General features: G+C 36.3%; 1 protein-coding gene across 3 annotated transcripts; it reads right to left on the reverse strand.

Moving 5' to 3' along the window:
• Positions 1–3,765: 3,765 nt before the first annotated feature.
• Positions 3,766–42,180, reverse strand: ZMAT1 (zinc finger matrin-type 1). Of its 3 annotated transcripts, XM_043570920.1 has the most exons (6): positions 41,892–42,180; positions 25,564–25,670; positions 18,245–18,346; positions 17,976–18,150; positions 7,474–7,573; positions 3,766–6,271 (listed from the first exon to the last, which is right to left on the reverse strand). In XM_043570920.1, the coding sequence occupies exons 1-6, from the start codon at positions 42,166–42,168 to the stop codon at positions 4,951–4,953; spliced, it is 2,082 nt and encodes a 693-aa protein (XP_043426855.1). In that variant the 5' UTR covers positions 42,169–42,180; the 3' UTR covers positions 3,766–4,950. The 3 variants fall into 3 exon arrangements, with proteins under 3 accessions (XP_043426855.1, XP_043426853.1, XP_043426854.1); XM_043570918.1 differs by lacking the exons at positions 17,976–18,150; positions 18,245–18,346; positions 25,564–25,670; positions 41,892–42,180 and adding an exon at positions 16,112–16,310; XM_043570919.1 differs by lacking the exons at positions 17,976–18,150; positions 18,245–18,346; positions 25,564–25,670; positions 41,892–42,180 and adding an exon at positions 13,286–15,309.
• Positions 42,181–72,089: the final 29,909 nt, after the last annotated feature.

A 72,089-nucleotide genomic window follows, 5' to 3' on the forward strand; every position in this document is an offset into this window, starting at 1 on the left:
AGCAAGAATCAGCAGATTCTAGATAATTGCTATGTCCCCCAAATCCTCTCAATTACTCGAGATATTACATTTGCACATACATTCCTTTTCACTAGTATCACTGGTAAAAGTTTTAACAATTGTACTACTATAGCATGCCAGGGACTACCTACTACCAGTATTTTACCAACTACCAGTGAATGACAGGATCCTCATTTTGTGCTTCCCAAACCCTGTTTTTGGAGTCTGTTTCCTAGGACTACTCCTGATAACACCTGTCTTAGGTAAGGTTCTGGGAGAAAATGATTATGAGATGGAGATTTGTTTGTAGGTAATTTATAGGGGCATGCTCAAAAGAATAACACTGTGAGGTAGTTAGGGAAGCAGGATTAGCAGAGAAATTGAACTGTGATACAGGTATAACAAAGGTCTCAGTTGATCCCGTGGGGAGCTCTGAAACGAAGATGGCCTTTTACAGTTGCCCAAAATTGAAACGGGAGGCTTTGGCCTTAGTATTTAACTACATAAACCCACAAATGGCTGCTGCCTGCCCCTAGGAGAGGGCATGATCTTAGGAAACACAGTTCCCTTCAGACAAGGTCAATACCCAAAAGTTGGGGAAATGGGTGCCTTTGTCCTGAGATATTGGGGCAGGGGTGAGGAATGCTTCTGGGCAGCACCAACATAGCATCCATTACAACAAATTTATCTCCACTGACTATCTCTTATCTGTTCTATCAATCTATGGAATTAAAATTTTTTTCAATTATTTCCCTCTTTACCACAGTGTCTCTTCTCTTTTGTATTCCTTGCAATCTAATCTTCGCTTATTTTTTATTTACTTAGTTCTGTCAGTTTTTGTTTCACATCTTTCTGTTGTCTATTTCTGGGTTCTCTTTCTGAATTTATGCTGTATATCAAAGCCCTTAAATGTTTTCTTTCTTTCAGCTCATTTTAAAATACTGAGATAGTTTTCATTTACTTTGTTATCTTCATTTTTCTGGTGTGTTCACATTCTGCAGGTCTGGCCTTCCAAGGTGCTACTCACACCTTTAGAGGTTTATTTTGCTGTCTAATACTTCCTTGGATCTGCTTTCTCAGGATTCTTCCCCTATCCACTACTATTTTTACTTTCTCTTACCCTTACCCAGTGCTCTGTACTATTCAATTTTGTTTCTGAAACTAGCAGTTTTCTTTGTGTATGTGGGTTTGTTCTTCTGGAGGAAAACACTATGCTGGATCATTCTGAAATCAAGGACCTAGTTCACCATAGCACTCTTTGATCTCTTGCTGATTCTGTGTAGTTTTTACCCACTTACCTGTAATTCAGAACCTCTGATGTCTTCTTTGAATGTTTCAGTTGCTCTCAAACCTATTTTTTCAGTTTTATGAAGAAATGATATCTCAGATTAGAGTGGTGGCAGTGAAGATGAAGAGAATTGGACATTAAGAGAGATATTTTGGTGATACAATTAAGGAGGATTGCTTATGGACTAATGTAAAAGTGAAGAGGTTCTCAAAAATGGTTTTGGGCTTGAGCAATTGGACGGTTTTATAGAAATGGGGAAAACTGGGAGATGAATGATTGGTAATGACAGAAGCAGGCACTCTGTATGGTTATATTAAGTTTGAAGGACCTATTATATAGCCAAGTGAATGTATCAAAGAAATGTCTTTGAATTAAGAGGAAAAGGTCTATTTAGATGTCACTTCCTTTGTAAGCCTTTCCTGAATGCCCACTTCTCATTCCATTAATTTTGTTACCCTCCAACCCAGAGCATCCTTCAGTACTATTGTAGCCTTTATCAAGTTTATATTGCAATTTCCTATTTATTGGTCTATTTACTCTGTTAGATTGTGAGCTGTTTATGGAATAGAATCTGTTCATTTTTTTCTCAGGTTCTTTACTGGCTCAATGGTGACAGCCAGCTCTTATTATTTGTTTAAGGCATGCATATAAAAAGGCAGTCAATTCTATTTTTTTCCTAAGACTGCAATTGTTGAAAATTATTTTCCAAATTCAGCCATAATTTGCCTCGATCTTCTATTTAATTGGGGATATACCTATGAGGCTAGGTGCTATTAATTTGTCTGAATACTGACTGGTAATTTGCTTAGATCACATGTGATGTTATGTCTAGATGGGTATATCTGTCTTTCAAACTAAGCATGTAATAAAAATCTCAACACTGTTTTCACATGCAATATCTTAAACTATGTCTCCTCAAATATATTTTTGTATTATCTTCTACATCCAAATGCAGGATTTAATGTTTATACCATTAAATTTAATCTTACTAGATTCAGCACTCAAATCCAGAAGTAGAGTTAATTTTGGATCCTGTATATATATATATTTAAATATCTTGACTTATACTGTAACCTCCTTGTGCTCAGAGGCAGAAGTTGGGAGCATAGCAAATGTGCCAAAGTCAGATTCTAGGTCCTTGTCTCCAGCTTCACCTAGAAAATACTTCCCAGTTAATAGAAAATTAACTTTATGATAGGGTTAACAAAAAGTGTGTTTTGTCAAAATAGTTTTTGTTTTAAAAATTTGCAAAACCACTTTCTAGAGCAAGTCACTAGTAACTTTTCCAAGAATGTAGTTAACACCACACCCTTATCCCTCCCCCAACTTGCCACCCCACCTAATTTAAATGATTTTAATGTTAAAATATTGCATGATTTACACAGTGTTGATGAGATTGGGTGCTGCTAATTTTAATAAATCATTTATCTATTTAAGTTATTTGGAAAAGATCATGGTAATTTGGTGTCTTAGTAAATATTCTTATATAGTTTTGAATTCCTACCCTCCACCTTTCAACACAAAATGGACTTATGCAAAAGAATTTATCAATTCTAAAAATGCTTACAATTCAATTGATCTTTTACTTTCTGTGAAAACAAGCTGCATTTTTTTGCCATGTTCAGAAAAGAAATTTAGCCATTTTTGTGGCTAATTCCAGTCTATTTGCTACTTTGGTTCTTCTTTTCCTTCTCCTTTCCCTAGTATACCAGATGTGTTAAAAAGAAGGGCAGTAGTATTGTAGTAGTAGCAAATAATCTTATACCAACAGTCTCATGGAATAAAAGTTAATTTGGGATCTAACTCCCTTTCAGACTATTCATTCAACCTGGTATAAACCCAAACAATCATATTATGCTTCAGCTCCTATTTACCATTTCAGTGAAATCTCAAGAAAAAACACTGTTAAAAGTCCCACCTATGTGCAGATACAACACCGTCTAAATTTATTTACTTTTTTGAATAAGATTCCTTTTTTGGATATGAATACTATAGCCTATTTTTCCTATTTCTAATGACTCCATGTTGGATTCTGATGGTATTCCCACAAGGTCACACAGTCGACTTGATAGTACAACTGAGACCAGAATCCTGGGATTTGAATTCCCAGGATTACTCTTTCTACTCTACCATGGTGATGCTCAAATGCTTACAGGAAGTGCTTATCATATAAAAGGGAGCACCAGAGTAAAAAAAAAAAAAGTATGAAAGAGTTTCAAGGTAATGCACCCTCACAGCCCTTTCCACTTATAAATTCTTTCTTCTTCAGTTTCAAGTATTTAGTTGGTCACATTTTTAAACTTAAAACTGAACTCCAGTCTGAATATCAGCTTTTCATAAGCAAGATGTAGAATAAATGGAGTTGTTACAACTTTACACTGTGATCTGAGAGGTCCTGAGAGGTTTCATCATTTCCACTCACTCCCAAAGTAAAATCATCTTTGGCTGGGAAATGATCATTTACATAAAACAATATGTAGAAATTAAAACACTTTAATATAATATAAACATTTCCAGAATATAGACTGATTTTGTATCAGTACTTTTTGAGAGCTTTTTAAAACTATATATCATCTAAACTTATTACAGACAGTTTCATTTTCCACTTTCAGAACTAGAAAATACAAAAATACACTGCAAATTAGATTTAACAAACAAAAAAAAACTGATCTAAATTGCTTCATACATTTTTCTTAGAGAAAATCAAAAAACAAACACACAATAACAACAATAAAATACCAACACTAACACAAACCCAAACAAGGAATGGATTTTGTAATGCCTGGTAATTCTCTCATTTAAAATAAATTAACCTTTCATGGGCAAATAATTCACCACCACAGCAATTTGATGAATAGAAGTAGAGACAACCTCATTAAGCAAAATTACATTTTATATAAGAAATGTAATTTTTTTAAAGAAAATGAGAAAAACTAACTTGAGGAAAAGGCATATTGAATACTTTTACTCCACTTGGCTTTTGTTGGAGGTTAAAGTTAACTGCTCACTTAGGAAGCATTCAAGTAACATAAATTTTATGAAATCAAACTTTTCAACTTATTTCTTCAATTCGACCTTAAGGGAACAAAACTAAAAAGCTCAAAATCCAAGCATAGACTCCTCCCAAAGCATTGTCTTTCTTCAACAGATTTCCTTTTCTGTTCTTGTGTTCTTATGTTCTTCTTTCTCAGAGGCTAGATTTATGCTTGTTTCTTCTTTCAATTCAATTTCAATTTTTACAGCCCCTAAAACTAAGCTTTCCTGAATAGCCAATGATCATATCTACCTATGCTTTTCTTCACTGGCTGTTCTTGTTTTTGTCTAAATCCATTTTCTAAACTGATTTCTTCATTTCATCCTTGGGTAAACAAAATGAAATTCCTAAAACAGACTCATCCCAAAAGATTGACTCTCTGTCTTTTCTTCAACAGAATTCTTTTTCTCTGGTTGTGTTCTTATGTTCTTCTTATGTTCTTTCTCAGTATATTTAAGCTTGTTTGTTTCTTCTTTCAATTCAATTTCAAATTATAAACACAAAAACTAAGCTTTCTGGAGCTGACACTGACTATATCCACTGCTCTTTTTCTTCTGGATGTTCCTGTCTTTGTCTAAATCCATAACTGATTTCTTCAATTCATCCTTGGGTAAACAAAACTAAAAATTCAAAATCCAAGAATAGACTCATCCCAAAGCATTTCCTCTTCTGTCTTTTCTTCAACAGGTTTCTTTTTCCCTTTCTTGTGCTTACGTTCTTCTTTCTCAGTGGGCACACCATGGCTTTTTTTCTTTTTTCGATGTTTAAGCTTTCCTGAACTGACGCTGACTTGATCTCCCTTTCTTTTCCTTTGTTGGATGCTCTTGTCCTTGTCTAGATTTGTATCACCATAACTCTTTTTCCTTTTATGCTTCGATTGCTCTTTCTCTGACCTGTCTTCACCTTCTTCCAGGTGCCTTCTTCTCTTCTGATGTCTTCGTTTATGACCTGCTTTATGGTCACTGGTATTGTTTTCTGAGAGGTGCTTGTAAACTTCAGATTCTACACTGTATGAGCCAAAGTTATTTTCTTGCTGACTAAGGCTCAGGGGTACTGGCTTTTCTGGAAAACAGTCTCTGATGGGTTGACAGGAGGATATAGAGTCTAGTTTCTGTATGCTGTCATGAGCTGGTAAGCAATGAGGTAACTGGTTTTCCACTACTTGGGAAATACTGTATGATCCTGTATAAGCATGGGAAGTCTCAAATGGGACTTTTTGCTCAAAAATTCTATGTTTGGGTCTGAAATCAACCTTTTCTTTGTACTTATGGATTTCTATAGAGCTATCACTAACCTTTCTGAAGCAAGTCTTTGGCTCTAGTCCTCTGGCTTTCTGCACTTTGATGTAATCTTCTAGCTCATCTTGGAAAGAATCATAAGTTCTGTTTGAACGAACTGGTAACCAATAATGCAACTTGCTTTCCACTGGTGAAATATTGTATGGTTGTTGGTAAGTCTGGGAAGTCTCAAGTGAAAATCTTTGCTCAAACATTTGTTGTCTGGGTCCAGAGTCAACTTCTCTGTACCCATGGGTCTCTGTAGAGTTCTCTCTTATCTTTCTGAAACAAAACTTTGGATCTAGTCCTCTCGCTTTCTGCACTTTGATGTAATCTTCCAGTTCATCTTGGAAAGAGTCATATGTCTTCTTTGAATGAGCTGGTAAACAATGAAGTAAATGGTTTTCTGCTGTTTGTGAAATACTGTATGATCCTGGGTATGTCCAGAAAGTCTCACATGGGAGTCTCTGTTCAAACATTGTATGTGTGGATCTAGAATCAACTGCTTCCCTGTACCAATGGGCTTCCAAAGAACTCTCTTCCATCTTTCTGAAACAAATCTTGGGCTCTGGTCCTCTGGATTTCTGCATTTTGATGTAATCTGCACATTCATCTTGGTAAGAGTCTTGTGTCTTCTTGGGATTCTTCACTAGACTGATAACAATGGATTCTCTGCAAAGAAAACAGTAGAAAGTTCTTATTACTAGGCTATTTTATTCTGAATACTTTCTTTGTTTTAAAAAGATTAGTCTGGAAAAAACAACAACAAAAGTCCAAACAAATATTAAAAGCTTACTTCAATATAAACGCTGTAAATCATCACTTTTTATGCTAAAAAGAAGCAGCAGGAACAGTCATATTTCTCAGGTACCTCACAATTTTTTAAATACAAAAAAATTTTCAGGGCTGAGATGAAAGGGAAGATGGGTACAAACATGCAGACATAGCTGATACTGCCTTAGTACTAAACATGTAAGACATGTTGGGATATGTGGGAAAGAACAAATAATATTTAATGCCCTGAGGATTGTCTGATTTGAATGTCACATTATTTTAAAAGTTTTAATTAGTTCTTTGTATAGAGCTATAAATGTAATGGATATTTGTTCTGGAACCGTGAGATTTTAAAAAAGAGTCTAAATGAAGGTTAATTTGGTGAATTGCACAATTTAGCTCCTACGTATTCAGACTCAAAGTAGAAATATTTTCAACTAGAATAAAATAATTAAACAGAAACACTATGGTTTGATTTTCACAGCAACAAACCAAAAATACAATACCCAAGTGCCCCTCTGTCCTGCTATCTGACTGATCAAGTCCCTAATTGTCTACTTAATCCTCTCCTCCTTGAAACAATAGAATAGAATGGAATAAATATTTATTGTGCTATTGTGTGCCAGGCCAGGAACCTTACACATATTTTTGTATTTCATTATAACCACATTAAATTGGAAATGTCTAAAGTTATACACTTGTTAGAAAGACAAATCTGATATTCCAGTCCAGGTCTAACAGCAAGACCTTTGTTCATAACCACTATACCTTGCTGAAAGGATGATGACCAGATCACTGTATCCCTGGAACTAAGCCAACCTTCCAGGAATTATTTGAATTTTCATGGCTCAATGAGAATGAGAAGAACAATGCTGTTTGGTCACAAGAGGTGCCAATTATCCAGCTCTGCAAGTATACTATCATGGCTAGAGAACTCCCTATGAGATTCCACTACCATGTACTTTGTGACAAATACCATTAACTGTATCACCTTATAGGGAAGTGAATGCCTACAAAAGTTTTGTAAAATACATGCAAGGGTACTTGACAGAAGCCCTACTCTTTGGTATCATAGGAGCATTTTGGCAGAAAATACTTACTTAATTTGGTGTTCACTTCCTTGCATATGGGACCGGAACATTTCTAAAGATGTAAAGGTAATATTACAAATATGGCAAACGTAGGTCCTCATACTAAATGCTGAAAAAAGAGAGAGTCAAATTTAAGGAGGTCAATATGGACAGGAATTTACTAGAGATCATCTACAGAACTTTCTCAATTTAAAGATAAGGCCCAGAGAGGTCAAATGGCTTTGTCAAAGTCAAAGAGCAGGTCAGTAATAGAGCTAACCTCTCAGAGCCCATGTTTCTTAATTTAAAGCCCAGAACTCTTCACACTACACTACACTACACTACACTACACTACACCACACTGCTTCTTTAGCCTTGGCCTCTCTTGAGACTACTATCTGCCTGCCTATTGTTTCTACATGGAAGTGCAGTAGACACTTCAAATTTAGTATGCCTAATTAACCTTTGCCTCTTAATCCCTTAATCAACCTCTTTTTTCTTGCCCCTAATTCTCTTGCCATCCAACAAAAACCTGAAATGTTCCAAAAGATTAAACAAAAGCAAAGATTTACTCTCTTATGTGAAATCACTGTAGTGCATTAGTTTACCAAAAGTAATTCCCACAGACAGATATTAGAAAGGAGAGAGGTTCAGTGAGCCCCACTCTCAGGATAAAAGCTGAAAGAAAAATTCTACAACAACTACTAGTTACTACTTCAAAAGAGTCAAAAACTATAGAATAGGTATGCCAGCTATTTCTATGTTCTGCTTCTTAGGTAGAGCTGAAAGCAGAGGATAAATTAATCTTTATTTTCTTAACCTCATCATCCTTCCAATTTCTCTTTGGTCAGAAGTAGAAAATTAATAAATTTCATAAGCCAAATATAAAATAATCCCACACTAAAGAAGAGGCAATAAATTGGTGGATGCAGTAATTTTAAGATGAAGCAAGGTCATCTTTTAAGTCAAACAGCAACTTAATCATTCAAATGATGCTAAATTAATCAAGGATATTGGTCTTGTCCAAGCAAATATTATTCATAGAAACAGAAGACTATTGTTAATGAGAAAGAAAGATGCAACTTTGAATAACATGAGGACTCTGCTTACTACTGACATAACTCTAGTGGGCCAAGGAGAGCTCAGCAGGTTATGCCAAAGACTGAATGAATGATTCCTTGTAACTATCCTCTCTTCCAGTGGTCTGATTTCATGCTAATCAAGTCTATTTCTGATTATAATTCGGCTTCTCATATTCTTTGATACCAAAAAAGGAATACCCTGGATGATATATCCAGGTTTTAAAAGCCCTAGGAACTGAAAAAAGATATTATCCTCTCCTACCATAAATCAATACCAGAATGACAATGTATTAACTTAAATTACAATGTTTCTCAGACTCCAGAATTACTTGAAGTATTATTTAAAATATAGATCCTTAAGGAGCACATGCTCAGTTGGTTGAGCATCCGACTTCGGCTCAGGTCATGATCTCATAGTTCATGAGTTCTAGCCCCACGTTGGGCTCTGTGCTGACAGCTCGGAGCCTGGAGCCTGCTTCAGATTCTGTGTCTCCCTCTCTCTCTGCCCTTCCCCCACTTGTTCTCTGTCATTCTCTCTCTCTCAAAAATAAATAAACATTAAAAAATTAAAATATAGCTCCCTAAGCCTCTCCCTGTAAAACATGATCCTCTGTCTCTGGGACAGGGAATTCATGTTTTAACAATACTCCAGGTAATTATTCTTAGAGAATGTGTGGGGAATACACTAAGAGAATACCTTTCTAGTTCCTTGATTATTTATTGGCGTTTTCTAAGTTTGTGGTCTCGTCAGTCCCTGATTTGAGGCTGGTCAACCCTGAAGATTTTGGACTTCCTGCAAAGCTAAGGACTAAATCCAGGAGTCTGCATTTTCACAACAATCCTTTACAAAAAAAATTATGGTGCTTGGCCAACACCATACATTTTGAGAACACCCAAGTTATGCAAGATAAGCAGGAATCCTGGTTTCGTCTGCGTTAATGGTGCTCAATGTTAGCTACACATTAGAACCATGTGGAAAACTTTAAAAATATTAATGTTACAGCTCCACATTGGACCATTTAAATCAGAATCTCCAGGAGCAGAACCAGGCTTTCTTACTTTTTGCAAGTGTTTTACAATAGCCAAATTATGGAAAGAGCCTAAATGTCCATCAACTGATGAATGGATAAAGAAATTGTGGTTTATATACACAATGGAGTACTACGTGGCAATGAGAAAGAATGAAATATGGCCCTTTGTAGCAACATGGATGGAAATGGAGAGTGTTAGGCTAAGTGAAATAAGCCATACAAAGAAAGACAGATACCATATGGTTTCACTCTTATGTGGATCCTGAAAAACTTAACAGAAACCCATGGGGGAGGGGAAGGAAAAAAAAAAAGAGGTTAGAGTGGGAGAGAGCCAAAGCATAAGAGACTCTTAAAAACTGAGAACAAACTGAGGATTGATGGAGGGTGGGAGGGAGGGGAGGGTGGGTGATGGGTATTGAGGAGGGCACTTTTTGGGATGAGCACTGGGTGTTGTATGGAAACCAATTTGACAATAAATTTCATATATTAAAAACAACAACAACAACAACAACAACAACAACAAAAGTAAATAAAATAGAAAGTGTTTTAGATGGTTTTTCTATACAACTGTTGTTGAGCACCACTCCCCTAAATTATCAAGCTGATGATCTTCATTATGATTATAAACTCAGATTATATTTTAGGGGTTTTACCTATTTGTTTAAGTGCTTATAAAGAATATAGTATACATAATGTTCTCCTCAGTTTCTCCTTTGCTTCTTCACAGATTATGTCAGGAGACTATAATATACATAATAGAGGGGTTTAGAGAAGCTTCAGGTCACATATAAAAGATACAGAGGCAGTTCTGGAACTGTAGTCTGATTACTATTACCTTAGCCTTTGTCTTTTTCATACACTGATATTCTTGTTGTTTCCTAGATACAGACATCTCATAAAATAATATATTCAAAAAATATGTCTCAAAAAATAATACATAAAAATATATACTAAATGGTATAAACCTTTTCTGTGAAGATATGAAGCCTATTTATTGGCTCCAAGATCAGAATTCCTGGTCTAATTCTCTGAAACCTGACTCCCCTGTTAAATTGAAGTGGAATTAATATATAGTGCCATATCAGTTTCAGACAACAATATAATGATTAAACAATTATATACATTACTTAGTGCTCATCAAGATAAGTGTACTCTAAATCCTACTTATCCACTGTATTTCTTATACTTTCTATTCTCCTATCTGAGTCTGCTCCTTGGCCCTGTCCAGCTTTATTGCCTTCAGCTCTGCTAGGACTCCTTGTTTCTGACTTTACCCAGAAACTCAAGCTTCTCTGCATCTCATACCATTCAGAATCTTCCATAACCTAACACTTGTGGGGCCCACTTTTCTCTTAATCACAGTCCTATCTCATAACTCCCCAGACTAAGATCTTTGTTTTCAAAGAATAGATTGGGGGAAATTCATGTCTTTATAGTCTAATGTTGTGGTTCTCAATCTTGGCTCTATAGCCCAATTACTTGGGGAGTTAAAACACATAAAACAAAACACTAATGTATAGGTTATAGGGATTCTAATTTATTTGAGGGATGGCTTGAGCATTGAGATTTCTAAAAGCTCCCTGCATGATTCTAACATGTAGTCAAGGTGAGAACCATTGGTCTAATAGCTTAAATGAAAAGCAATCAATTGAGAGTTGCATGTAAGCAAAAATGCAACTCAATGTGGGATTTAGTTTATGAGGAAAAATTGAAAATGTCCAATTTACCTGTTTTAAAATTATGACAGGAGAACAAAACATTTTAAAAAAAAGTAACATTTATTTAGAATCTATTCTGTGATGGGTACTGCACATACTGTTTCATTTCATCCTTTGTCAATCCTGTGAAGTAGCCCTATTTTCATTTTACACCTGAGGAATCTGAGATACAATTGGGTAAATGACTTCAAACATATCTCCTTCTAAGGATAAACAAATCTATGTTTATCCTTCTATGTGACACTGCCTCTCAATTAACAATTAGCAAATATTGAGAAAAAATATATACTCATTACCATATAAAGCACTGAGATGGATACTGCAGAATAAAATATAATCTTTTGTCTTAAGGAGGCTAATTCAGTTAAGGAGCTATAATTAATGCAATTGTCAATGAACAGTGAAATCTGTGAGAAATCACAGGAAGGGGAGAATGTCAGAGGGATGAATGTCAAGGGGAGAATAGCTAGAGTAGTGAGGGAAGTTATGATGGATCTTGGAGGACAAGAAGAATTTGAATCATAAGGAAGGTAGAAAAGGTCATTCCAGGGGATGAAAACAGTATCAGATATGGCAGAGATAGAAATGAGTATGATGTGTTGATTTCAAATAATCTGTTCAACAAACACTGAGGGCCTATGTGGCACCAACCATCATACTAGATTCTAGGTGTACAAGATGGATAAAATGGGCAGGTTTCTCACAAACTCAAGTGAGAAACAGATATTTAAATAAAGGATTTCATTCTAATTAGGTAAAAGGTAAGAAGTATGCTTAAGGGGTATGGAAGCTCAAAGAAGTAGAGGCACTTAAGCACAGTGTGGTAGTCTGGAGAAGGCTATTGGAAGAGATGATGCCTTAGTTAAACGTGGAAGGATGAAAATTAGTTAACTTGATGAAAAGAGTTGAGAAGATTATTGTGCGTAGAGGGACTAGCATGAAAGAAGCATATAAGTGCTTATAGCTTCTTAAAATTTGGAATTGTTGTAGAATAAAATAGAACAGGACAAGATGGAGAGGCAAAAGTGTGTCAGGTCAGAGAGATGTATATGTTATGCTAAGGAGCCTAGACTCTTTATCCTGTGTATTGTGAAAACGTGAAATGCTTTAAGTAGTAAGTGACATAGTCAGGTGTGTGTTTTGGACAAATCTCTCCTGTAGCTGCAATATGGAGGATAAATTTGAGAGGAACAAACCTTAAAGCAAGGAGACCACATTTATGTAAATATACTAGGCCAGGCAAGAGATAAGGAAGGCATGGGCTAGAATACATGGAACAGGGAGATTGGTGAAATATACCATTAAAATTGGCATAACTTAGTGACTGATTGAATGTGGGATATAAGTTTACCTGAAGGGTGTGAGAAGGGGAAATGTAGAAGAGTGGAAGAGAGTCTTGGAGAGTGGGGCAGGTTTTAATACCATTGCTGAGAGGAGAGTGAAGAGGAAGGTAAAGGATTAAGTAGGACTTCAAGTCCATAGAGGTTGGATTCCAAGACTTTCAAGGTACCCAATCTGTAGCTTTACATAATTTTCCATAGCATCACCCAGTACTCTGAATATAAAAGTAGAAAAGGTGGACTGCGGAACTGATCTAGGGTTGAATTCTTGCTACTAGGGAGAGAATAACAATGAGGTATAAGTAAAGCCTTCCCAAAGGTTGTTACAGAATTGGGAGTGTGAAATGATGGTAGTGAAAACGTAATGGAAGGGTACAGGAAGGAAAAATAGTTCTAATAAGACTTGATAAGACTTGCTGATGGACAGGATGTAGCAAAATTCAGTAGACAAAGATGCCCTCAAAGATTCAAATGTAGGTGACTAATAAGTAGTGGTACTACTGGTAAAGGCCGGAATCTTGGGAAATTAAAGTTGGTTTTAGAGAAGATTATTAATTCCATTTTAGATATGTTGAGGTACAGGTGAAGGTGAGACATCTAAGTGCAATAAAGAGGCTACAAATTAGTAAAATAAACAAAACAAATACAATAAGTAAAAAATGCATACATACTTTAGTTCCATATCGTTATGGTAGCCATCCCTGTGCTAATAAGATCTGGGCTGGATGAGGGACATGAGGAAAGCAGTGAGAATGATGAAAAAAGACAGAGATTAGGTATAGTACGAACACATACAAAGTGGATGGAAAATAAGGCAGACAGAAAGAAGGGTGAAATGGGTGATAAGTGAAATAATTAAGGTGTCACATGTCAAGTTGTTTTTGTCTTACCGCTTGATTGCTTATAATATGGGTTTCTGTTCTGTTCTTTGAAATTCTCACTAGCTAATTTAAATTCTTCAGCCAGTTTTAAATCCTCAAATATTTACTCTTCTTAAAATGGAATAGTCAAAGTAGTAAGGAAAATTTGTTCTATTATGCTAGTGGTCAGCACTCCCTCCCTGGCCAGATGAAAATTTCACCAAAATCTTTCTTCTCTTATACTAATAACCTTGAAATTTGAGAGTGCTAACATGACCCTCCCTTTAGAAGTGACCAGAGTACACACACTTCTCATAACTGACTCAGTTCCAATTTTACCTAATTCCAGCCATTAAATTAGAAGGTACTTATTTCAGATATCATCACCCCAGCAATAGGAAAAATACTGTAACAAGTAAAAGTTTGGCATTTCTCCAAACATCTACTACTTTCTGAAGCCCTACCACTTCTATTTCTACACTTGTCTAAGACAACATTCTTCAAAATCCTAGATAGAAACACAGATCTCTATGTAACTTTTTGGGATATGTTGAATCATATTAATTAGGAAACTTAAATACTATAAGCATAGGGTTAGCACTCAACATATCAAAATTAATAGTGCATGGAATCATATATTAAACTAATCTCTACTGAGGTAGGCCTAATCTGTGCCAGTTTCTATCTTTAACACTTGAAATACAGACAAGTTAGATGAAGTCCTTACCCTCAAAGACCTTACATTCTAGTGGGGGATAAAGACACATACAGAGAAAATTAGACACACAGGCTAAGGAAGCACAGAAGATAAGTCTTGAAGGAAGTGAAAAGGCTTCCAGGGAAGTAGCATGTTAATGAATGAGTAGGAATTGAAGAGAAGATGTTTCAGACAAAATGGCAGCATGAACAAGGGCAGAGAGATGAGAAATAGGGTAATAGTTTCTGGAAACCAAAAGCAGTTTGCAGGTTCTGACCTAACACAGATCATGGCAGGAAGTAGGAGGGGATACGCCTGGAGAAGGCAGGAAGGAACAAGATGGCAAGGAGCTATGAAGCTTAGATTTTTATCCTCAGAAAATAGAGAAACAATCGAGGGTTTTAAAGTGAGGAATGGCATGGAAAGATGTGCACTTTAGGTGAAACACTGTAGTGGTTAAATTAAGGGTAGATTTGGGGAGACAAAACTGATGGCAGGGAGAGTAATGTTCTAGAACAATGCTTCTCAAAATTTATTGTGAGTACAAATGACCTAGAGATCTTGTCAAAATGCAGTTTCTGATTCAGTAGGTCTTCAGTGAGGACTGAGATTCTTTTTCTAACACGCTCACAAATGATGCTAATGATGCTGGTCACAAACCCCACTTTGAGTAGCAAAGCTCTAAGAGAGATGTTGAGGGCCTGATCTAGTGTGGAAAAAGCAGGGCTCGAGATAAGGGAACTGGTAAAACAGTCATAGCTCTGTGTTTCATTAGATAAAGAAGTGAAGAAGGTAATGTTGGGGGAGTCACAGTCAACTACAGGTTTCTACTTTGAACGAATGGAATTGAAATGGTTATGAAGTATCCAGGTAAAGCAGTAGCTGCCAGTTGGATATGAGTCCAAAGCTTGACAGAAAGATCATAAGCATACAGATAAGATGAAATAAAGGTAACAGATCAGATCATATTTGTATAGTGAGGGCAAAATGGAGCCACAGGAACACCCACATTTAGGTAATGAATTTAAAAAAGAGCCCCCAAAGAAAACAGAAAAGAAACAGAAACACACAAGAAGAGCAGAGCTTTAGGAGTTACATATGACAAAGATTAGGGCTTTAAGGAGAGAGTAATAAATATTTTCACATGAAGCAAAAAGGTCTAGTAAGGAAAGAACTGAAAAAGAACAGTGAGCGGAAGAAGAGAAGTGGGTGGAAGAGAGAATATGAAACGCGAATAAAATACACTAGTAGTGAGAAAGTGCCTGTGGGGGAAAAACGAAAAAAAATATGGTTAGAAGAGCAAGTGGATTCCTTCAGTCAGGATCAGAATCTTTATTGTGCCTGAATTCTTGCCACTCTTTCTAGTTCCTTTGTTAATACTCTCTCCTTCCCACTTCTACAAATCTAAATCATACACTTCCTCTACGAACATTTTCTGAACCATGATGTTTTACTCCCCTGGTTACCAAAAATATGTACACAAAAATTCATGCCTGTAGCCTCTTACAATGAAGTATCATTAACGTAACTAGTTTACACACTTGCTCCTTCAGGGAAAATGGTATACCCTCATTTGTATTCCCAAGAATAAGTAGCCTAGTACCTTAGAGACACTTAAACCATACTTAGTGACTAAATAATATAACTACAGCGTCACTAATTAAAAATACTTCCTTATGTACCTACGACATAACATGAGACCATGGGAATACCTGTACTCGATTCTATAATTAATGAAGGTCATCTAAACTTCTCTGAGTCTCATTTTCTAGAAACCAACAGATGGACCCTGAAGTCCTTACTCATCTAAGATTCTATAATCCCATGAGTACTATCAACCTACTACTCAATATGAGTAAAATAATATATACATTAAGACAATATGTTTCATAAAATATAAATTTTCTATGAAAGAGTTTTGGTATATTTTTACTGTTTACCATTTGCATCTGATTTTGCTGGAAGAGGTTTCTCTCTTATCTTGTCTACAAACTTCTTCCTAGCTTCATTTCTTTTGTGTTTTTTTCCCAACATAATGTTGTTGGGCCATTAATGGACTATTAAAGGAAGCAGGACAGAGCTTGCAATACTTGTTTGGATTATTCAAATCCAAAGCACTGCTGGAAGAGGAAGGCATAGTCTTGTCTTTAATCCCACCTGGAGGAAGCTTGACAGCAAGAGGCTTCAGAAAAGTTGATTCTGCAGAAGTAGTAATAGGCACACCTGCTGAAATAGTTGTAATGAGAAGTGATCAACATGTATTCAGCTATCAGATCTGCATTCATTATAAAGTATTAGGGAAATTCAGAATTCTTTGAAAACTTGCTATCTTTGGACTTTTTCCTCACAGGGCTGTTGGATAAAGGTACTCAGGTTAAAAAGAATTTCCTTCTGTGAAAACAAAAATTTGGATGCAAGTCTGGCACCAAGTTTCTCCAACAAAGGTACAGGAAGGAAGAATATTCAGCATTAGCTTTTAGCTTATTACATTAATTTGAAAAATAAACGAAAGCATGAGAGTTTAGGATGATTCTTGAAATTAGTGAGGGTAAAACAGAGGGTGCCAACTTCTAAGTTGGTGCCTTTCCTGAGTAGCACAGTAAGCCTATTCAGTCCAGATTTGTGGTGTTTGTATCAAAATAAAATTTATGCAGTTATTTAAGGCTATACAATAATGTTTCCACAATTACAGTTATTTCAGAGCTCTTATATTTCATAACCTCTCTGAGCTCAATTTGATGAATTGTGGGGACTGAAAATAAGACTTTACACGATACTTTCTATTGTAGGACATACTGATTCCAACCCTCTTTGGACCGACAGGAAGAAAAACAAATATACAAAAATTAGAGAGACTAGAATAAGTTTAAAAATAATTCTGATTTAATTTGTTAAGATAAAAGTATGTTTTAATGCTGTATGAGGCCTACAATATGAGTTGGAAATTAACGTTGTTAAATTTTCCATGCTATGCATGCCTTATTCCTAAAGTGTTGAAGCTAGTGTGAATGTGGTAACTTATTTATTGCAGAGGATTAATCATCTCATTTTTTGTTCTCATTTTTTGTTCAAAACACAAGTTTGATTTTTCCAGGGTATACTCTTCCACTTTAGGCCAGAAGTGAGATCTTTGTGATAGATTTCTCATGCACTGGTGACTCAACATCACTGGAAGGAGGAAAGAGGCAATGTTTTATAGTTCTCTGTATCTTTGGGATCTAGCATAAAATAAGTGCTCATTACTGATTGATAATGTTGGTGGTACTTTTTCTTTATATTCAGAGGAAAAAAGCAGTGAACTATCAAGGTTGAAGGAGAGTCCATAACATATGTATTTCTTTTGCTTATAGTTATAGTCAGAAAATGCTACACCATAACTATATTATGATGAAGACACTGGTCTGAACATGTGAGAGAATGCTTTAGAAAGTACTAAAGAAAAAAACTGTGATAGGTGGCAAGGGGAAGAAGTAAGAAGGAGCTAAGATTTTGTGATTTGATTAGAACCTGGACAGCTCAGGCTGCTTTTTATTGTTTCTTTATAGCAGCATAGCAAATAACTTGTTTTCATTTGTATTTAATAAACTGAAAAGGAAAGGTCATAACATTTATTAAAATTCATCTAGCAATTACCATCTCCATATTAAATGACAAAGACACAGAAAGAGATTACTGGCCAGAAGAACAAGAATCCAGTTATTGCTCCAGAGTGAAAGTCTCTCTAATTAAAAAATGGGTAGCAGGTTGGAAAAAAAATGACAGGGAGACCCTGTATGGAAGCTAAAGAGGTGAATATAACCTTACCCAACTCTGGCTGAAATCTTGATGGAGATACCTGATCATGCTCCTCCATTAATTGCTTCAGTTTTTTAGCATGGACTTTTCCCACATAGTGAGACTGAGCAACAACTGGAGAGCTAAATATCATGTTGCAGAGATCACAAAATTTGTTTCTGTCCACTACATTACTCCTATGCACCTGAAATAAGCACAATGTTGAAATAAGCACAATCTTGTTAGAATGATTTGATAACTCAAAGTTTAGAATTATGACATCAATATAGGCCACTTACCTTAAATTTCTTAACATCCATCTTCATTTTCTTACCAGGCACTTCGTTTTGTTCCCCATGAATTTGAGAATAAAACCTAACATTTTGAGCATGTTTCTCACTCTGAAAAAAGATATAATATGGCTTTGTACATTCAATGACAGAGGCACCCCAAATTTATACCTCTCTGAATTTCAGGATGGCATTTGTGAGTTGTAATGTATGTGGTGTGTACCAAGTTTATGAAAGAGCTTCACATGCTTTTTCAAATCTCTAAATCTCAGTTAAAATGAAAATAATACTATAATTTAGAGGTCAATAACTTTATGTTCTTGTTTTTAACAGGCTCCTGGTTGCTTCTCAGTATCAAATTTCTTCTGCTTACTTACACATATTGGGCAACATACCCAGATAAAAGACTGCATGTTTCAGCTTCCCTTTCAGCAAAATGTAACCATATGACTAGATTCTGGCCAAAAAGATATAATCTGAACTGTTCGGTGGAACTTCTGAGAAACCTCCTTAACAGGCTGGGAGATGAGCCCCTCTTCCAGCCTTCTTCCCTCCTGTTTCTGGAATTAAGATGGAAAGGTCAGAGTTCGAACAGTCATCTGGGACTATGGGGGATCTTGAGGACAAAAGCTAGCTCATCAAAACAAAAAGACAGAAAATACCTAGGTCCCTGATGATGTCATGGAACTGTCATATCAGCTTTGCACTGGATACCTCTCAAATTCTTTTATGTGAAGATTTTAACCCTTCAAGGTTAATTAAGCATATTAGAGATTAGAAAAATCTCTAAAAATGTGTAACAAAATATATAAGAATAACAAAAGTATTGGTGTTGTGGTAGAAGGGAAACTAATATTCCTGAGCACATGCTGTGAGACAATCACTATCTACAGAATTTTAAATTATGAAATATATCCATCTTATAGAAAAGCACAGGAAATAATATAGCTGAAGCCCATACCCACCACATATGTAGTTCTACTTCCTCATGCCCACAATCTCTTCCTCCTTCACTCTCTCCCCATTAGTAACCACTGTCTTAGAGTTGATCTATATCATTTTATTTCATGCTTTTCCTCTTTTACCACATATGCATGTACCCATAAATGGTATTATATACTATCATCATTTAAAATTTTTATGAAAATAGAACCATTATATTCATATCCTTTTCAACTTGCTTTTTATAACTCTCTATTATATTTTTAAGATTTACCCATATTGGTACAGATACTTCTCATTCATTTCTGCTACATGCTGCATAATATTCTACTCTATATGTTACCCATTTAGTCATATATTGAAGGCAGTTATATTTGTTTATTTGGCTATTACAAGCATTTCTCCATTGAATACATGTAAACACGTCTCTTAATATATATGTCAAAGGCTTTCTTTAAAGTAGATACCTAGAAGTAGAATTCTCTTGACTTAAAAGATTTGAGGATTTTCAACTATAATATGTATTATAAAATTTGCCCCCAAAGATGTTGCAGCAGCCCACAACTCCAAATGCAGTGAATTTAAAGGTTTCTGTCTTTGTATATTCTCCTGAAGTGTTATGTGCTATTAGATTTTAATTTTTGACATGATGATTTTGATAACACAGCTCATCACTTTAACTTACATTTCCTGTATGATCACTAGTGAAGCTGAGTATCTCTTCTATAGCCTGTTCATATTACTTTCCCATTTTTCTACTGGGTTGTTTCTTGTTCTAACTGATACATAGTCCTTTATATATTCTAGACACTAATCTTTTGTTACCTACATGGGCTATAAATACCACTCAATATGTGATTTGTCTTTTACCTTTATGATTTTTTTCATATAAATTTTCCTGACTACATCTTTATTTTAAAGCTATAGCAATGAGGCAAAACTCTTGTACAGAAAGGCAAACAAAGCAATACAATAACACAGAATAATAGCCACAAAACAAACATATATATGAAATTTAGAATATGAAAGAAGTGTCACTACAAATCAATGGGGCAAGAATGGACTGTGAAATCAACAGTGCTGAGACACCTGGCTTTCTGTATGGAAAAAATGTCATCAACACCCTCCTCCACATGCAAAAATCAATCCTAGATGGATTAACACTTTAACATATTAAATAAAACTTTTAAAGGTATTAGAAGAAAATAGAGGGAAGTATCTATATGACAAAAGTGCAAGAAATGGTTGCTTAAACAAATAAGTATATACAAAAAGGGAAATATTAATAACTGCAACATCATTAAAATTCAAAACTTCTTTGTCAAAGGTTAATTGGCCATATAATTGTAGATTTATTTCTGGGTTTTCTATTCTGTTCCATTGATCTATGTGTCCATTTTTGTGCCAGTACCATACTGTTCTTTTTTAATGTTTATTTATTTATTTTGAGAGAGAGATAGAGAGCAGGGGAGGGGCAAAGAGAGAGGGAGATGGAGAATCCCAAGCAGGCTCTACAGCTGTCAGCGCAGAACCTGACGTGGGGCTCAAACTCATGAACTGTGAGATCATGACCTGAGCCAAAACCAAGAGTCGGAGACTTAACCGACTGAGCCACCCAGGCGCCCCAGTACCATACTGTTTTGATCACTAAAGCTTTGTAACATAACTTGAAGTCCGGAATAGTGATGATACCTCCAGCTTTGCTTTTCTTTTTCAAGATTGCTTTCACTACTCCAGGTATGTTGTGGTTCCATATAAATTTTAGGACTGTTTGTTCTAGTTCTGTGAAAAATGTTTTTGGTATTTTGATAAGGATTGCATTAAATGTGTAGATGGATTTGGGGAGTATAGACATTTAACAATATTTGTTCTTCCAATCCATGAACATGGAATGTCTTTCCATTTCTTTGTGTCCTCTTCATTTCAGCAGTGTTTTATAGTTTTCAAAGTACAAGTCTTTACCCATTTTGGTTAGATTAATTCCTAGGTATCTTACTGGTTTTTGTGTAATTATAAATGAATTTATTCCTTAATTTCTCTTTCTGCTGTTTCATTATTGGTGTATAGAAATGTAACAGATTTTGGGGCGCCTGGGTGGCTCAGTTAAGCATCTGACTTCAGCTCAGGTCATGATCTCATGGTTCATGGGTTTGAGCCCCGCACTGGGCTCTGTGTTGACAGCTCAGAGCCTGGAGCCTATTTCTGATTCTGTCTCTCTCTCTCTCTCTCTCTCTCTCTCTCTCTGCACCTCCCCACACACACTCTCTCTCTCAAAAATAAGTAAACCTTAAAAAATTTAAAAAAGTAACAGATTTCTGAATATTGATTATGTATCCTGTGACTTTACTGAATTTGTTTATCAGTTACAGCAGTTTTTTAGGTGGAGTCCTTTGGGAAAACTGGACAGCAATATGCAAATGAAACTGGACCACTTTCTTACATGACACACAAAAATAAATTCAAAATGGATTAAACACCTAAATATGAGACCTGAAACCATAAAAATCCTAGAGGAGGACATAGGCAGTAACCTCTTTGATATGGGCTGTAGCTACTTCTTTCTAGATATGTCTCCTGAGGCAAGGTAAACAAGAGCAAAAATAAACAATTGGAAATTCATCAAAACAGAAAGCTTCTGCACAGCAAAGGAAACAATCAACAAAACTAAAAGGCAACCTGCAGAATGGAAGAAGATATTTGCAAATAAAATATCTGATAAATGGTTTGTAACCTAAATATATTAAGAACTTATCAAATTCAACACCCCAAAATGAATAATTCAATTAAAAAATGGGCAGAGGAGGGGTGCCTCGGTGGCCTGGTGGGTTAAGCATCTGACTTCGGCTCAGGTCGTGATCTCACAGTTTGTGAGTTTGAGCCCCATGTTGGATTCTGTGCTGACAGCTCAGACCCTGGAGCTTGCTTTGGATTCTGTGTCTCCTTCTTTGCCCCTCCCCCCCCCTCTCTCTCTCTCTCTCTCAAAAATAAACATTAAAACTTTTCCTTTAAAAATAGGCAGAGGACATGAATAGAACTTTTTCCAAAGAAGATATCCAGATGGCCAGCAAACACATGAAAAGATGCTCAATATCACTCATCATCAGGGAAATACAAATCATAACTACAATGAGATATCACCTCATACCTGTCAGAATAGCTAAAATCAACAACACAGGAAACAATAGATGTTGGTGAGGATGTGAAGAAAGGGGAACCCTCTTGCACTGTTGGTGGGAATGCAAACTAGTGCAGCCACTATGGAAAACAGTATGGAAGTTCCTCAAAAAGTTAAAAACAGAAGTACCCTGTGGTCCAACAGTTGCACTAGTGGTATTTATCCAAAGAATACAAAAATACTAATTCAAAGGGATACCTGCACCCAGATGTTTATAACAGCATTATCTATAACAGCTAAATTATGGAAACAGCCCAAGTATCCATTGACTGATGAATGGATAAAAAAGAAGTGGTATATATATACAATGGAATATTACTCAGCCATTAAAAAAATGAAATCTTGCCATTTGAAATGACATAGATGAAGCTGGAGAGTATAATGTTAAATGAAATAAGTAATTCAGAGAAAGACAAATACCATATGAATTCACTCATATATGGAATTTAAGAAACAAAACAAACAAGCAAAAGGAAAAAAGAGAGAGAGAGAGAGAGATATCTCTTAACTATAGAGATCAAATTAATGGTTACCAGAGGGGAGGTGGGTTGAGAACGGGTTAAATAGGTGATGGGGACTGAGGCGTGCACTTGTTGTGAGGACCACCAAATGTTGTATGTAAATGTTAAATCACTAAATTCTATCCCTGAAACTAATACTACACTATATGTTAAACAAAAACTTGAAAAAAAGAAAAAATCATAACCTATAAAATCTAGAATAAAATTGATAATAAATGGAATTTTAAGAGACATATGTAGACAATTTTCTATTCTTATTAAAACTATATTGGGTTTCAAAAATGTATTTTGGAATTTTAAAGAAAAACAATTCATTCAAAAGTACTTATTTCATAATATAGTGAATAGCAAACCTGGCTCTTAGGAAATTTAGCTTTGCTTTCCCCAAAACTTTCCAGAGTAGAATAGCTTTTCAAAGGTTCAGAATTCTGTAAAATGTTTTTATTAAAAAAAGTCTTTTTGAAAATGTGTAAACTTTCAAATTACTATAATTGGCAATGTTTTAAATATCAATCTCATTTTATAAAGTGCCAACTTTTTATTATAGGCTAGTAACAAACATTTTGTAGTCATACAATGTGTAAAGTTATCTATGTTTGCTTTTTAGTATAATACATTTTTTACAGTGCATTTTTATTGACTGCATTATTTGTAGAGTCTATGAAAATAAGGAAAGTATATTATTTATAATTTAATCCCCCTAACAATCCAAGCTCTGAAATACTGGAAGTTCTCAATAAATATTTGTTAATAAAAAAGCCACAACATTACATAATGCCTTATCACCATGAAAATATTACAGAAAAAAATAAAAGGATGTAATGATAGGGCAGATTGTCCAGAATATGCTCTTATATGAAAAAACAAGTAAAAACCAACAGATACAATTCTCTTTTGTTAAGATGTGTGTGTGTGTGTGTGTGTGTGTGTGTGTGTATGCACGTTCAGAAAGCATACTGGAATCATATCAGCAAAAGAGAAGTTAAGTGATGGTTACCTACAAGTGACAGAATTATAACTGAATGTGATTTTCTCATGATTTTGTGCATTTTCTACGCTGAATAGTACTTCGTAAGCCCATAAAAAGATGTTTTTTTCACATTTAAATTCAAATGGTTCTAACCACAGTTATCAGAGCCCCTTGATTGTGTGTCTCTCTTTACTAACTCTGAATCTTTGAACTCTGGCGTCTGAAGATGTACTAGGCACTCTCACATATTTGATTTCATTTAATTCTCACATGTTTAATAAGAGAGATTTTACCACCCCTATTTTGCATGTTCAAGGAACATGCTCAGAGAGGTAAAATGACTTGCCCAGGGTTACACAGCAGTGATGGAGTTAAAGCTTGAATGTATGTCCTCTCAATCCACATCTAACAAAATTTCCCTGTCATTACAGTAATTGAATCCCAGTCAATGTAAGAAGGAAATATAGCTACCAATAATATTAGCAATGGACAAAATGAGACATTTTTTTAAAAAAAATTTTAATGTTTATTTTTATTTTTGAGGAAGAGAGAGACAGAGCGTGAGTGGGGGAAGGACAGAGAGAGAGAGGGAGACACAGAATTTGAAACAGGCTCCAGGCTCTGAGCTGTCAGCACAGAGCCCAACGCAGGGCTCAAATTCGGAAACAGCAAGATCATGACCTAGGCCGAAGTCAGACGCTCAACCGACTGAGCCAACCAGGCATCCCTAAGACAAGATGTGTTTTAAAAAGTAAAGCTGACATTATATTTTTTAGAGTAAATTTATCTAGTACTTTTAGTAACCCAGACCTTAGATATGAAATAAATCCAATAGCTCACTGTATAGAAATGAGAGGTAACACCAAATGAGAGAAAAGAACACTGGACATGAAAGAAGGAATCATTGTTAAGCTTAGTCATGCCAATGATGCTATGAAAAATCATGATCCCTCTGGTACTCAGTTTTCTAATCAGTAAACCAAAGGAGTAAGAACATTAAATATTCCCTCTTCTAGTTTTAGAATTTTATGGTCCTGTGCTTAAAAACATGTTGGTTAAGAGGAAACTGAGCAGCTTAGTCGGTTAAGCATCTGACTCTTGATTTTGGCTCAGTTCATAATCTCATACTTTGAGACTGAGCCCTATGTTGGGCTCTGCGCTGACAGCACAGAGCGTGTTTGGGGTTCTCTCTCTCCCTCTCTCTCTGCCCCTTCTGTGCTTGTGTGCATGCGTGTGTGCATGGGCTCTCTATCTCTCTCAAATAAATAAAAACAAACATTAAAAAAAAACTGTTGGCTAAGTCAAATGCAAGACAGGTTAATTTTGTTTTTATAGCCTTCATTTACTGTACACAAAGACTCTGGAGTTTTATAATATGCCTTGATAAACATTAATAGTTACCTACTCAAGCTTTAAAATGCCTCCCTTATATTTACTACAAGGACTTGAAGAGACAGTGGTTTGATGAATACAAAGGGAGGCAGAATGGTGTGAAGAAAAGAAAAGAAGCTCGTAATCAAAAAGATTTTAAACTCAAATTCCCCAAACTTAAGCTAGTAAGTTACTGTCCCTCTCTGAGCCAGTCTCATCATCCATCAAAGGGAAATAATTCCACCTACTTCACAGGATTTTCATAAGAGCCAAAAACGATAAAATATGAAGTTTATCTGCCACATTTAAAAGCCTACATTAGATTCTATTCCCATTATTTTTAACCTACCTCATAATGTGAAATCCTTTGTGATTCAAACTGTAGCACCACTCCACATATATTACAAAAGTTATCTGTATAAAGTTCAGTCTTTTCCTGTTCATTCCAAGTCATATCTATGAATAAAATAAAGGGAAGTGAGACACATTAATTAATACTTAAAGTTATCATTTTCATTCATTTCACATGTCACCTCAAATCTGAGTAGTTGTGAGGCTACAGTAATAGCTTTTTGCTTAACGAGTATGCAATTTAAATAAAATGTGTATATTAAGTATGCTTCCAATGTCTGATACAGCAAGAGTTACTTATTTAGTATGATAAGTCTAAGCAATACCATTCCAAAAGGAAAGTTATATTTATGTGGGTATCAGTAACTTCATGAAATTCGTAGAATGATCTAGGGCACCAATAATGAAAGGCAGGATTAAAAAAAATAGCCTTGGAATTTTGTTTTACAGCAGATAATTATTAGAAAAGCATTGTTTTAAGGCTATCACCTGTCTAGAGCTATGGCTCCAATGTTACCTAAAAACCATTTGGAACCACAAACTTTGCTGATGGTAGGCAAACATCCTCCATTGTTTTTTTTTTTTTTAACTAGCATGTTCATCTGGCCAAACATGTCTCACACAAGCCCCTCAAAGCTATAAAATAATGTACATATAATAACATCTAGAAATTACACTATAGTGTTTCTCACTGTATTAATAACACATATTGAAACTTTCTGCATTTACACTTGAGGTTCACACTTCTATCAAAAGTTCTTAACAGCTGCAATGTATTCTGACAAAGTTTATTAGCTTATCTATAGGGTATAAATCACAAAACATCAAATTTTACTTGCTATTTGGTATTTAAATGAATAAGCTGATACCACATATTTATGGAGAAATGCCAATAATACATTAAATAGATAAAAATTGTAGAACAATAAATATATCAAATTCCCAACACTAACAAAAATTAAATATACACCACATAGAAAAAATATGAGAAGTTATAAATTAAATTTAAAAGTTGTTAATTTTGGGAAATGGGGTTAGAAAAGGAACAAAGGGAGAAAATTTAACATTTTATTCTTTTCAATTATCTTGTTTTAATTTTTGCAAAATACATGTAAGCCTTTCTATTTCAGTCAGTTAAGCATATGGCTCTTGATTTCAGCTTAGGTCATGATCTTGTGGTTCATGGGATTGGCCCCACCTCGGGCTCTGTGCTGACAGCATGGAGCCAGCTTGGGATTCTCTCTCCCTCTCTGTCTAGCCTTCACCCATTCTCTCTCTTTCTCTTTTTCAAAATAAATAAACTTAAAAAATCTTTTAAATATACTTATTTTAGAAGTTATTTTGGATATCTTCAACTAAGCTTAATTTTCAGTATCACTGTATGCACTAAAAAGGCTTATTTAAAAAACTGTCCAAGATAAGAATAACTGTAATTAACATCACTAATCATTAGGGCAATGGAAATTAAAACCACAATGAGTGTCATTATACCTGTCATAATGGCTAAAATAAAAAACACAAAAAAATCACAAGCGTTGGTGAGGATGCGGAGAAAAAGGAACCCTCATATGCTATCAGTGGGAATGCAACATTGGTGCAGTCACTGTGGAAAACAGTATGGAGCTTCCTCAAAAATTAAACATACAATTACCATATGATCTACTAATTCCACCACTGGGTATTTACCCAAAGAAAACAAACACACTAATTTGAAAAGATACATGCACCCCTATGTTTACTGCAGCATTATTTGCAACAGTCAAATATAGAAGCAACCCAAGTGTCCATCCATAGATGAGTGGATAAAAAAGATGTGATATCTTACTCAGATGTGGAATATTACTCAGTCATAAAAAAGAATGAAATCTTGCCATCTGCAACAACATGGATGGATCTAGAAAGTAGAATGCTAAGTTAAATAAGTCAGTCAGAGACAGACAAATACCATACCATTTCACTCATACATAGAATTTAAGAAACAAAACAAATGAACAAAGTAAAAAAGATACAAACCAAAAAACAGACTCTTAAATACAGCTCAAAAACTGGTGGTTTCCAGAGGAAAGGTGGGTGGGGGAAGGAGTGAAATAGATAAAAAGCATGAAGAGTACACTTATTTTGATGAGCACTGAGAAACATAAAGAATTGTTATATCATTATATAGTACATCTACAACTAATATAACACTGTATGTTAATTATACTTTAAAAAATAAAGAATAACTGTAATTAGGAACATGTCAGAAATGCCTTGATTGACAGTTAAATATTTATCCCTGTAATATATAGATAGCATCCCATCTGAATTTAATTTTTTAGGTTGCTTTAGAATATATATGATTTATCTAACTCTGACTCTAAACTCAGCAAGATAAAGAGGTTAAAATGCATTTCAGGACTTCCCTTGTTTCAGAATTAACGATTATATGCAATCTGAGTATGCTGGTAAGATTTCAAATTTCCCTTAAAAATTTTTCACTAGTAAATATTTCATTTGTCAGCAATATAACTTATGGAGAGAATGTATCTTTTAAGAAGACAAAAGGAAACTACTAATTTAGAGGTTCAATAATTCCTAAAATTTAACACTCCTTTCTCTCCTAAATATGGAATTAAATCTGGAATTACTTAATTCCAGATTTCCCCAAGTCTCAGTACTCAGTGTTGGAAACTGACACTCAAATTTGGAAATACCAAGTCTGAGTATTTTAACCTAGACTTTCATTACTGGTGCCCCACATCATTTCCATGAAGCCCATGAAGTTACTGGCACCCCTTTACCTTTTTCTTTAGAATGGTATTGCCTAGATGTACTGCCTTTGACTCATTTCTTCAAACAAGTTCTTGGTCTGTTTTTCTTTATTAAATGGCACAATATTCCAGGCTTAAAATATCAGCCTTTCTTCTCCCCAGAAAAACACTATTTCATATCAATTTTAGCTTATAACATTATTTCATATCCATCTCTTCCTTTTCATTTCCCGTAACACTACCCTTGTTCAGGTCATCAGTGCCTTTAGGCATCATTTAACTTTGTGATATTTATTTATTTATTTATTTATTTATTTAAAATAATTTTTGGATTGTTTATTTTTGAGAGAGAGAGACACCTAGTGTGAGCAGGGGAGGGTCAGAGAGAAAGGGAGACACAGAATCTGAAGCAGGCTCCAGGCTCTGAGCTGTCAGCACAGTGCCCGACACGGGGCTCGAACTCACAAACTGTGAAATCATGACCTGAGCTGAAGTCGGCTGCTTAACCGACTGAGCTACCCAGGCGCCCCTAGCTTTGTGATATTTATTGAAGTTACTTTCAAAGTACTATGGTAGATTCTGGAAAGAGATAAGAAAAAAGAATGAGCATCTATTGAAGGCCTTCTATGTGTCAAATAAAACAACAGCTTACTCCTATAGTCCTTAAAACAAATCTGCGAGGTAAGTGGCATTTCACATATTCTGAAGATTAGAAAATAGGGATTTAGTACAATCAAAATTACTTGTCACATCTGTTATTTGGTGGAGCTAAAACTTGAAGTTTATCTTGAATTTTTCTATTATATGTACATAACTATCCACATGTTGGAAGTGACACAGCAAGTAAATAATTCCCAATCTCAAGGAATTTACAATTTAGTAATTTTAGTAAGTGTATAGCAAGTGTATAGAAAAAACTATGACCCCCATATGAAATGTCAGAAGTGATATAAAACACAAGGTACAGTGTGTTCCTAATGAGGACTTTTGGAAAAGCTTTCTAGAGAACAGGTTCTGAACTAAGATTTAAAAGGTGTATATAATTCAGGTAAAAAAAAAACTGGAATAAATGTACTTGGGGAGAGGCAAGTATATGAAAGACAATAATTGAAAGGTTGCCATGAGGCCAAATCATAATTGTCTTCACTAGGGCATTTGGATTGAATTTTGCATTCAAAAAGGGAAAAGAAGTGGCTCACAATGGGCATATGAATTAGGAATCAGTTGCAGGAATCGGTCATTGAGGCTTGAAGCCTCAGGAGGGGCAGCAAGCACAGAAAGGAAGGAATGGATATAAGAAGCATATCTGTCAAAACTAGAGGGCATTAAATTCTGAGATTAGAATTTGCTAGGAATATGATGAGCTTTTAGATCTATCACATTTAAGCTTATACAATGTTATTCCTGATGCAAGAAGTGGAGTTTTGGCCTCAATTAAATTCAATAAATTCACCTACAGTTACTTGTCAATGGCAAATTATTTCCGAGTGTAATATGAGTGTGCTGATATTCTGACTTCAGTGAGTCAAAACTGAAATGCAGAAAAATCTGAAATTAAAAAAGAAGATACTGCAGTGTTGATGCACATTAAAATGTACGTAGGAGGATTTATGCTAATTTTCTTTAAACAGCATGCTTTCCCAATCAATTCAATACTATTAAATTTGCGTTCAAAATTTCAGGAACAAATCTTCATGTAAAAATTATTCTCAATCAGGGTATCACATCAAATTCACATGCACAGTTTTTCAACATCATACATGCTGGATTAAAAAAATCTCTGTGGGTAGTCCAATCCATATAATTCTGATAATCAATCATGTTGGGAATCACTGCTCTACAGTACAGGCTAGATCCTTACACGTAATGGCTATCCAATACCTATTTGGTGACTAAGCTGATTGGTATACAGGTCATCTACAATGATACTTATCAAGCTAACTGCTTTAGTCTAACCTGAAAAGATTTTGGAAAAAAAGGAAAAAAAGAAAGAAAAGAAGTATTCTTTGGCACTATCTATGTAAATCTCCAGAGTTGAAATCCAAGAATCTGAGTTTTATTTATTTATTTTTTAGTGTTTTTATTTATTTCTGAGAGAGACAGAGAATGAGCAGGGGAGGGGCAGAGAGAGAGAGGGAGACACAGAACCTGAAGCAGGCTCCAGTCTCTGAGCTATCAGCACAGAGCCTGACACGGGGCTTGAACCCATGAACTGTGAGATCATGACCTGGGCCGAAGTCGGACGCTTAACTGACTGAGCTACTCAGGTGCCCCAAGAATCTGAGTTTTAAGTAGGGTCCCCAAGTAATCTCTTGAACAGCCTACCTAGTGATCCTGTTCAACCTTCCACAAGATAGTTCTGAACCCTGGCTACACATTAAAGTCATTTAGGTTGTTTTAAAACATACCAATACCCAGACACCACTCCAGATCAATTAACCAGAATCTCTGGGAGTGGTTTCCCATCATAGTTTCTTGTTTGTTTTGTTTTTTAAAGTTTCCCAGGTGATTCTGTTGCACAGTGAAGGTTGAGAATCGCTGCTAGCCAAATTTTCATGTGTATTTTCGTCGAATGGAAATTTGTTTTCCTGGAGAGTAGGGGGTCTCAAACTTTAGTGTGCATCAGAATCATCTGGAAAGCCTGTTAAAAGATTAATTTTGGGGTCCCATCCCCAAACTTCTTATTCAGTTGTTCTGGGGTTGGGGACCAAGAATGTACAGTTTTTTATAAGTTCACGGGTGAAACTGTTCCAACACTCGTCCAGGGATCAGACTTAGACCATGCTTAGCGCTTCTACTAGTCGTGGTTCTATTCCTTGAAGGCATGGTAAATATAATCCCTCTTCTAAAATGGCAATCCTCAAATATTTTAGTAGAACCATTACATCTTTATTGCTCCCCCCCTTAGCCTTTTAGTGAACTGATCCCAGCTCTGTCATCCAGCTGAATGTCCAGTGCTCTCACTGTTTACCTAAATCCCTGCAATTCATAAAGTGTAACATAAGCACAATCACCCTAATGGGGTCACAATAACAAAATAGTAAAATGAGATCATCACCTCATTTTTTATTGTAGTAAAATGCATAATATAAAACTTACCACTGTAACCATTTTTAAGTGTAGAGTTCAGTAGTGTTAAGTATATTCACCTCTCTGTTTTGAATGTTTCTCTTCTATTAATATAGCCTAAGATAGCCTCACCAATTTTTTTGGTGGGCACATCATACTATTGACTCATGACAGGCTAACTTTTGTAAAACACAAGCTTCTACTGGGTGTTGTATGTAAATGATGAATAACAATTCTACTCCTGAAACCAATATTATACTGAATGTTCACTAAAATTTAAGTAAAAAATAAAATAAAAATAAACCATCCCCACAATGATAATAAATTTGTGCTTAACTTGAATAAAGATAATAGTTTTTTTTTAATTTTTTTTTCAACGTTTATTTATTTCTGGGACAGAGAGAGACAGAGCATGAACGGGGAAGGGGCATAGAGAGAGGGAGACACAGAATCGGAAACAGGCTCCAGGCTCTGAGCCATCAGCCCAGAGCCCGACGCGGGGCTCGAACTCACGGACCGCGAGATCGTGACCTGGCTGAAGTCGGATGCCCAACCGACTGCGCCACCCAGGCGCCCCAAGATAATAGTTTTAAGAAAAAAAAATTAAAAGATACAAGCTTCTTGGGGCACCTGGGTGGCTCAGTCAGTTAAGTGTCTGACTTCTGCTCAGGTCATGATCTCACAGTTCGTGGGTTTGAGCCCCACATCAGGCTCCGTGCTGACAGCTCAAAGCCTGGAGCCTGCTTCCGATTCTGTCTCCCTCTCTCTCTGCCCCTCCCTTACTCTCAATCTGTCTCTCTTTCTCTCTCAAAAATAAGTAACCATTAAAAAATTTAGAAAAAAATACAAGCTTCTTTTTCACCTGGAGCTGTTAAACTGTCACTCTAGGACATAGTTATATAGATAGAAATTTTTATGGATCCCCAACCAGACCCAATATACACTTAGATTTGTCTCATTTAAGTTTCATTTGTTAGATTCTACCAATAATTCTGGCCTCTCAAGATCTTTTCAGATCCTGAAACTATAGACAAGAGGTTTGTAGAAGGTGGCTTCTTACTGACAACAATTATACATGATGGGGTATTATTTTTCAGAGGGTATCCCACACTGCCAAGTTCTCTTCAAACTGCATTTCCCCTAAATTTGATATGAATGTGATGATATCTACTTTCTAAAGGTAATACCTGAGACCTGGAAAGGTCAAGCAATTTGTCCAAAGTTACACAGTAAGCATCAGAGCCAGGATTCCAATCTAAGTCTGCCCAAGATATCCCTGAGAGTTAGTTTTTAAAAAGGCCAAAGTCTTAAATGAGAAACTTCCTCTCTAGGTCTGGCATATATGAGAAATGCATGTCTACTTCACAAGAGATGCTAATTAAATGTTCCTTTGGACCCTGCTCTATCCTTATCCCCACTTTTGAGACATGATTTTTGGACTCTCAGAAGTTAATGGTCTATAGCAAATTCTGAAAGTGGGAGAGGTAATTGGTGATAGATAGTGCAGATGTTTTTCAGTCTGTCTTAGGGGGAAGACCTAGAAGGCAGGCAAACATCAGGGAATAGATGTTAAATTAGGAGTCATGTGAACAAATGATGTTGGCTGTGAGGAAGGTGACTGGAACAGGAACTAATGCTTATTGTGTACTCACTATATGCCAGGAACTAAAGTTAAGTATTCTCACAAAGAACTGGGTCTTTGGAACTGGTTCTGGTAGGAATGAATACCTGAAGAAACTTCGCAATTTGTATCTCCCCCTTTTTCTTTTTTCTTCTTTGTACTCTCTTCACATCTTTTCTCTTCATAAACTGTTTAGAATTTGAAACAAATATATTTTTATTGGTTGGTTGTTAAATATGGGCTTCACACCAATTCTTAATTCCAAAAGCAGTAAGAGTTTTAAAAAGCACCAGAATGAGAGAGACTGCATGACAGTCTTTACCCTGCTATTAACTAGCTTATGATTAATAACATATGCCACCTTTCAGATTTCCATTTCTAAAGTTTCTCTTGTACTTGACCATATATGTGTTGATAGTCACCAAAAAAAAAATGTTGTATTTTAGAGAGAAATACAAAGAGAAGCAAAATTTTGGTGGGATTCTTATAGAAGGGTCCAAATATCTTAGCTGCTTCCAAATAAAAAGTCTATCAGGAAACACAAAAGATGATTTGAAGTTTTAAACAACTATATAGTTATACAGAGTTTAGGGCCTAAAAATTCAAGAGGTCCTAATATTTTCCCCCTACTCCTCCATTATCTGCATTTCCTTATCTTTGTCCTAACCCTAAAACTGGTTCTCTCCAAGGTATTTCTTTGCAAAAACATACACAGAATTTCTATTACCAAATATAATGTTTTAGTCATCATAACTAATGTCAAATTGCTTTAAGCAAATTATAGTATTATTTTTGTTATAATATAGGTACAAGTGGCTCAGTTTTCTTTCCTGACAATGAAAACAACAAATTCATGGCAAATGGTCCTGCATCTTTCAATCTCATTTAGTTATAAGTTAGGAAAGCTATGGCTAAAAATATAAATAGATTACACATTAGAATATCAAATTACTAAATTAAATGCTGTGATGTGTGATTTCATCCCTCATCTGTAGCAAATAAAGTTTTGAACATGGGAACTTATATCCCTCCCAGTTAATCATAGACATGTTGTTCTAATATTCCTAGCATAGTACTACTCACTTGTTCTTTATTACCTGACATATTTGGATTTTATGCCATCATAAACTTGGAAAAAAATATGGATAGGGGAACAAGATTTTATACTCAGAATCAAAGCCCGGTTTAGGTAGCTTGATAGCGAGATCTTAATGATACAATGCTGTGCTCTCAAATATGGACTGGGATATACTGTCTTTGAAACATACAGGAGCTTCTCATGCTGATAACATTTCTTTGTGTTTTAACATTAAAAAAAGCCATGAGGAATAAGAAAGTACTATCAAAAACTAGGTTCAAAATGGGAAGAGAACCTAAGGCTGATAAAGGAGTAAAGGCTTAAACCGACAGGATATGGAAAAGATAAAACCAATGTTTAATGCATGGTTCCATTTATATTCAAAGTGTAAGAGAGTAAAACTGCTTTGCAATGCTGTCGTCTGTGGTCACAATAAATGGTACACTTCTTCAGGTTGCCAACTGTTAAAAAATTAAGCATAGTTTATAAATATGTTATTTTACAGGAATTAGACACCTCATAAAGTTCTTTAGATTGGAGAAAGATGGTCATATAACAAAACTATGACCTACAGGTACAGAGTACTAGTTTGGGATGATGAAAGATTTCTGGAGATGGGCAGGGGTGAAGGTTGCCTAACAATGTGGATGTACCTAATGGCACTGAGTTGCACACTTAAAAATGCTTAAAATGGCAGTTTAATAAGAAATAAAATACTGAAAGTGTTAAAATAAAAGACAAAAGCACCTTCTTCTCCCTGAAGGGGAGTTCCCCTCCAGAGTCAACCCATCACTCAGAGGAAAATGCGTAAGTAATAAACCTTTGTTTTGCTACTATAACTAAGTGATCCGCTCTTGAATAACAATTATGAGGGTTATTTTATTTTATCTATTTATTTATTTATTTTTAATTTTTTTTAACGTTTATTTATTTTTGAGACAGAGAGAGACAGAGCATGAACGGGGAGGGTCAGAGAGAGGGAGACACAGAATCTGAAACAGGCTCCAGGCTCTGAGCTGTCAGCACAGAGCCCGACGCGGGGCTCAAACTCACGGACCGCGAGATCATGACCTGAGCCGAAGTCGGCCACTTAACCGACTGAGCCACCCAGGCGCCCCTATGAGGGTTATTTTAAATCAAAGAGTGGTTTTGTGACAAATTATAAACAGGATCTGAGAAGAAAGTTCATGTATTTGGTGCTCCTACAATTTTACTATATTTATACATGACTTTAGCCTTTAGTGAGAGAATCAACTAAATTTCTATTAGTGAAAGTGTTTAGTCTTTTTATTTCCTTCCTACAAGAAGTGTTTACATGACTTGAGAAAGCAAAGCTTTCATAATAATTTGAAATGGGGGGAAAAACTATGACCTATAATACTGGGTAGTAGGGAAAAAAAATAAGCTTTTGAGTTGGTCAAACATATCCAAATCCCATCTCGATCTCTAACTATATACCCTTCAGCAAATTATTTAACCACTTGGAGCCAGTTTTTTCATCTAAAAAGTAAAGAAATATACTGTCTCTCCCAGGATGTGGTGAATATTAAATGAAACAAAAATTAAAAAAAAATGTTCGGCACACAAAGTCACTTGATAAAATATGCTCGTTTACTAATTCAGAAGCTGAAATTTTTACTTAGTATTATATATAGTCAGTTTATTTCAGATCAGAGTAATTTTAGAGATAATCTAGTCCAACATTTCTCACTCTTGGCACTATTGTCACTTTGGGCCAGATAATTCATTGTTATGAGGGGCTGTTCCATTCACTGTAAGACACTTAGCAGCATCCCCCAGCCTCTACCAACTAGAAATTGGCAGCATTTTCCAGTTGTCAAAACCAAAAAATATCTCCAGATATTAACACATGTCCCTTGTGGGGCAAAACTGCCTCTAGTTTATAGCTGATTTAGTCTAATGTCCTCATTTCAAAATAAGGAAGCTAAGGCCCAGAGAGATTATAGGAAATAAAGGATTGGGAAAGCTAAAATTTAAAATATATGATTCTAGATTTAGGTAGATTTGGACTATGAAAAAGTTCCAGAAGTTTGAGGAGAGGCATTAGTAATAGTTGAGAGATGTTTTAAGTAAGTGAAACGCAAATGTAAGGACGAATAATTCACATTCTATGGATTAAAATCCCCCATGTTGATATAAAAATATTCAATTCAGCTTGTTCCAGAGTACCTGCCTTTGATGATATAGAAAGCAAAGAGGATTTACTTCCTAGAAACTCATTTTTGTGGAGACCATTGTTGGATTGTGTCTACTCCAAATAGCTGCATTATTATGCTAAAGTTTTATAAAATATCATTAACCTCTGTATACAAAAGTGCAATTGAGTGTGAAATCAAAATTATCCTATTTGAAACTTTTTCCTAATACTACTAGATAACACCAGACAACTTAGGATGAAATACATTTTTGTGATAAAAGAAAAACAATTATGGCTTGAGTCAGACAAAAATGATGAGTCTATGCCTACAATTTGGTCCACCCTTGCTAACGAAATTAAAAACCACACAGGATCTCTGAGGAAAGGAAGATTATAATATCCTTCAGTTCTAAGTAAGAGAACTTTGCTTTCACTAGAATTAAATGTTACTTGGTTACCCTGATAAATTTAAGCTTATTCAAATTAGATCACTCTATAAATGGCTACATTTAATAAAATGAATCTCACTTGCATGATAATTAGATTTAGTTGTACCAACACCAAATTTATTCCTCAAGATAACCCATCATATGTTTATGGCAATAACTAGTTATTAACTGCTTTAATGCTTTGTTGAGGTGGGAATTGCATAGTCCAACTGATCTTGATGCAAAAAAAAATCTAACATTGTAAAAAACTCTTTGCATCCTATTTTTTAAATATGAAATTTATTGTCAAATTGGTTTCCATACAACACCTAGTGCTCATCCCAACAGGTGCCCTCCTCAATATCCATCACCCACCCTCCCCTCCTTCCCACCCCCCATCAACCCTCAGTTTGTTCTCAGTTTTTAAGAGTCTCTTATGCTTTGGCTCTCTTCCACTCTAACCTCTTTTTTTTTCCTTCCCCTCCCCCATGGTCTTCTGTTAAGTTTCTCAGGATCCACATAAGAGTGAAACCATATGGTATCTGTCTTTCTTTGTATGACTTATTTCACTTAGCATCACACTCTCCAGTTCCATCCACGTTGCTACAAAAGGCCATATTTAATTCTTTCTCATGTCTTTGCATCCTATTTTAATAAAGTGACAAGAATGAAAAACTCAAAAGAGTTGGATGCAATAATATAAATCTCAGTCACAGATTTAAAGTCAGCTATTAATAAATCCAAGAAATCATCATTTTAATTCTGCAAAGAGCATACGTGCTGTATTCTCCATGACCGCACCTTTTGAGATAGCCTCCCTCAAGCGTTCTTGATTTAAAAGCATTTTTTAAATAGCTGACTTGGCCTTTGCAATTTTTTAAACTTTTTTAAACATTTTATTTATTTTTAAGGGAGAGAGAGGGGCAGAGATAAAGGGAGACACAGAATCCTAAGCAGGCTCCAGGCTCTAACATGTCAGCACACAGCCTGACACGGGGCTAGAACCCACAAGCTGTGAGATCATGACCTGAGCCCAAATTGGACGCTTAACCAACTGAGCCACCCAGGAGCTCCGACCTTTGTGATCTTTTAATACCATTCATATAAAGGAAAGATGAACAGAGCTCAACACTAAGTTATAGTGGAAAATGGACCATGTTAGCCTTGCCAAGGTATTTTAACACTGTTTCCCCTAAATGTCACAGCCCATTTAAGGAGTTTTCAGAAATATTATTTGTGCTAGAAGTGCAGATGTGTACCTGTAAGCATTATGAACACCCAGTTATAATGCTATCTAGTATCTTTATTTTCTCAGTTTATAAGATTAGTACCTGACCTATAAGTTTAGCAAGTTTTGGGTGTTTTACACAGATTCTCACAATAAAAAATAATGAAGGCTTTCCTATAGCATATTTATAATTACAAAATGTAATGTAATTAATAAAATAACTGGGAATACTAGTTATAAGTTTAATATTTACTTTGTCTTTAAATGAAATATGTGACCTTCATAATTATAAGCACTCTGTGGCTAGTTAGCTCAGGAGTCCTGCCTGCTTGTGAAGTTACAAACTGAATTCAAGTCCTGTGTAAATCCACTAATTTACTTGATCCCATGACAGCTACATTGCATCAGAAAGTCACCATGCCATTCATTCCAATAGGTTAGTAAATGTGAATGGATCTCCAAGATTGGTTTCAGATGGAAAAGAATCAAGGTTCATATCCAAACAAATATGTGATTAATACATGAAGGGGCAGGCTTAGTCAATATTTTCACATATTGACACCTAAAGACACATAGAGACAGAAGATCAGAAACTAACAAGTGGTCATTAACCTCTCTCCAGACATTCCTACCCTAACAAATGCAAAGAATAAATGTTAATTCTAACAGTTTGCTAATTATTCCTTCCTAGATACCAACATTAGATTTATAATGTGTTTTAGTGTACCTATAATATATAAGACACCATGGGTAGAATGCAGATTTATAATAAACAATGGGAGGGCCCTGATAGTTTAAGAGTCTGACAAATTATATTTAAGATTGAATTTTCCTCAATTATTTATTTATTCATTTTATAATTTCATTATCAAGCAATACTATTGACTTCTTTAATCTAGAGTTCTTAGACACAGCTGTGTCTAATTCAACTGTATCCTCATCACTGAGCATAGTGACACACACACAGGAGTTCAATAAACGATTCTCGAATAAATGAAGGAAAGGCCATTAACTAGGTTTTCTTATGATGGACTTGAAACTTCACTGAATAATACGGAGACAAAGGTAATTGTTAGGTAATTACTGTACAAATGGATTATTAACTAAAGAAAAAGCCAGCATGTCCTCCAATCTAAAACAGAATTCACTTAATAATTTATTTTTTTAAATGAAGAGGTAAACAAACAAGAGAGTTTTTGTTTATTTTTGTTTTGATGTTTACTATGATTACATTGGAACATCAATATTGGGTGAAAATTCCTTTTTTTGAGCCATTAAACATGAAGTGTCCTACAAAATCTCATGACTCCCTTTACCATGAATTCTAGGCAGGTATGTTTTGTCATATGTCCATTCACCTGGCATTTGTTTTGTTTGTTGTTTTGTTTTTAAGTTTATTGCCCAATTTCCCAGTTGTAACTTTTGAAACTTCTCATCTTCCCTGCTTGGCAATTTTTAATCTTCACTGTCATTTGCTCATTACCAACCCCAAGACAGATGAGATCCTTAGGAGTGTTGGCTATAGTTGAAAAAAGATCACCAAATGCTTTATTAAACGACTTTTAATGGTTCTATCTGGAGTATACTTATAACAACTGGAATCTTGACAATTCTTTGTCACATTTTAGAGTAATCTCCTAACCAGGGCTAAAAAAAAAAAAAAACAAAGCAAAAGATACTGGCACACCATCAAGAAACATTTTTCTCTCTTCTCTTTTATCCAGTATCTTATAACTGGCAACCATTTATAGTCTTTAGAAATATCCCAAAAAAAAAATATTTTACGATGTAATAGTGCTTTGGACAGTGTACTATATTACATATTTATCTTTTGTTAGGTGGAAAGGTAAAAGTTTTGGTTTGGAGTGAACACATAATTAAGGATATTTACCTAAAATGAAATAGTAAGAGATAATTTTTAGGTAGCAGTTATATTTTTTTTTTCATAGCTTAGTAAATTGTCTCAACACTAACAACACAGATTTAATTACTCACTGAATGTCAAGTGATAACTATGGCCAAAGTTTCTTATGGCTTATGAACTACTGTTCTAGTGCACAGCCATGGAAATGTCATTAAGAGTATGTATCAATGCAGAACTGCAAAATCATGGTTCATACTGTCAGACCAGAAATCAACCTTAAGAGTCTGGCTGGTTCAATACCTCTATTTCAGAAATGTCAAAACCCAAACCCAGGAAGTTTGTGATCTGTTCAGGGTCACAAAATCTAATGGATAAACAACAGAACCTAAGTTCACTGCACCAGACTTCTATGCTAGAGCTCTCCTCGTTTTGTCAGTTAGTAATAGTGTAGACAGGGTATGGTTGCTACATTATGAATTTATACCTCTTAAAGCCATTAATACCTGCATAAATTAAAAAATACTATAACCAATCCAGTCACAGAGACAGGCAAAAAGCCATTTACTGCATGAGATACTGGTCCTAAACCTTACTGTGAAAAGGCCATGAGAGCCAGACTGAATTGTGATCTTGACCACCTATAAAACTGTTCTCTCGTTCTTTCCGGTTACATAGAAAGTTTGGTACAGAAACAAACAAACAAAAATCCAGGTTTCATATTTTCATCCCGAAACAACTGTACAAATCCAGGCTGACTGAAGACAGTAGAATCTTTCCAAGGTTGCCTTCAGTAAGAGAGTTAATAAATAAAAAGACATCACCATATCGCAGTGTATTTCTAACTTCCATATTTAGTAAGTGGCATTTATGTCATGTGCCTATGACAAATATTGTAAAGGATTTTTTTACTGCTTTGCCATTCCCCCAAAGTGAAAGGTGTGAAAGGTAATAAATAGCACACAGGGATATATCACTTAAGAATGTGAAGAGAAAATCATTTTTATGGGCTAATTTTAATGGGGGGTTCTAAAGAAAAGGAACTTAAACTCCGTTTTGGTGTCCACGTCGTTCACTTTGGAGGCAAGTTAGCAATATAAGGTAACACACAAATAACGGAAATTAATTACAAAATTTACGATGGCAAAACACTTTACTGAGATCTTTTGTAGTGGAATTGGTCTCAACAACCTAAGAAGCATTTCCAAACACTGCTTTAAAATGAATCTCAACGGCAAATTTTACAGTTTGCTGTTTACTAGTATATAGTATTTGTGTGAACTAAATAGCATTTATACTGAAATAGTCAAGAAATCTCTTTTTTATGTTAGGAGTAGTATGTGTTGGTAGGTACAACAGCACTTATTAAAATCAAAACCATCTCAAAGATGGGTCCCTAAACCTTGCTCTATAAGGTCACACCCTCAAATAGCCAAAGAAAACTCTGCAATGTGGTATCTGAAATCTGTGCTTCTCCCACACTTCCTTTACTCTCTTCTTAGCACAACCCCCTCCATCGGACCCTATGACCCTAAAATCTAACAGCTCCTACTTTAAAGCTCATGTATACACTCTAACCTCCCCAAATTCCTAATCTCCTCTCTAAATATCCTATTCAAAGTTTCTACACTGCAGGATGCTGAATTTCACCAAAGGGGGTTTCCCCCCTCTTATTTATTTCTTCAGAGCTTTCATCTCTGCCCCCTTTCTCCATCAGTCCCCCTTCCCTTTCCCTGACCCTCCAGTTCCACAGCACCTCTACCTTGTCTCCTTTCTACCAAATCACACCTCAACTTCACATAGCATACTAAGGCTCCCTGGTTGGGAGAGAAACTAAGTGGTATTTTTCTTCCCTTCAAATTCCTGCTTTGTGAATACCTGCAGCTCCTTTTCCTGGGGACCCCCCCCCATCTTTTTCGGGGGTGTGGGGAGAAGTAGGGAAGACCCTCTCTACTTCGGTCCATCTTGCACACTCGGGGCTACTACGGCGGGGCGGGGCGAGCTTGGCCTTTACTGCGCCACAGCAGGTGGGGGGGTGGGGCGGTGGTGAACCGCGCCCAGTCTGATCGCGGACGGGCTGGAGAGGCAGCGAAGGAGATGGGGCAGCCCCCACACCCCGGGACGGGAACTCACCTTCTCTGAGGCAAGGGCGGGTGTCTACTTTAAAACTACTGCCCCCCCTCCCCGCCGCCGCCATAGTGGAGCCGCCAAAGCCGCCGCCGCCGTCGCCACAGCCACCGGCAGGCGGGCTGGCAGGGGTGGAGGTGGCTGAGGAGGCAGGCACAATCACTGCCGCCACTGCCGCCGCCGCCGCGCAGGCGGTGTAGGAGGAGGAGGCGGCAGGGACGGTAGCTTCCTGAGGGGAAGACTCCGCCGCCAGCAGTGTGACTGTGCTCGGCGCCGCCGCCATCGCAGCGAAGCGCGGACAATTGCACTTGCGCCTCGCTCCCGTTAAGCTCTTTTAGCCCCGCCTCCCGTTAGCCCCGCCCCCTTCGCCCCTCTTTTCCACGCTACAGCTCGAGCCTCGTTCTCGCTCCTTCTCCACACCAATAGGAACACTTTAGATCCACGGGCTGCCCCTCCCCCTTCACCAACTGCTTGGCGTCACCCTCTTCCCTTTGGAGGGGAAGCAGGGCCAAGGGCAAAGGGTAAAAAGAGCGGGATGTAAAAGCACGTGGGCCTCACATAGTGAGGCCTCTTCCCTTAGAGGAACTGATCTAAAACCAATTTAAGGTAAAAAACAAAATGACTGGAAACCCATTGATTCCACCTCCAAAATGCTAATTCTCATAGCCCTAAGTACAAAGAGCAGAAATAAGCAGAGTACGTAGTCATGACATTTCGTTCATGGAGCCATAAACGACGATTTATCCATCCATCTATCCATTTAAATTACAGTAGAAACCTGTGAATCTGGTACCCAGCCAAAGAACTAGAATATTTATTGATAATTTAAATCTCAACATTTTCCCCAAACTGCCCTGCTGAAGAAACCATTATCTTGATTTATGTTTATTACCATGATCTTTTTACATATATTCTTATCACATACATGCATGCCTAAACAATGTTTTTTAGTTTTGTTTTCAAATTTCACAGCACTTTGTATCTGTTTCTATGTAGTAATTTGGGACTTGTTTCTTTCGCTAAATGATTTGTTTCTAAAATTCATCCATGTAGATGTAGTTCATTCACTTTGAGTGCTGTGCAATATCCCATTCATTTCCCTGTTGATGGATATGTGTCCTGGTGCATCTGTGCAAAACTTTCGCTTGTGTATGCTCTCCTTTCCAGTCTCACTTCCATTTCCCAGTCTCAAGTCTTCATTATCTCTCATTAGAAGTAAGGCCTCTGATCTATGGGTCTTCCTTCTTCTGATCTCAATCCCTTCCACTGCCCCTACCTCACCACTCTTTCATTTTATGGTTCAGCAATATTAAATTTCTTACAGATTCCTATGAAGACTGTCATTTCATTATGCAATGTTGTATGTATTGCTCCCTCTTCCTGAAATGCACTTTCCCCACATTAGGGGCTCTTATACATTCTTTGAAGCCCAGATAATAATACATCACTTCTTCCAGTGACCTGTCCGACTTCGACTTAATTCCACCCTCCTCTGTGATGCACCCATATCTTGTGCATATTTGTATTGTGTGCCTCTCTTCTCCATAGCCTGGGACCCTTTTGATACGAAATACAGTTTGTATCATTTCTGAATTTTTCATTTTTCATTTTGATTCCTCATGCTCTAGCACATGCTCTAGTCCTACGGCCAAGGCCAAGGTCACAAACTAGTTGTTCCTAGGGCTAGATCCTTAAGTCCCTAGGTCTGGCCCACAGATATGTTTTGTTTATTTACTTCCTTGTCAGTATTTGAAAAGGTCACTTCATACCCCCCCCCCCCAAAAAAAATCTCTTAAAATCATTTGAAAATTTGGCAGTATTGGCTGTACATTCCTGACTGGAAACAACTGGTTGGAGCTGAATAGCAAATTTGGAGACTTGGAATGCTGGGCTCTTAGGAACATATCTTTGTTGTTTTTGTGGTTCAGTAATTTACCCAAGATTACCTGAGTTGTTGGATTATTTCTCTAATTTTCTATCCTGTTCTTCTGGAAGTTAGTGCAATGTTTACTTACCAAAGAAATTACTGGATAGATTACACATAAGAAATGTTCCACTGAAATAGCCAATAGGACAAGGTAAGGATAAAGAGGGGGTGTAATTTTATTCCTTCCAATACTGTGTGTAGGGGGGAGGAAATGCCTCAAAAACATTACTTCTCAAAATATGGATCACAGTCCACTTCTATAAGAACTATTCAGTCAGAATCCTTGAAGAGTGTACATAACTCAGGATTTAGACAGCAAAAGAGAAACTGCACTAGGCATTTTAAACAGAAAATTTAGGGGCGCCTGGGTGGCTCACTCGGTTAAGCATCCGACTTCGGCTCAGGTCATGATCTCGTGGTCCGTGAGTTCGAGCCCTGTGTTGGGCTCTGTGCTGACAGCTCAGAGCCTGCAGCCTGTTTCAGATTTCCCTGTCTCCCTCTCTCTTTGACCCTCCCCCGTTCATGCTGTCTCTCCCTGTCTCAAAAATAAATAAACATTAAAAAAATTTAAAAAAAATAAACAGAAGGTTTAATATAGGAAATCTGGTGTTTTAAAAAATCAGAAAGTTTAGAGGAATAGAACTCAGAAGATGTTTCCAGATATTGTCAGCTAGCACTTCTATCCATGCACTCCCCCGTGTTGCAGAAGCTGGAAGCCCATCAATTACATTTCTTAGATTTCTTGGCCAGCAAGATCTGTATATGGTTTGGGTCCTACCAGTGATACATATTTGCATGACATTTAAAAATAGAGTGGGATGAGAAAAGCCAAGGGTCCTCCTACTTCTCCCTCAAAGGTTTCTATTTAGTTAATTAATTAATTAATTAAATATTTATTTTTAAGTAGGCTCCATGCCCACTATGGAGCCCAATGCAGAGTTTGAACTCACAAAGCTGAGATCAAAACGTGAGCTGAGATCAGGAGTCAGATGCTTAACCAACTGAGCCACACAGGCACCCCCTCTGGAGAAGGAATGGAGGTTTTTCAAAAAACTGAAAATAGAACTACCCCATGATACAGCAATTGTACTATTAGGTATTTACCCAAATGATTAAAAAATACAGATTTGAAGGTGTACACGCACCCTAATGTTTATAGTAGTATTATCAATAATAGCCAAATTATGGAGAGAGCCCAAATGTCCATCTACTGATGAATGGATATAAAAGATATATAGTATACACACACACACACACACGCACGCGCGCACACACACACACACACACACACACTGGAATATTACTCAGCCATCAAAGAGAATGAAACCGTGCAATTTTCAATGAAGTGGTTGGAGCTAGAATGTATTATGCTAAGTGAGATAAGTCAATCAGAGAAAGACAAATACCATGTGATTTCACTCATATGTCAAATTTAAAAAACAAACCAGATGAACATATGGTAAGGGGGGAGACAAAAGAGAAGAGAGGAAAACAAACCACAAGAGACTCTTTAACAATAGAGAACAAACTGAGGGTTGAGGGAGGGATATGGGTGAGAGATGGGCTAGATAGGTGATGGGTATAAAGGTGGGATTTTGTTTTGATGAGCACTGGGTGTTGTATGTAGGTAATGAATCACTGAATTCTGCTCCTGAAACCAATATTGCATTGTATGCTAACTAAAGTTTAAATTAAAAAATAAAATAAAATAGGGATAAAACCCATTATTTATATGGATTCCAAAAGATATCAAACATGAATTTCTGTGGTGGCTTTAGCATTCTTCCTCAAGTTTGCACCCAAAGGCTCTGAGGACATGTAAGATTAGCAATGGTTTTCTGCAGCCCCCTGACCTCTGAGTGGTAGTTATAATTTCTTGTCTTTGGACTACAGCACTGAATAAATATTTATTTTTCATTGTAATTTGAGTTAGTTAACCTACAGTGTTATATTAGTTTCAGGTGTACAATATAGTGATTGAACACTTCCATAAGTCATCCTGTGCTCATCACAAGTGCACTCCTTAATCCCCATCACCTATTTAACCCATCCCCTCCAGCCACCTGCCCTCTGGTAGACATCAGTTTGTTGTCTATAGTTAACAGTCTGTTTCTTGATCTCTCTCTCTCTCTCTCTCTCTCTCTCTTTTTCTCTTTATTGTTTTATTTTGTGTCACAAATTCCACATATTAGTGAATTCAAATTGTATGAATTGTACTGACTTATTTAGTTTAGCATTATACTCTCTAGCTCCATCCATGTCTTTGTAAATTGCAAGATATCATCCTTTTTTATGCCCAAATAGTTTTCCATTTTCTCTCCCTCTCTCCCTATATATATATATATATATATATATATATATATATATCATATTTGTAAAGTTTATTTATTTAACTAGAGGGAGAGAGAGAGAGGAGGAGGAAGAAGGGCAGAGAGAGAGAGAAAGGGAGAGAGTGAATCCCAAGCAGACTCTGCACTATCATTGCAGAACCCAGTGTGGGACTCAAACTCACAAACCATGAAATCATGACCTGAGCTGAAATCAAGAGCCTGATGCTTAACTGACTGAGCCACCCAGGTGCCTCTACCATATCTTCTTTATCCATTCATCCATCGATGGACACTTGGGCTCCTTCCATATTTAGCTATTATAAATAATTCTCTTATAAACATACAGGTGCATGTATCACTTTAAATTAGTGCTCTTTATTCTTTGGGTAAATACCCAATAGTGCAATTGCTGGATCATAAAGTAGTTCTATTTTTAACTTTTTGAGGAAACTCCAAACTGCTTTCCACAGTGTCTGCACCAGTTTGAATTCCCACCAGCAGTGCAGTAATAAATATTTATTAAATTTTGGAATTAATTCTTTCTTCTTAGGCTCCATGGAAAATTATGTGTCAATCAAACAGTAAAAAGAGGGGAGAGGACAATGCACGAAATAAAAGTAGCTAGTTAATTTTTCCCCATTCCCCAACTCCATTTGGTGACTTGTCATAATACAAAAAAATTCCACCAAATCTCAGTCATACATTATGACAATGAGCGTGCACTTTCCTTTCCAACTCTTACCATTGCTCTCTATGACAGTAATGCTAAGTGAGTGCCAAAGTAATTTATTTCACAGGAGAGAGGAGGTGGGATGTGACAGAGTAACAATTGATGAAAGCCTGCTGTAGGCTAGACATTTTCCATAATTTTCATCTTCTCACACCAGTGATGTTATATTGTGGTCATTAATCCCATTTAAAGAATGTAAACTGAACCTCACTGATGTACTTAACTATTCCATTGTTTTTACTTTACTGATTGAAATGATGTGTTTCCATCACTTGGCCACAGGGAGGACACTGTATTGCTTCAACTAAGTTTTAACTACCAACTCCCCAAATAATAGAAAGAAGATGCAGGTGGGGGCATGTGGAAAAGGTCTAAGGTGGAGTTCAGAGATGCCAAAAAGAAACAAAGGAATATATCTTTGCATATCTGAGAAATCAGCTAAAAAAAAGCATACCAGTGTGCCTGGGTGACTCAGTCAGTTAAACGTCTGACTCTTTCAGCTCAGGTCATGGTCTTGTGGCTTCGTGGGTTTGAGCCCCGCATCAGGCTCTGTGCTGGCAGCGCAAAGCCTGCTTGGGATTCTCACTCTCTCCTCTATTTCTGCCCCTCCCCAACTTGTCCTGTCTCTGTCTCTCTCAAAATAAATAAATAAGCTTTAAAAAAAAAGCCTACCAGTGGTCCTTTTATTATATTTACAGTGAAATATAATATGCTTTTTGGGGGAATAATATGGGGGAATTAAAATTTTGTTATCATCAAACACAATATACTTAAAGCCATCAGAACATTAAAACATGATTTAGTGGCATATAAGTAATGTAACTGGCATAAAAATGAATCTAAGTAGACTTAGTTTTAAATAAAAATATATACATATAAATATAATGGTTAGAGAGGGAGGAAGCCAAAACATAAGAGACTCCTAAAAACTGAGAACAAACTGAGGGTTTATGGGGGGTGGGAGGGAGGGGTGGGTGGGTGATGGGTATTGAGGAGGGCACCTGTTGGGATGAGCACTGGGTGTTGTATGGAAACAAATTTGACAATAAATTTCATATTAAAAATAAATAAAAAGAAAGAAAGAAGAAAGAAAGAAAGAAAGAAAGAAAGAAAGAAAGAAAGAAAAAGAAGACATTACTGTGGTCTCCGTCTCAGGCCTGATCAAGTAAAAATAAATAAATAAAAAAATAAACATATAGATATAGCATTTGAATTATATACAAACATAAAATATATGTGGAGAATATATAAAAATACTAAGAGTAGAGAGTGTATAGCAAATCAGGGTTACAATTAAAATATAAGACAATTCACATATTTCTTAATTGTTTAAGCAGTAAAGGTTATAGATAACATTATTATAGCATAGAATGTATCAATTGGAAATTGATGTTATAGAAGTAAATTTGTATTGACATGAAAAGTTGCCAAATAGTTAAGTGAAAGGAGGTTATACAGAGCTTTTACAGAAAATATATCTATGACTAATATTTGTTTCAGTGTACACCTTCATATATTCTCTTTCTTGTTCTCTGCTCCCCACCACCATCATACACACACACACACACACACACACACACACACACACAAACACAACTTTTCTTTTTGGTCTACAGAGTGTCTGAAGGCAACATCCTACCATATAATTTAGTATCCAGACCTCTGCCAAAATTACTCTTAATGGCTCCTATGCTACATAAATATCTAGAAAGTTTCAGAAGGTTCTCACTGCTTGAGAACTATAGGAAAGTGTTTTCCATAACATAAATTTAATTTCTATGATTGGTTGAAGGAAGAACAAATTTTGGTATTCATCACTCAATCACCCAATGGAGTTTGGAGTCATGGAACAATTTCCACACCTCATTCCCTCTTGTTTCATGTGTTTTACTGATCTCTGATTTTTATATTTTGTGCTGTCCGTTCTCTTTACAGCACCATGCAGCTCTTACTTTAATAAATATCAGCTTAGGTCTCATCTAGAGTTCTTTCAGCTAGAGACTATTCTCTCCACTCAAGTGACAATGAAGTTAAATAAATGTAATTGCACAAGTAACAGTGTGCATTAGAAGATTTTTAACTTTTAGAACTAATCTTACCACCCAGCTAATAATTATTTTCTGGATGTAAAGAATGTGAGAATAAATGTCACTGTAGCCATTTTTATTTATTGCTAAAGAGTACTACTTCACACAGGCATTTAAAAGAAAAATTCAGCCTTCTTCCCTACTTGTTCTCTCTCTATAAAATAAAATATATAATAATAATATAATATAATATAATATAATATAATATAATATATTATATAATAATGTAATACTATACACACACACACACATATTGCTTAGGTGGCTCAGTTAGTTGAGTGACTCTTGATTTTGATTTTGGCTCTGGTCATGATCCCAGGGCAGTAGGATTGAGCCCCACATTGGGCCCCATGCTGAGCATGGAGTCTGCTTAATGCTTAAGATTCTCTCTCTCCCTCTGCCCCTCTCCCCTACTTGCTCTCTCTCTCTCTCCCTCTCTCTCTACATATATAGATAGATTAGATAGATAGATAGATAGATAGATAGATAGATTAATAGATCTACTTAACATGATTGTAGAAGATTTTATCCTACAAGAAGGGTCTGAGAATTTAGTTTGACATCTGGTGTGTGTGTGTGTGTGTGTGTGTGTGTGTACTGAATAGACTAGATCAAGTGTTTGAATTCCCTTTTAATACAGTCACTCATTAAAATTTTTCTCCAGGAAAGATTTTCTCTAAGATAGCTTCATTCTACCACCCTGGTCTTCACAGCAGCTGTGCATCCCTGGTAGAGGAGTACTGGTATGCACAGCTTACAGCACCATGCTCCCACCTGCCCACCTGTGCTTGCTTTGTGGAGTGGCCCAAGCTTGCCTAGGTCTCCCTGAGAGCTACATGTTTCCTGTGGAGAAGAACAAGTGCCACCTAATTAAAAGTGCAGGTTCTGCCCACTACTTTCAAAAGCAAGAGACAGAACTGCCTTTTCTAATACAGAGAAACAAACACAGAGAGTTAGGCAAACTGAGGAGACAGAAGAATATGCCACAAATGAAAGAACAGGACAAAACCACAGCAAGAGACCTAAGTGAAATGGATATTAGTAACATGCCTTATAGAGAATTTAAAACAATGATCATAAAGACACTCACTGGACTTGAGAAAAAAATGGAGAACATCAGTGAGACTCTTAACTAAGAGACAAAAAGAACAAATTAGAGATGAAAAGCACAATAAATGAAATTAAAAATACATTGGATGGAATAAATAGCAAGTTAGAGGAAGCAGAGGAATGAATTGTGATCTGGAAGACAGACTCATGGAAAGTAATCAAGCTGAGCAGGTGAGAGAAAAAAAAATTATGCAAAATGATAATAGACTTAAGGACTATTAACTCAGTGATTCCATTAAACATAATAACGTTCACATTTAGGGATCCCAGAAGAAGAAGAGAGAGAAAAGGGAGCCCAAAATTTATTTGAAGAAATAATAGCTGAAAATGTATCTAGTTTTTGGAAGGAAACAGACATCCAGATCCAGGAGGAACAGCGATCCCCCAACAAAACCAACCCCAGGAGGTCCACTCCAAGATACATAGTAATTTAAGTAGCAATAGATAAGATGGCAGTTATACACAAGGCAATTATACACTTGTTTCTAATTTTTCAGCAGAAAGTTTGCAGGCAAGAAAGAAGTGGCATGAAGTATTCAAAGTGCTGAAAAGAAAAAAATCTGTAGCCACGAATACTCTATCCAGCAAGGTTATCATTCAGAATAGAAGGGGAGATAAGAGTTTCCCAGATAAACAAAAACTATAGTTCATGACCATTAAACCACCCCTATAAAAATATTAAAGGGGACACTTTGAGTGGAAAAGAAAGGCCATAAGTCAGAGTATGAAAAGTAGAAAACACAAAATCAACAAAAATAGGTATTTCTACAAAAATAATTCAAGGGATTCACAAAATAAAATTTTGTAAAATATAACACCATATACCTAAATTTTTTTTGGGGGGGAGAGAGGAGAAAAGAAGAGGTTTGAACTTAAGCAACCATCAATTTAATATAGACTTCTATATACAGATTTCATATACAAACTTAATAGTAACCACAAATCAAAAACCATTAGTAGATAGGCAAAGAATAAAGAAAAAGGAATCCAAGTATATCACCAAAGAAAACTAACAAAAAATGAAAGAGAGAAAGAGAAGAAAGTATCACAGAACAAACAAAAAACAAGTAACAAGATGACAATAATCTATCAATAACTACTTTGAGTGTAAATAGAGTAAATGCTCCAATCAAAAGACACAGGGTGACAGAGTGGATAAAAAAACAAGAGTCATTGGTATCTAGCCTACAACAGATGCATTTCAGACTTTAAGACACCTGCACATTGAAAGTGAGGGGATAGAGAAATATTTACCATGCAAATGAATTTGAAAATAAAGCCAGAGTAGCAATACTTATATCAGACAAAAGAGACATAAAACAAAGACTGTAAAAGACACAAAGAAGGACACTATATGATAAAGGGGACTATCCAACAAGAAGGTGTAACAATCATAAATATTTATGCACCCAAAATGAAAGCACCAGAATACATAAAACTGTTAATAATAAAGGTAAAGAAACTAATCAATAGTGATATAATAACATTAACACCCCGCTTACATCAGTGGACAAGTCATCCAAACAAAAAGTCAACAAGGAAGCAGTGGCTTTACACAGCACACTGGACCAGATGGATTTAACACATATATTCAGAACATTCCATTCTAAAACAGCAGAATACACATTCCTTTCAAGTGCACATGGAACATGTTCCAGAATAGATCACATATTAGATCGCAAAAGATTGAAGTCATACCATGCATCTTTTCTGACTGCAATGCTATGAAACTAAGTCAACCACAAGAAAAAATCTGGAAAGACCACAAATACATGGAGGTTAAACAATGAATGAGTCAACCAAGAAATCAAGGAAGAAATCAAAAAGTACACGGAAACAAAAATGAAAACACAACAGTCCAAAACCTTTGGGATTCAGCAAAAATGGTTCCAAGAGGAAAGTTTATAGCAATACAGGCTTATGTCAGAACTACCTTACGACCCAGTAATTGTACTACTAGGTGTTTATCCAAAGGATACAAAAATACTGATTGGAAGGGGCACACGTGCCCCAATGTTTATAACAGCACTATCAACAATAGCCAAATTATGGAAATAGCCCAAATGTCCGTCGACTGATGAATGGATAAAGAAGATGTCATATATATATGATATTACTTGGTGTATATATATATATATATATATATATATATATATATATATAATGATATTACTTGGCAACCAACAAGAATGAAATCTTGCCATTTGCAACAAAATGGTTGGAACTAGAATGTATTAAGCTAAGCGAAATAAGTCAGTCAGAGAAAGACAAATATATTATTTCACTCATATGTGGAATTTAAGAAACACAACAGATGAACCTAGGGTAAGGGCAGAAAAAATAAGATAAAAACAGAGAGGGATGGAAGCCATAAAAGACTCTTAAATACAAAGAACTAACTGAGGGTTCCTGGAGGGGAGGTGTGGGGGGAATGGGCTAAATGAGTGATGGGCATTAAGGAGGGTACTTGTTGGGATGAGCACTGTGTATTATATGTAAGTGATGAATCACTGGGATCTGCTCCTGAAACCAATACTACACTGTATGTTAACTAACTTGAATTTAAATAAATAAATAAATAAATAAATAAATAAATAAAGTAAGTAAGTAAGTAAATAAATAAGTAAATCTAAAATATCAGATTAAAAAAAAAGAAGCAAGAAAAATTCCAAATAAATAACCTAACCTTACACCTAAAGGAGCTAGAAAAAGAAACAAAACCCAAAAAACAACAGAAAGAAACAATAAAGATTAGAAATTATTTGTTTAGATTTATTAATAATAAAGATATAGAAACTAAAAAGCAGTATAACAGATCGATGAAACCAGGAGCACATTCTTTGAAAAAGTCAACAAAATTGATAAACTTCTAATTAGACTCATCAGCAAGAGAGAGAGAGAGAGAAAGAGAAGGAGGGAGAGAGAAGACTCAAACAAAATCGCAAATGAAAGAGGAGAAATAACAACACCACAGAAATACAAATGAGTGCAAGAGAATATGAACAAGCATTTGCTAATAAATTAGACAACCTAGAAGAAATGGATAATTTCTAGAAATATATAACCTACCAAAACTGAAACAGGAAGTAATAGAAAATTTGAACAGGCTGAATTGAATCAGTACTGAGATTGAATCAGTAATCAAAAAAAAAAAAAATCCCAATAAAGTCCAGGAACAGAATGCCTCAAAGTGAATTCTACCAAACACTTAAAAAGGAGTTAATAACTAATCTTCTCAAAGTATTGCAAACAATAGAAGAATAAGGAAAACTTCCAAATTCATTCTATGAGACCAGTACTAACCTGATACACAAACCAGATGAAGATACCACAGAAAAAAGAGAACTACAGACCAGTATCTCTGATAAACATAGATGCAAAAATCCTCAACAACGTACTAGCAAACTGAATCCAACGAGACATTGAAAAATCATTAATTATGATCAAGTGGGATTTATTCCCAACATGCGAGGGTGGTTCAATATTCACAAATCAATCAATGTGATACATCACATCAGTAAGAGAAAGGGCAAAAACCATATGATCATTTCAATAGATGCAGAAAAAGCATTTGACAGAGTACAACATCCATTTATGATAAAACCTTCAATCAAGTAGGTTTGGAGGGAACATACCTCAACATAATAAAGGCCATATCTGAAAAATCCACAGTGAACATTCTACTCAATGGAGAAAAACTGAGAGCTTTCCCCCTAAGGTCAAGACAAGGATGTCCACTCTCACCACTTTTATTCAACATACTACTGGAAGTCCCAGCCACAGCAATAAAACAACAAAAAGGAATAAAAGATATCCAAATTGATAAGGAAGAAGTCAAAGTTTTATAATTTTCACATGACATGATTCTATATAGAGAAAACCTGAAAGACTCCAAAAAACTACTAGAATTGATAAATAAATTCAGTAAAATCACAGGATACAAAATCCATTTGCAGAAATCTGTTGCATTTCTATACACTAAAAATGAAACACCAGAAAGAGAAATTAAGAAAACAATCCCATTTATAATTGCATCAAAAATAATAAGATGCCTAGGAATAAACTTAAGCAAACTAGTGAATGACCTGTACTCTGAAAACTATAACACACTGATGAAGGAAATTGAAGATGATACAAACAAATACAAAGATATTCCATGCTCATGGATTAAAAGAACAAATATTGTTAAAATGTCTATTCCACCCAAAGCAATCTATACATTCAATGCAATCCCTATCAAAATACCAACAGTCTTAGGGTAGGTCTATTTTTAATTTTCTGAGGAACCTCCACACTGCTTTCCAGAGTGGCTGCACCAGTTTGCATTCCCACCAACAGTGCAAGAGGGTTCCCGTTTCTCCATATCCTCTCCAGCATCTATAGTCTCCTGATTTGTTCATTTTGGCCACTCTGACTGGCGTGAGGTGATATCTGAGTGTGGTTTTGATTTGTATTTCCCTGATAAGGAGCGACGTTGAACTGATGAATGGATAAAAATATTGTGGTTTATATACACAATGGAATACTACGTGGCAATGAGAAAAAATGAAATATGGCCTTTTGTAGCAATGTGGATGGAACTGGAGAGTGTGATGCTAAGTGAAGTAAGCTATACAGAGAAAGACAGATACCATATGGTTTCACTCTTATGTGGATCCTGAGAAACTTAACAGAAACCCATGGGGGAGGGGAAGGAAAAAAAAAGAGGTTAGAGTGGGAGAGAGCCAAAGCATAAGAGACTCTTAAAAACTGAGAACAAACTGAGGGTTGATGGGGGGTGGGAGGGAGGGGAGGGTGGGTGATGGGTATTGAGGAGGGCACCTTTTGGGATGAGCACTGGGTGTTGTATGGAAACCAATTTGACAATAAATTTCATATATTAAAAAAAATTTACTAAAAAAAACAAGAACAAAAACAAAATACCAACAGTCTTTTTTCACTGATACAAAGCAAACAATCCTCAAATTTGTAGGGAACCACAAAAGAATAGCCAAAGAAATCTTGAAGAAGAAAAGCAAAGCTGGAGGCATCACAATTCCAAAATTCAAGTTGCAGTACAAAGCTGTAGTAATCAAAAGAATATGGTACTGGCATAAAAATAGATCAATGGAACAGAGTGGAAAATACCCAAATAAACTCACAATTATATGGTCAATTAATCTTTGACAAAGCAGGAAAGAATATCCAATGGTAAAAAGACAGTCTATTCAACAAATTGTGTTGCAAAAACTGGTCAGCTACATGCAAAAGAATGAAATTGGACCACTTTCTTACACTATACACAAAAATAAAATACAAATGGATTAAAGACCTAAATGTGAGACCTTAAACCATACAAATACTGGAAGAGACCATAGGCAGTAAAGTCTCTCACATTAGCCATAGCATCATTTTTCTAGATATGTCTCCCGAGACAAGGGAAATAAAAGCAAAAATAAACTATTGAGACTACATCAAAATAAAAATCTGCACAGCAAAGGAAACAATCAACAAAACTAAAAGGCAACCTATGGAATGGGAGAAAATATTTGTAAATGACATATCCAATAAAGTGTTAGTATTCAAAATATAGAAAAAAGTATATACCTTAACACCCCCCCAAAACAAATAATCCTGTTAAAAAATGGGCAGAAGGCTTGAACAGACATTTCTCCAAATATGACACCCAGATGGCCAACAGGCATATAAAGAGATGCTCAATATCACTCACCATCGGGAAATGCAAACCAAAACTACAATGAGATACCAGCTTGCACCTGTCAGAATGGTTCAAAATAAAAAACACAAGAAACAAGTGTTTCGAGAATGTGGAGAAAAAGAAACACTATGGGGTGCCTGGGTGGTTCAGTTGGTTGAGCCTCTGACTGATGATTTTGGCTCAGGTCATGATCTCCTAGCTTGTGAGATTGAGTCCTGCTGTCAGCACAGGGCCTTCTTGGGATTGTCTCTCTCCCTCTCTCTGTCCCTCCCCTTCTGTCTCTCTCTCTCTCGAAATAAATAAACATTAGAAAAAAATAAATCATTATGCATTGTTGGTAGGAATGCAAATTGGTGCAACCAGTGTGGAAAATGGTATGGAGATTCCTCAAAAAATTAAAAATAGAACTATCCTAAGATCCAGTAATGGCACTACTATTTACCCAAAAAACACAAAAACACTAATTCTAAGGGATACATGCACAGAGATATTTATAGCAGCATTATCTATAATAGACAAATTATGGAAACAGCCCATGTATCCATTGATAGATGAATGGATAAAGAAGTAGTGTATTATATAATGGAAGATTTTTCATCCATAAAAAGAATGAAATCTAACCATTTGCAATGATGTAGATGGAGCTAGAGAGTATAATACTAAGTGGAATAAGTCAGTCACAGAAAGATAAGTACCACATAATTTTGCTTATATGTGGAATTTAAGACACAAAACAAAAGAACAAAGGGGAAAAAAGAGAGTGAAAAAGACAAACCAAGAAACAGACTCTTAACTATAGAGAACAAAATGATGGTTTCCAGAAGGTAAGTGCATGGAGGAATGGGTTAAATAGGTAATGGAGATTAAAGAGTGCACTTGTCATGATGAGCAGTGGGTCATGTATAGAATTGTTGAATCATTGTACTGTACACCTGAAACTAATGTAATATGGTGTGTTAGCTATACTGACATTAAAATTTTTTAAATAAGCATTTTTATAAAAAATAAAATAAAAATTCCATTCTAGAATGTTTGGGTGAGGGTCTGAATATTTTTATGGGCCTTGAATTCCAAAATTACTCAAAGGCACCATGGGACATTTAATTCATTATAAGATAAGAGTTGGAATTTATTAGGCATTGAACATGGTGAGAGAGGATTTGACTTACCTCATATGCTACAAAAACTGATGGGTATGAATATGGGGCACATACCTGCTGACTCCCCCGTTAGCATTTAATCCAACAGATTTACTCCCCTGAGTATATTATCTTGTCAGTCTGCAGGGATAACACAGATATCAGGTACACAGAAAGAAGGACACTGCAACTCTATAGCAAGTTTATATATTAATGGCTCTTGGTCTTTTTCCAAAGGGACCTACAGCCATTTCCTTAGCTAACTGTGCACTGGGGGCATTTTTAGCTTTGGGACCTAGGACTCTAGTTGACATTGATGTCTGAAGGCCTGAAGCCTATTCATGGTCTTCTGTTGGCAAGGGAGCATATGAATTAGCCCAGGCTGACTCATTGCGGTTCTAATGAGTCTGTCCATGTCTGGCTCACTGATATTCTAATAATCTCCATGATATAATCTGCTTGTCATCTTCATGATCCACAAATATATAGTTAAAATGGATATAAATAAAAGGTGGCAGAACCGCCACATTTGTTCCTTAGCCTGTGAGGAAAAAATTATCATTCTAGGGAAATGCAAGGGGAAGCCTTTGAAGCTCTACATTTCAGTCAAGACATCAAATAAAAAAGCATACAAAATCCAGTGGGGAGTGGCAGAAATTTGCTGCCACCTTAAAGACTTTAACATTTCCCATAATTTTTCCATTTTTTAAATGTTTATTTTTGAGGGAGACAGAGAGTAAGAGACAGAGTGTGAGCAGGGGAGAGGCAGAGAGAGAGGCAAATACACAGAATCCAAAGCAGGCTCTAGTCTCTGGGCTGTTAGCACAGAGCCCAAGGCAGGGCTCGAATGCAGGGCTTGAACTCACGAATCGCGAGATCATAACCTGAGTTGAAGTCAGACTCTTAACCTACTGAGTCACATAGGCACCCCTCATTTTCCCATTTTATTCATAAATCTGGACCAGAGGCATTATGAAAGAAGAAAGTAAACTACCACAAACTGAAATAAGTATTAGCTCCAATTGCAGCTTCTGTGTTGAGTGTTATATCTTTGCTAGAGCAGATTAACATGGCTTCAAGTACATGCTATGTGGCCATTGTTCTAACAAATGTATTTTTTCTTATCTTAACCATGAAAAAGGTCCAGGTGCAGTTTACGTTCACATGATTTAAACAACATATTAATTTGTGACTTTGTCCCAGGTACATGTTAATACTCACATTGTGTTACAACATAGTCTGAAGAGATGTGGAACATGTGGACATTCTGCAAAACACCCTTTTGTTTTACTGTATAGATGATATCACGTTAATTGGATCATATGAGAAAAAACTAGCAGGTACATTAGAGTCCTTAGTAAAACACATATGATCCAGAGAGTGGGAGATAAACCCATAACAAATTCGTATCAGTGAAGTGTTTAGGGGTATAGTGGCTTAGGCATATTGAAACAACACTATGAAAACAGAAGACACATTACATCATTTTCATCTATCCACCATCAGTTTGGATACATGACCAAGCTGACAGACCACTTCAGATTGTGGAGACAACATATTCCAACTTGGGAATACTATGAATACTTGGGAGTACAAAGAGTTAGCATCATTAAATAGGATACAAGCTCTGGATCCACCTCATTTCAGTGATATCAAATGAGGAGCCACTACAGGATCCAAGATGACAATGAATGTGACTCTCATTATAATAAACAGGCACCCCTAGCACACAAGAGACTATATGCCAAAGGCCCAAAAATGTGGAGCATTGTGGTTCTGCTTGTCCTCTCTGTGCCTTACGTGGCTTGTGGCTTGAATCTGGAATTTTACTTTCAACTCAATGCCAAAATACTTGGACTCCTTTTTATCCCAATTGTTTGAAATGTTCAAGTAGTTCACAGTTTCTCCATAAAAATTACACTGTAACTCCTGGGTGGGGGGCAAAAGGAAAATAGCCACTTTTGTAATAATTCTTCAAATTTATAACTTTGCCTCAAGGTCTTGAAGCTAGCTCAGGATTCATGTCAGGAGTTCCCAGCCTCTACCACCTAGAGTCCTTACAGGTATCATCCACAAGCCAATAACAGACAATGACACAGACAATGACTGTAACCTCAGAAGTAACAGTCTTAACCCAACAGCTGTGGAAGGAAGGAAGCAGCTATGAGCAATGCAGTCATGTTCTATGGAAAAGGTGTCTGGAAGGACATACTCAGAACGGTGATTGGATGTGATGCTCACTTGTGATTCTGTTTTCTCCTTTCTGCATTTCTAATCTGTCTGAATGAACAAGCACCAGGTGAACATACGAAACGTTCCTAAAAGCTGCCCTGGGCTTCCCACAGGCATCCCGGTGTTCAAAGACTGTAAACCTACCAATTAGATAAATACTGATCTCAGCATAACTTGGCAGTTCAAGCCTCTATATTGATTCTCTAAGATGTTCTGCCACTACAATCCCATGCCAAAACCCACCAAATAAAGATTCTAACCTCTTCTCTGTTTCTAAACTCAACCCTTGGCTCTTCCACCTCACCTGGATGACCATCTGGATGCCCTATAATTTTCCCAGCTGCCCTCTTTTCTCTCTCCTTTCCATCTCTTTTCAATATATAAGGCTTCTGTTCCCTACCTACATACGAATGCCACCATGATTATTATTGACTGCTTAATTGAAGATCCCACCCATCTTGCTTGTCTATGTCCCTGTAATTTCAGATCCTCTCTTATACAAGATAAGGACACCTTGTAAGAAACAAAAGCTTATTGGCAGTCTCCATTATCTATCCCTGATGCTTCAAGGAATTCCAGGTATATGATTTAGATTTGTTCTTGACCCACTCTTTTCCACCTTCATGCGTGCCCTCTTTGTGCAAGCTAACAGCCTATAAGTTAGCTGATTTACTCCAACTGGTGCCACACCATTTAATTTCCCTTCCTGGTACCTGAGAGGAAATTATCCATTCACAAAATCCTAAGACTCTACTGTGCTTAACAATTGGGACCTAGGAATGAAACCATCCCTATAACTACACCCACATCACTTCCCATTGTGACCCCCCACAACTGCAGCAACTATGATTTTCCCTTGTCTAACAACCCACAGATCACTGTCCACTATTTCTCAGTTATCATCACCACTTTCTATGTTTTTAGATCTGTTGGACAATATCTATGTAATAGCATGTCACCTAAGAACTAAACATTTAGCAATGATGGGCCTGCTACCTAGTGCTTTAGCCTGGACGACTACTTATGTAATTAATCCCAGTCTTCTTGGAGATGTTCAATATCCATACTTACTACTCATCATCCTCCCCCCTCTGGTCTCTGCATCTCTTCCCAGCATTCTCCTTACCTCATTAACATTCCTTTCATGGAATTAAACACTCTTCCTGCCTCCCACCATAAATCAATATTATACATAGCCACGTCCCTCCATTAAGACTACTTGGTCCTTACATGTCTGCACTGATCTAAATTTGCCCACCAGAAACCTTGCCTTTCAAGCACTCTTGGGCTACTTGCTCTCATATGGTACCACTTGTTCATCAGGGTCATATATTGTACTCCTTCATTCCTCCGCTTCTACCCTATGCAAATTGACCTTTGTTGTATGCATATGTAGTACTCAGGTTTCCCTATATCCAACTAGATAATCCACTTTTCTTATCTAGCCTTCCCATACAAAAAAGTAATAAACTATCTTTTTATCTGTTATTTTGGGTCTCATCACAATCTTTGGTGTAACAGGCACATGTTTGGGTATTTACAATTTGTTAGCACAAGCTCAATTCATAAAGGCCACCCATACAATGTCATGACTTCTGGAAGACCATATATATCAAGCAGCTCAAGCCTTAGAAGCTCTTAATGTGGCATGAATATCTTTAGCTGCTATGATACCTGATAAAAGATTAGCATTGGACTACCTATTGCCATCTCAAAGTAAAGTTTGTGCCTTAAAGGGGACCTTCTGCTGCAGAAGATACAGGAAAGGTCTTCAGAATATTTCAACAGATATGACAAACCAAAATGATAAATAATATTACAAGGGTACTCTAAGAGATTCCTTGGACCCTGGTTGATTTCTTCTCCTGTATGTTTCCTTCTGCCTGCAGTGACCATCTCTGTATTATCTTTCACAAAACTCTAATAATTACTGGCCTAGTTATTTTGAGTTGGCCTTGCAAATTTGGTCCTTCTCAAGCATAAGCTTACTTACATGAAACCTCGTAGGTTGCCGTGCTAACTCAGATATCAGGGATAAACTGTGAAGACTACAGGGAAAAAAACTTGTATCCCCATTGATGTTTGATTTAGTGCCAGCAAACTGTAAGCCACATTTCCTACCTGTGGCTGTTGCATACTTCAGCATCCTGATAAGACTCACCATGTCTACACACACTCCACAAGTTCATGCACCTTCTTGAGGACTCTTTTAAACTTTATGCTGGCTGCTGCCTTTTTAAAATCTCATGCTAGTGGGCATTCCCTTTGATAAAATGCCTGTGCCTTCACCTGTGTGTGTGTGTGTGTGTGTGTGTGTGTGTGTTTCTTTCTGTCCCAGACCTTTTCCCAGAGATTCATCCTCTCAGCCTTTTGCCTTGAGATCTTTCTTTAACTGTACCAAAGGGGGGTAACTGTCATGATTTTCAATATATGAACCTAATATTTGCAGATAGGGAGTTTTTAAACATCACAGGGGAGTTATAACAAGAGAGTTATTTACCATCCTTAACAGCCAAAACAATTGGGATAGGTTGTTTGTTTTCCAACTGGCCTAAGTCTGCCTTGGAAAACAGGTGTACATGCCAAGCTAAATCCTGCCAGAGGATTTTGCTCCCACCCACTGCCCCCAGGCTCCTTTATATGCCATTTAATGTGACAAATTCAAAAAAGGAGACTACCCCCAGTCCACACATATAGCCATTTAAACAATACGGGCACAGGATGAGAATAAAAGGAAGATGGGAACTCTGAAAAAATAATGAATATGTTATAATCTTAAAAAATATGTCTTTTGGGCGGAGGACAATCAAACCAAATTCTGTTTTTTTTTTTTTTTGTAATAAAGCCAAACCCAAGGGAAAGGCTTTTGCTGTGATAAGTAAATTCAATCTATTAATCCAACATACACTTACTAAATACCCACTGTGTTTCAGGAGTTGTACTAGATGTTGGAGATAGGAAAATGAATAAGAGGGCATAGTTCCTGTCTTCAGGGAAGTTATAGATGGATCGAGTATGTGTATGAGTAATCAATCTTATAATGCATGTAAAGAGTGTTATGATGATATTTCAGGGTGAAATGAGAGATCCCAAATGGGTAATTAACTAAATACAGAAAATTCAGTGAGACTTCACATAGAAGTGACTTAAACTGGGCATTTAAGGATGAAAAACAGTAGACCAGTTTCAGGGTATTCTAGACCTGATATTTCAAAATTCTAAATAAATGAACACATGATGAGCACTGGGTGATGTATGTAATTGTTGAATCACTATATTGTACACCTGAAACTAATATAACACTGTATAGTAACCATACTGGAAATAAAGTAAAGTAAACTAAAATAAGGTAAAATAAAATACAAAAGAAACAAGTATGTGTGACGTTAGGGAGATATGAGAAAATATGATCCATTCAAAGGTCAGTGAGTGACTGGATTTAATGAAGTGTAAGGTCTTCATAGCGAAGAAGTTAAAGAAGGGAATGTCAAGAGTCAAATTATGAAGGGCCTTGAGTGGTATGCTAAGAGGTCTGGATTATATTCTTTGGTCATTTGGGGATGCTTGAAGAATTTAAAGCAGGGGAGTGATAGAATCAGGTTTGTATTTGAGATATATCACTGTGGGAGAACTGCTGAGATTAATTTAAGTAGGAAAGGGGACAAAGCAGTTAAGAAATTTAGCGGTAATCTATTTTTATTGATGTAACAATACTTAGAATTAAGCCACTGATAATAGGAATAGAGAGGAGGGGACAAATCCAAGTGATAAATAGGAAATAGGACTTGGCAGCTGAGTGGATGAAGGATAATGATAAGAAGTAATAAAAAAAATTACTCCAAAATTTTTACTTGGACTATGTGGCTGGTATTGCTATTTGTTAAGATAGAAAATTAAAAAAAAAAAACAGAAAAAAGAGAAACAGATTTGGAGGAAGGAGAATAAAATAAAAATGGGGAGACATTTATTTTGCACACACAGTTTGACGTGCCTGAAGAGTGTCTTAGAAGCAGCTGAAAGTGTAGGTCTACAGGTTAGGAGCAAGATCAGATTTGGTTTTTCAAATCATCAGCCTATAGGTGGCTGTTAAAGCTAAAGACCTGGTTGAGCTCAGGTAACAAGTGTGTATAAAGTGAAATGAGAATGAGCTAAAAATAAAGCCCACCACAGGAAAGGCTAATACATCAGAGGCAGTTAGGAGAAAGAAGAGCCAGCATAAGAGATTGAGAACTACTAGCAACATTGTATGACAACCACAAGAAATTGGTGTCACAGAATCAATGTTAGTAAGTGTCAATTGATGAAGAATTCAAATAATATAAAAAATTGAAAGTATCTGCTGGAGCCATTTTACTATAGGGATGGGAGGGCTGTAGTCTACAAAAGGTTGAAGATGGAACGGTAAAATGAAAAAAAGTGCATATAAATGAGACAATTATTTGAAAAACTCGGTTGTGGGGGCACCTGGGTGGCTCAGTCGGTTAAGCAGCCGACTTCGGCTCAGGTCACCTCTCACGATCTCATGGTTCGTGGGTTCAAGCCCCTCATCGGGCTCTGTGCTGGCAGCTCAGAGCCTGGAGCCTGCTTCGGATTCTGTGTCTCCCTCTCTCTCTGCTCCTCCCCTGCTCATGCTCTGTCTCTCTCTGTCTCTCAACAATAAATAAACATTAAAAAATTTAAAACTCGATTGTGAAAACAATGATCAAATAATCTCCATCCTGTTTATTAACTATGATGAAAAAGCCAGTGGATAGTGAAATTTCAAAGATCCAGGGAGGAAATAGGACAATTTAAGGAGCAAGTTCTTGAAGTAATAGAAGGGGAGGGAGGTTTCAGAACATGTATGAAGGATTTAGATTTGAAAGGGGAGGTCTCCCATCCCGCTGAACTTCTAGGGATGATTGTAATGATGAGTGCAAATACAGATAGTGCTGTGAGGATAGGGAGAGGAACTTTAGGGAATCCCATGTTCTGGTCTCTGTTTTCTCTGACAAGTAGGAAATGAAGTCATTTTATGAAGGCAGAGGACTTAAGGACAGTAGTGCATGTCTGAGATAATGACTGGGTTAAAGGGGAGAGAGAACCAATGAGGTATATGTGGAGCACTTCTGGATAGCACTGAAGTCCAAATTGAGGATGTAGGACTGGAGTTTGTAGAGGCACATATACTTAGAGATATGCTAGTTTTGTTAGCTGTGATTGGTATCCCAAGGTGAAATAGGAAAAAAAAAGTTAAAGAAAATTAAGTTTGAATGCAGCCAAGCAAGAGGATAAAATAGCCAAGAAGGATAGAAGTTTGAGTGTATTGGCAAAACGTGGTAAAGTTATGAACTTGCAGATGAGAAAGGAAATGAGGACAGGATATCATTGATAGGGAAAATAGAGAGTCAAATACCTGAGGTGTCTATGAGATCATATAATAATTTTAGTGAAGAGAGACGAAAGAAAGATATTAAAAGGTAGGATATAGTGATTAGTAAGTAGTACTAGAGTTTAAGGTGTCAGAAGTATAGAAATTATGAATGATGATTATGTCCAGCATACGGACATGAGAGGGTAGGTAAAGACAACTGGAATTGAGTAAACCAATAATCTGTGAAGTTAGTGAATTAGTTCATTTGTGTAAATGGATATTGAAGGCAGTGAAGATGAGAAATATAGGATAGATAGTAAGGACATGAATATAGGGTAAATGACAGAGACAGTAATAATCATCAAAGGTAGCTAATTATATATAATAAGATGGCATGGACTTTTTTGTATGTTGTAAGAATAATGATATGGCAGTAACAATTGGGTTTCAGAGTCATTCCTAAAACTGTTGTATGGGGGATTGAAAGAACTATCAATTTTCTGATAAAAGCTGCAAGAAAAGGAATGTCCTCAAATGAGAGTTGAGTGTCAGTTACAAGCATTCTGCAGAGATGGAGATTACAGTGGCATTTTCAGCCAATGGACAGGGTTCAGAGGAAGGGGAGTATTCTGGCTACAAAATCATGAGAGACTGGAAGAGTTAACATTATGGGAAGAGGTAACAGATATGGGGCATGTTGGGATCACCTGATGTCAAAATTTTAGGTGTAGCTTAGGAACAAAAATGGTCTCATGGTTTAGAATGGACAAGCAGATAGAGGAGAGCTTTGTTCCAAGATCCATGTGGTGAAATTTTTGGAGGCCTCAGAAGAATTCCTAGGTTGGAAAAGCAGACTAACTAAATCAATTGATCCTGAGACACTCACTTCTAGGGGAAACAAAAGCAGCTTGCTAAGAAATGGGGAGAGGTTGGCCACAACTCTGAAAAGATCCTTGCTCAGTTATACAGGAGATCTGAGTAGATGATTCCTTCTGGCAAAGAGCAGCTGCATCTTAGGGGGAGGACAGAACTTGGGAGGGATGTACTGGAGGAAATTATGGAGAAATAATATTTGTTGAATGTAAACATTGAACTTTACTGGGGACCTATGATAAGGGCTAAAATGATAAAAAAAACATGCTGGCATATATAATCATATAAAACCCCAGAAATCAACTGCTGCCTCAACTGGCACTCTTTTTTTTTTTTAATTTTGTAATGTTTATTTTTGAGAGAGAGAGAAACAGAGCACGAGTGGGGAAAGGGCAGAGAGAGAGGGAGACACAGAATACGAATTAAGCGACAGGCTCTGAGCTGTCAGCACAGACCCCGATGTGGGGCTCGAACTCATGAACAATGGAATCATGACCTGAACCGAAGTCGCATGCTTAACCGACTGAGCCACCCAGGAGCCCCTCAACTGGCACTCTTAATCATCACACATGTATACTTCAAATGTTGCCCTTCATATTTCCCCTGATAAGACTCCTTTAATTATCCTAGGCAGTCCCCAGAAGAATCTTGGATATTAAAAGTGTTCAAATAGCTCTCATGTAATTTTGAAAAGCCACACAAACCTTGGTGGAAATGATGGGTATGGGGAGGTAGTGTATTATTCTAGAGATATTCCTGAAATTATTCTTGGGATCTAGACTTTAAAGTGAAGCCTTTGGAAAATTGGGAAGAGCACCTAACTCATTTCTGCCAAAGCCTCACTTAGAAAAGATTTCAGTATTCTTAGCAAAATCCAAATGGCAGAGCCTACTCCTTCATCATAACTCCATGCTAATCTGAGGAAAAGAGTCATCATCCTATTTGGCAAAGTTCTATGTATTCCAAATGAAAACAGACACTGACAAGAGATAACTGGTGAAAGAGAGAAAAGACCAGAAGTCTAGGGAACACACATAAGATATGAATGAGGATCAATCTGGGATTCATCATTATCTTGCCACTTTCAGCTCATGAATTATCTACTACTTAACTCCCAATTCCCCTCACTTGCCACACACTAGTACACATCTTTTTCCATGCTACCTTTCTCTGATGGTCATTTTCATTTTCCTCAATAATTATTAATTTTTAATTTAAATTCATGTATAGTTAACAAATAGTGTAGTATTGTTTTCAGGAGTAGAATTTAGTGTTTCATCACTTAGTATAACACCCAGTGCTCATCCCAACAATACCTATCACTCATTTAGCCCATTTACCCACCAACCTCCCCTCCAGCAACCTTATGCTTTGTCTCCCTCTCTGTTTTATCTTATTTTATTTTTCCTTTCCTTCTCTTATGCTTATCTGTTTTGTTTCTTAAATTCTTCATATGAGTGAAATCATACAATATTTGTCTTTCTCTTATTGACTTATTTCACTTAGGATAATACACTCTAGTATCATCCATGTTGCTACAAATGGCAAAATTTCATTCTTTTTCATTGCTGAGTATATTCCAGTGTGTGTGTGTGTGTGTGTGTGTGTGTGTGTGTGTATGTGCGTGTGTAGTGTATATATATACATATATATATATATATATATATATATATAAATGTAGTGTATACACATATGTATACACTACATTTTCTCTTTTCTTTTTTTTAGCTTTTTCTAAGTGTTTATTTTTGAGAGAGAGAGAGAGAGAGAGAGAGAGAGAGAGAGAGAACAAGCAGGGAAGGCACAGAGAGAGAGAGGGAGACACAGAATCTGAAGCAGGCTCCAGGCTCTGAGCTGTCAGCACAGAGCCCGATGTGAGGCTCAAACCCACCAACCATGAGATCATGACCTGAGCCAAAGTCGGACACCTAACCAACTGAGCCACCAACGTGCCCTACATTTTCTTTATCCATTTATCAGTCAATGGAAATTTGGGCTCTTTCCATACTTTGGCTATTGCTGATAGTGCTTCTATAAACATTGGGATGCATGTGCCCTTTGAATCAGCATGTTTGTATCCTTTGTATAAATATCTAGTAGTGCAATTGCTGCGTTGTAGGGTAGATCTATTTTTAATTTTTTGAGGAACCTCAATGCTGTTTCCCAGAATGGCTGCACCAGTTTGCATTCCCACCAACAGTTTAAGAGGATTACTCTTTCTGCATATCCTTGCCAACATCTGTTGCTTCCTGAGTTTTTAATTTTAGCCATTTTGACAGGTGTGAGATGATATCTCATTGTACTTTGATTGTATTTCCCTGATGATGAGTCATGTTGAGCATCAGTTCATGTGTCTGTTAGGCATCTGGATTTTTTCTTTGGAAAAGTGTCTATTCATGTCTTCTGCCCATTATTTCACTGGATTATTTGTGTTTTTTTGGGGGGGGGTATTGAGCTTGATTAGTTGTTTATAGATTTTGGATACTAGCCTTTTATCTGGTATGTCATTTGCGAATATCTTCACCCATTCCGTAGGCTGCCTTTTAGTTTTGTTGATTGTTTCCTTCACTGTGAAGAAGTTTTTATCTTGATGAGGACCCAGTAGTTCATTTTTGCTTTTGTTTTGCTTGCCTCAAGAGACATGTCTAGTAAGAAGTTGCTGTGGCTGAGGTCAAAGAGGTTGCTGCCTGTGTTGTCATCTAGGATTTTGATGGTTTTCTGTCTCACATTTAGGTATTTCATCCATTTCAAATTTATCTTTTTGTATACTGTAAGAAAGTGGTCAGTTTTCATTCTTCTGAATGTTGCTGTCCAGTTTTCCCAACACCATTTGCTGAAGAGACTTTTTTCCATTGGATATTCTTCTCTGATGTGTCCAATATTATTTGGCCATATATTTGTGGGACTATTTCTGATTTCTCTATTCTGTTTTGTTGATATATGTGCCAGTACTATACTGTCTTGATGATTACACCTTTGTAATACAGCTTGAAGTCTGGAATTGTGATGCCGCCAGCTTTGGTTTTCTTTTTCAACATTATTCTGGCTATGCAGTCTTTTCTGCTTCCATATAAATTTTAGAATAATTTGTTCTAATCCTGTGAAAAATGCTGATGTTATTTGGATAGAGATTGCATTGAATGTGTAGATTGCATTGGTTAGTATTGACATTTTAACAAAATTTGTTTTTCCAATCTATGAGCATGGAATGTTTCCCCATTTCTTTGTGTCTTCTTCAATTTCTTTCATAAGCATTCTATAGTTTTCAGCATACAGATTTCTTATCTTTTTGGTTAGGTTCATTCCTAAGTATTTTATGGTTGTTGGTGCAATTTTAAATTGGATGGACTTCTTGATTTCTCTTTCTTTTGCTTCATTATTGGTGTATAGAAATGCAAGTGATTTTGGTACATTGATTTTATATATGCAACTTTTCTGAATTCATGTATCGGTTCTACCAATTTTTCTTTTTTTTCAATATATGAAGTTTATTGTCAAATTGGTTTCCATACAACACACAGTGCTCATCCCAAAAGGTGCCCTCCTCAATACCCATCACCCACCCTCCCCTCCCTCCCACCCCCCATCAACCCTCAGTTTGTTCTCAGTTTTTAAGAGTCTCTTATGCTTTGGCTCTCTCCCACTCTACCCTCTTTTTTTTTTTTCCTTCCCCTCCCCCATGGGTTTCTGTTAAGTTTCTCAGGATCCACACAAGAGTGAAACCATATGGTATCTGTCTTTCTCTGTATGGCTTATTACACTTAGCATAACACTCTCCAGTTCCATCAATGTTGCTACAAAGAGCCATATTTCATTCTTTCTCATTGCCACGTAGTACTCCATTGTCTATATAAACCACAATTTTTTTTTCCATTTCATCAGTTGATGGACATTTAGGCTCTTTCCATAACTTGGCTATTGTTGAGAGTGCAGTTCTAGCAATTTTTTGGTTGAGTCTTTCAGGTTTTCCACGTAGCGTATCAGGTCATCTGTGAAGAGTGAAAGTTTGACTTCTTTCTTGCCAATTTGGATACAGTTTATTTCTTTTTGTTGCCTGATAGCTGAGGCTAGGTCTTTTAGTACTATCTTGAACAACAATGATGAGAGTGGATATCCCTGTCATTGGTTATGAACTTAGGGGAAAAACTTTTAGTTTTTCCCCATTGATGATATTTGCTGTGGGTTTTTCATATATGTCCTATATGATGTCGAGGTATGTTCCTTCTACCCCTACTCTGTTGAGGGTTTTTATCAAGAAAAGATGCTATATTTTCTCAAATGCTTTTTCTGCATCTATTAAGAGGATCATATGGTTCTTAGCATTTATTTTATTAATGTGGTGTATCACGTTGATTGATTTGTGAATATGGAACCACCCCTGAAGGAATAAACCCCACTTTATCATGATGAATAATTCTTTTAATGTGTTGTTGGATTCAGTTTGCTAGTATCTTGTTCAGAATTTTGCATCCATGTTCATTAGGGAAATTGGTCTGTAATTCTCGTTTTTAGCAGGGACATTGTCTGGTTTTGGAAACCAGGTAATGTTGGCCTCATAGAATAAGTTTGGAAGTTTTCCTTCCATTTCTATTCTTTGGAACACTTTCAAAAGAATAAGTATTAATTCCTCTTTGAATGTTTGGTATAATTCCCCGGGAAGCCATCCAACCCTAGACTCCTGTTTGATGGAGAGTTTTTGATTACTGATTTCGATTTCTTTACTAGTTATGGGCCTATTTCTTCCTGTTTCAGTTTTGGTAGTTTATATGTTTCTAGGAATTTATCCATTTATTCCAGATTGCTCAATTTGTTGTCATACAATTGCTCATAATATTCTCTTATAATTGGTTGTATTTCTGCAGTGTTGGTGGTGATCTCTTTCATTTCTGATTTTATTTATATGGATCCTTTCCTTTTTTTTGTTTTGATAAGTCTGGATAGGGGTTTATCATTTTTCTTATTTTTTCCAAAGAACCAGATCTTAGTTTCATTGATCTGTTCTCTTGTTTTTTTTTATTTCTACATAATTGTTTTATGCTGTTATCTTTATTTTTTTCCTTCTGCTGATTTTGAGCGTTATTTACTGTTCTTTTTCCAGCTCCTTTAAGTGTAACATTATGTTGTGTATTGAGATATTTCTTCCTTCTTTAGGAAGGCGTGGATTGTTATATACTTCCCTCTTATGACTGCCTTTGCTGCATCCCAAAGGGCTTGGACTGTCATGTTTTCATTTTCATTGGTTTTCGTGTATATTTTTATATCCTCTTTAATTTTTTGGTTAAACCATTTATTCCTAACAGGATGTTCTTTAACCTCTAAGTATTTGTTGTCTCTCCAATTTTTTTCCTGTGGTTGACTAAGTTTTATCATAGTATTGTCATAGTGTTGTCATCTGAAAATATGCATGGTATGATCCTGATCTCTTTGTACTTGTTTAGTGTTGATTTGTGAACCAGTATGTGATCTATTCTGGAGAATATTACATGGACATTCAAAAATAATTTGTATTCTGCTGACTTAGTATGAAATTTTCTGAATATATCTATTAAGTTCATCAGGCCCAGTGTGTCATTCAAAGCCATTGTTTCCTTATTCATTTTCTGCTTAGATGATCTGTCCCTTGCTATAAATGGGGTATGAAAGTCCCCTACCATTATTATATTATCATCAATGAGTTTCTTCATGTTTGTTATTAATAAATTTGTATATTTGGTTCTTTCAAGTTGGGGGCATAAATATTTATAATTTTTACATTTTCTTGATGGATATAGAGCCATTAATTTTGATATAATGCCCTTCCTCATCTCTTGTTACAGTCATTGTTTAAAAACCTAATTTGTATGATATAAGTATGTCTATTCTGGCTTTCTTTTGATGCCCATTAGCATGATAGATGGTTGTCCATCCCCTCACTTTCAATCTGCACGTGTCTTTAGGTCTAAAGTGAGTCTCTTGCAGGCAACATACACATGGATCTTGTTTTTTTTTTTTTTTTAATCCATTCTGCTAGGTCTTCTGATCCAACCATTAGGTCAATTTACATTCGGAGTGATTATTGGTAGATGTGAATTTATCTATCTGATATGAATTTAGTGCCATTGTGTTGCCTGTAGTGTCCTCTGGTCCTTTCTAGTCTTTGTTGATTTCAGTCTTTTTTATGCTCTTTCTCTACTCAAGAAGTCACCCTTAAAATTTCTTTTAGGGCTGGTTTAGTGGCTACAAACTCCTTTAGTTTTTGTTTGGGAAAATCTTTATCTCTCCTTCTATTCTGAATGACAGCTTTGCCAATAATTCTTGGCTGCATATATATTTTTTCCCATTCAGAACGTTAAATACATCCTGTCACTCCTTTCTGGCCTACCAGTTTCTGTGGACAAATATGCTATGAACCTTACCTGTCTTTCCTTGTAGGTTAAGGATTTTTTCCCCTTGTTGCTTTCAGGATTCTTTCCTTGTCCATGTATCTTGTGAATTTGACTATCATTTGCCTTGGCGATGGCCAGCTTTTGTTAAATTTAATGGGAGTTCCCTGTCCTTCTTGGATTTTGATGTCTGTACCCTTCCTCAGGTTAAGGAATTTTTCAGCTATAATTTGCTCACATAATCCTTCTGCCACTTTTTCTCTCTTCATCTTCTGGGACTCCTATGATATGAAGGCTAATCCTTTTTGGCAAGTTGCTGAGTTCCCTATGTCTGCATTTATGATCCATGATTTTATTTCCCCC

This window comes from Prionailurus bengalensis, chromosome X, assembly GCF_016509475.1.
Source record: "Prionailurus bengalensis isolate Pbe53 chromosome X, Fcat_Pben_1.1_paternal_pri, whole genome shotgun sequence".
NCBI classification, from domain to species: domain Eukaryota; kingdom Metazoa; phylum Chordata; class Mammalia; order Carnivora; family Felidae; genus Prionailurus; species Prionailurus bengalensis.

Bases quoted from the DNA above. Each gene is read 5' to 3' on its own strand.
- ZMAT1 (XM_043570920.1), bottom strand. From the start codon at position 42,168: ATGGCGGCGGCGCCGAGCACAGTCACACTGCTGGCGGCGGAGTCTTCC. The intron at 25,671-41,891 runs GTGAGTTCCCGT...TTTTATTCATAG, and splicing joins CCGCCCTTGCCTCAGAGAAG to ATATGACTTGGAATGAACAG. The intron at 7,574-17,975 runs GTAAGGTTATAT...CTCTTTTTTCAG, and splicing joins AAGATTTCAGCCAGAGTTGG to CATTTAGTATGAGGACCTAC.